General features: G+C 45.1%; 1 protein-coding gene, 1 non-coding gene and 1 pseudogene across 2 annotated transcripts; 2 read left to right on the top strand and 1 right to left on the bottom strand.

Annotated features, from left to right (window-relative positions):
* The first annotated feature begins 28,452 nt into the window (after positions 1-28,452).
* LOC136460255 (transcription factor TGA2.1-like) lies at positions 28,453-29,579 on the top strand (annotated as a pseudogene).
* A 29,262-nt stretch (positions 29,580-58,841) lies between these two features.
* Positions 58,842-59,821, top strand: LOC136489523 (protein TIFY 11d-like). The gene is made up of 3 exons (XM_066486133.1): positions 58,842-59,071; positions 59,157-59,462; positions 59,625-59,821. The coding sequence occupies exons 1-3, from the start codon at positions 58,842-58,844 to the stop codon at positions 59,749-59,751; spliced, it is 663 nt and encodes a 220-aa protein (XP_066342230.1). The 3' UTR covers positions 59,752-59,821.
* A 3,278-nt stretch (positions 59,822-63,099) lies between these two features.
* On the bottom strand, positions 63,100-63,206 carry LOC136511359 (small nucleolar RNA R71). The gene has a single exon (XR_010772686.1). It is a non-coding gene; the product is annotated as a small nucleolar RNA R71 (small nucleolar RNA).
* Positions 63,207-72,089: the final 8,883 nt, after the last annotated feature.

Here is a 72,089-nt window from a genome sequence, read left to right as displayed (position 1 = left end):
CAGCGCCTGCCCGACGCACTCGCCTGCTCCATTTGCCTCTCTTTCGCCTCCACCGCGCGTAGCACCAAAGCCGCAGCCGCTCCTCCATTTCCAACCGAGCATCACCATTGCCTTGCATGCTCACCACTGCAAAAACACGTCGGCCATCTTGCCCCTAGCTTCGCCGTGATCTCCTCTACCACCTCCACCTTTCTGTCGGATCATTTGAGGCTTAGTAAGCGCGTATTTGCCATTTCTTCCACCGCCGCCATGGCGGGACCTCGCCGGAATTGGCGCTCCATGCGGCCAACTATCACCGTGACCTTCCCATCCATTCTCTCCCTTGCGCTAGCTACTGTGAGTGACGCTGAAGCTCGTAGGGTCACCCACTAGGGCCGTGACGCCGTAGCCTCGCCGGAGCCGGCCATGTCATGGCCGTGCACTGCCATGACCGTCACCACCCCCTTTAGCTATGACAATAGCTTCAATAGAGGGCACCATTAGATGCACATTGATGAGGTGAACACCGTAGCACCACTGGACTACCCAGAGATGCCACCGGCGATGAGTTGCGCCGCCGTCACCTTTCCCTCCCCTGCCTGTCTCTCTGTCTCGTGGGGCCCCATCGTCAGTCACTGATGCAGAGGTAGGAGCCAGCCTGGGCTGCACTGAGTCTGGGCCGCGCCAGCGCTTGCTTCGCAGGCCGACGTGTCCTTCGGGCCGGCCCAGCAGTAGAGTTAGGGTTTCAAAAATTGTTTTGTTTTATTATTTTCACAGATTTGTGTATAGATTCAAAAATATGTATCTCCTAGTTGGTAGATTCAAATGATGTGGTTCCAATTTTGTTGATTTCATGATAATGTCTAGTTTATATTAAAAATATAATATATGCCATGTTCTGTTATGAAAAATGGAGTTGCTAATTATCTCTTTTAATCATGAAGGAAATAGGGGTAATTATATCTTTTTCTATGTAGCTCCAAATGGCATGAAATTTTTATGGTGTACTGCTCATATCATGAATAGCTTGTAGTTAAATTTTCACATATTTTGGACCCTGTATGTAGGAGATAGAAAATTCTCTTATTTGCATGGATGGATATTGTGTGAATTTTAATAATTTTTCTGTAGATTCAGTAAGGGCAAAATTTGGTGAGTGCTATTCTTATGCTAGAATGATGCTAGAAAAAATGTGAAATCTGTTGCTTGACACTTTTCATTAGGGTTTCCTAATTATGCTAGAAATAGACATGCCACCTGTTATTTTGGGTACAGCAAGTTCTGCTTGCTCAATGGCTTTGAAATTTTTATGGTAGTCTTTGTGAAGCATGAGATAGCTACTGTAATTTTTGTAGATTTTTCTGAATAGTTTTACTATATATTGCTTTAATCACCTAATTAACTAAATAAATTAGAAAAGGGCATTAAATAAATTATTTAGAAGTTGGCACTATACTTTCTGATGTTCCTCTGGTATATGCAACAAGTTGGTAAACTTGGTTTGGTCCAATTATGCTTTTGCATCATCACTAAATAATTAATTTAGTAAACCTATTATTTCTGGACAGATTTTAGGTTTGCTGGAATTCGATTTGGTTGACGTAAGAATCATGCTTTGATATTTACAAATGATTTGTAGAGAATTTCATAAGCTTTCCAGAATGTCCTCTTGCAAGTCATTTGAATTTATAGAACTCTGGTTATGATTGAATTAAGGAACTACTCGTTGCATGTAAAACCTTAACTTTGTTTTAAGTATGCCTTTACTATTTCCTAAGCTTGTGGTAATGTTCCTAGGTGTTAGGCCTTTAACTGAAGATAAGCATCTTTATCTTAGGTTATTCAAGTTAGGTAAGTTGATCTTGTTCTTCAAATTAAGTTAGATACATGTTTTAAAGTGATTTGAATAGAGCTATTCTTAATCGGTAAACGAGTGTCCAGTGACGTTTCGTTAAACACTTACTGTGATTCATTCATCATGAGCATCATGTCATTCCTTATGCATCCATGATATTTATCTTGTGCATCGGCATGCAATAGGTGTACCGGAAGGTGTGACACTGCTGGAATTCGAGGAACCGAGCGAGCAGCAGCAGCCGACACCGGAGATTCAGGAGGTGCAGCCCATGGGAGAAGTGCCAGACAAGGTCGCCGTTGAGTGCCCGGATCACCGTCCGTGCAACTTTGTGAAAGGCAAGCCCTGGAGCATATTAAGCCTCCTAATTTCCGAAATGCAGTTAAAGTATTATTGTTACTATTGTTGTTGCATTAAGTTTAGGTGTTGGAAGCAAACACTTGCTGCATTGGTTATCCAATCCTTGTCCAGATATTGATACCCTGAATCCTATGTAGCTCAGGCTCATGTAGTGCTTAGCCCTGCTTAAACACGGTAGAAGTTGGGTGATTTCCTGTCACCTACGAGATATAGGAAGATACATATGGCACGGTTGGCTATATTTGCTATCGTGGAAAAGAACCAGTCTTAATTTGAAATGAAGACCGGACAGAGGCTTACCGGTTTGTAGTGACTCCGTCTGTGTCGCTTAAGGACTAAATCTTAGAGCCTTTCCTGTTCATGTTGAACACATGCCTCTCTCTTAGTTGGCCGGGTCTACAGACCGACCACGAAGCCGAGTAGCTCACCTCAGGCCAGGAGTCGATAAGTATAAAGTACGCCTCGGAAGGGAGCCATAGGCGTGAGTCCAAGGGTAGGTGATTTAAAAGTCCTGATCGTCCTGCAGAAGGATAATCCCTGAGAGCGCTGGCGCTGATCGAACCCACAAATTTGGTTCCTGAGTTGTACCAAAGGTGACCCACGGCTACCCTTGCAAAGTATACCAGGGTGAGAGTTAGAAATACCCCCTCAGCTGACTTGTAATTCGATTCGAGTCGCCGTCTCTCCCGGTTAGTGAGAACTTGATAGGCTTATCTCCAATGTAGATACACTAAATAACATAATGGTTCGGAAATGATGATATGATGATGGCAGCCTTATTATACCTGCTATGGTTAATATTGTTTGCTCCTAATAAGTGAGTGCTCTAGTATAGGTGCAAATCTAGTGGACAGGTAAATGATGAAAACTTGATGTGAAGTTTAAATTGGTTACTATATTCATAAGCTCTTTTATGCAACTGTGTCTAGCTAGCCCACCTCAAGAGCCTTGCATGACCCTTGGTGTCTTTTATTCCTAGTTTTGACGGGTAAGTCTAGCTGAGTACCTTCTCATACTCAGGGTTTATCTCCCACCTATTGCAGATGACCAGTTCTACTTTGGTTGCTGCAAGTATTGCCTTCTCCCGGCTAGGACTAAAGACTAGACCATTGGGCACGGTCTCTACTAGTTCTCGTACCTGAAGATGCTTTTGTGGGACATGACTAAGATCTGGCAATGTATTTGAAACTATGAAGTTATGTACTAAACTATGTTGCTTCCGCGAACTTGAACTTGGTTTGTAATATTTTATTTGAACTCTGATGGATGTAATCCGAATGCTACTTGTGAAATGTTGTAATGAATGATGTGTTGTGTTGAATCACTACGGTCTTGGTTTGTATGTCGAGAGTTGGTTGAAATCCTTCATGATTTCCGGACTACCGGGATTATGGGAACTTAAGTACAGGAATTTGAGCACTTCGGTGATTGTTTTTATACTTACATTCTTATGATTTGGTCGGTTCTGTTATAGCTGGCATCAGAGCAAAATTCGACACTAAACATGTCATTTGTGTATTTAAAACAAAAGTATGTATGAAAATTCTAAATTAAATACTAAGTATTGCCAGTGGTCATATCCCTTATGCCCAAATAAGGACTCTTAGGTGGCTTATTAAAGTACTAACTTGGGGGTTCCTGCTTGTTTCTATTTCGTTGTCCATATGGCGTGCTATTATATGGATGCCATCCGCTTGGGTGGTAATGTATGGATTAAAATACCTCTACGCTCTGGTAAGTGGGAGTTGTGAGAGCATGACCGTCCAATCGTCGGTTTAGGGGAGAGTAGTTGTGGTTGCTCGCATACTTACATGTTCGATCATGTATCGATGAGAGTACTTAAATGTGGGTATCTCTGACGGGTAGCTGTGATACTAGAGTATATGCATCGAGGGATGTATGTACAAAAGTATTTAGTTTACTGCTTACTTTATATGCCTTTTTGGGAAACTATTGGGCTGAAATGAAATTTTCTGCAGGTACACTAAGAACGTATCGTTGTAGATCGACTAGATACCGTATACGAGAGAACATATGTATGCCACCGTATATTCGCTAGCCTTTAAATTTTCTAGGTTTGTGAGGACGTACGGATCGTGCATGCATCATGTTCAAGCATACATAGCATTTTTTGCATTACTCCCTCCTTTAAAATTGATGGTCTCGACTAATTAAATTTCGTATCCCTTAAATGATTCTCCCCTTACGTTGCAACTTTTTGCTATAGATGGCGCGCACAAAATGCACTGCTCGCAAGTCCACCGGAGGCAGGGTGCCTCATCACCGGTTAGCTCCTCGTGAGCCCCGTCTGGAGCCTACTGAGGCGGAAAGGCTAAGGGCAGAGCTAGCTCGGGTGACTACTGAGAGGAGTGCAGCTCAGCACCGTTTGGTGCAAGTCACACAGGAACGGGATCAAGAGACCCTAGAGGTTCAGAGGTTGATAGTTGCTCACCGCAACTGTGAACGTATGTTGATTCATGTGCTGAACCAACGAAATGAAGCCTGGCACGAGGAGAATGTGTTGAGAGCACGACAGGTAGAACTGGAGCAGCAGTTGGTAGCTACCGAAGAATACAATGACCATCTCCATGAGGAGGTTCACCTGTTACACAATTAGCTTCACCCTCTCCTACCACCTGATGATGAGAATGACAATGAGGATGAGATGGGCTCTGGTGTCACCATGGCTGAAGGTGATGATGACATGGAGGTCAATGGACCTGAGGACGTTCCACCTGAAGAGGAGGAAGATGAGGAGTTAGAACCTGTTAGTGATGAAGAAGAAGGATGAGTCTCTACGCATGTGCGTGGATTATCGCCCCCTTAATGCTGTTACCATCAAGAACAAATACCCTCTTTCTCACATCGATATTCTGTTTGATCAGCTCTCTAAAGCTAAGGTATTCTCCAAGATCGATTTGAGGTCTAGCTACCATCAGATCAAAATCCGTCCTGAAGATATACCTAAGACAACTTTCTCTACTTGTTATGGCTTGTTTGAATACCTTGTCATGTCCTTTGGGTTGACAAATGCTCCGGCACACTTTATGTACCTGATGAATTCAATATTCATGCCAGAATTGGACAAGTTTGTCGTCATGTTCATTGATGATATCCTTGTATATTCTCAAAATGAAGAAGAACATGCTGAACATCTGAGAATTGTTTTAACTCGATTACGTGACAACCAGACTCGACTACTTCAAAAGGATGAGAAGTTTGTGTGGACTCTGAAGTGTGAAGAGGCTTTCCACACTTTGCGGACCTTACTAAACTCTGCTCTTGTATTGGCACAACCTGACATCAAGAAGCCTTTTGATGTCTACTGTGATGCATGTGGCACCGGTTTGGGGTGTGTTCTTATGCAGGAGGGCCGAGTCATTGCTTATGCTTCGCGCCAGCTTCGAAAACATGAAGTCAATTATCCTACCCATGACTTAGAGCTAGCCACGGTTGTACATGCCCAGAAGATCTGGAGACATTACTTGCTAGGTAATGTGTGCAACATCTATACGGACCTTAAAAGTCTCAAGTACATCTTTACTCAACCCGAGTTGAACATGCGTCAACGACGATGGTTAGAATTGATCAAAGACTACAACCTTCAAGTGCACTACCATCCTGGCAAGGCCAATGTGGTTACTGATGCCTTAAGCAGAAAGGCCCATTGCAATTCCTTAGTTAGTGAAGACTTTCATCTAGCACACCTCCTCCATCCTGTAGTACTCCACAATATCACTGTGGATTGCTCTCTTAGAAGTCAAATTATCGAACTCCAGAAGACTGATGTGGGTGTGTTTCACATCAAGCGGAAGATGAAAGATCAGGAGACCAAGCACTTTAGGGTCGATGACAAAGGAATTCTCTGGTTTAATGATAGGCTTGTAGTACCCAAACACAAAGAACTTAGAAATCAAATTATGGCTGAAGCCCATTCTTCTAGATTGTCCATCCATCCTGGTAGCAGTAAAATGTATCAAGATCTCAAGCTATATTATTGGTGGACCAAGATGAAGAAAGAAATCGTAGCCTACGTGGCAAGGTGCGATAACTATTGCAGAGTCAATGTTATTCACATGAGGCCTAGATTATTGCAGCCACTCTCTATTCCTGGTTGGAAGTGGGAAGAAATTGTCATGGATTTCATTGTTGGATTACCCACTACCAAAAAGGGTTGTGATTCCATCTGGGTTATCATAGATCGTCTAACTAAATCTGCTCACTTTGTTCCAGTCAAGTCTACCTATCACCCTCACAATTTTGCTGAGATTTACTTTCAACAAGTGGTACGTCTCCAGGGTGTACCCAAATCCATTGTTTCAGATAGAGGACCACAATTCACGGCTCGCTTTTGGGAGTGCTTACATCAAAACCTTGGTACACATCTAATCCGTAGTTCTGCCTATCATCCGCAAACATCAGGATAGACTGAGCATGTTAATCAAATTCTTGAAGATATGCTTAGAGCTTGTCTTATCTCTTACAAAGGCTCTTGGGAGGAATGGTTGCCTCTCGCTGAATTCTCTTATAATAACAGTTGTCAAGAGAGTATCAAAATGGCTCCTTTTGAAGCTCTTTATGGCCGCAAGTGTAGAACTCCTTTGAACTGGGTGGAACCTAGAGAAAGAAGATTCTATGGCATTGATTTTGTAAAAGAAGCCAAAGAGCAAGTCCAAACTATACAGAAAAATATGACTGCCGCTTAGGCTAGACAAAAGAGCTACGCTGATAAGAGAAGAAAACCTATTGAGTTTGAAGTAGGTGATCATGTTTATCTGAAGGTATCCCCTATGAAAGGAGTAAAACGTTTTGGAATCAAAAGGAAGCTTGAGCCTCGATATGTTGGACCTTATCGCATTATCGAGAAAAGTGGAAGAGTAGCCTATAAACTTGATCTGCCACGTGAGATGGGAGCTATATTCTCGGTATTCCATGTGTCTCAGCCGAAGAAGTGTCTCCGTATTCTCGAGGAAAGAATAGCAACAAGGAAAATCAACTTGAAATCTGATCTTTCTTATGAGGAGAAGCCCGTGCGAGTTCTGGATACTCAAGAAAGAGTGACTCGTAGGCGAGTAGTAAAGTTATATAAGGTAGTTTGGAGTAATCATAGTGATCGGGATGCAACATGGGAGCGGGAAGATTATTTAAAGGAAAATCATCCAACTTTCTATACTAAATGGTACGCTTTTCAAATCTTGGGACGAGATTTTTCTAAGGGGGAGGGCTGTAACACCCTAGGTGTTTGGCTTCCACAAAATTACATTTCATTTCATAAACATATGCATCATCTATGTCATCATGCCATTATCACTGAAACATACATATGCAACATTCGCAAATTCTGTTGTTTCATACTTGATTGCTTATAAATGGTAGTAGTGCAACATGTGAATGCAACATGAGTTTCTTATACCTTGAAACATGGCAACTTGGTAGGAAAGTGGCAAGTTAAACTTGCAACAAAAGTAATGAAACATGTGAAACATGGAATTGCAACATTTGAGTGAATTGCTTGTTTTGTTGCTTCATCACATGTGATCATTAGAAATTGGTATAGCACTTGTGTAAAGTGGTTGATTATGGTCTAATACACCTTAACTACACTTAGGGAAATTGTTGGGACATTGTTCATGTAGATCAAAATGACAAAAATGCCCTCAAGTGGAGGTTTGACTTTTAATGACCCTTAGAGTGCCACTGTTCGACTAATTCAAAAGACCAACTTAGAGACCTTGCATGGCTGTGCACCCTTTACCAAAGTTGTAGCCAATTTATCAAGGAACAAAAGTTGTTTTATGATCAACTCATGAAAATAGCTAGAACATGTTCAAACAAGGCCCACAAGTTAGATTTCCCTGCTGATTTCATACTTAGTATTTTTCTAAGTCCTTAAGTTGAGTTACCGTTTCGTGTACAAATGTTTGGAGGCTTGTATCTCCCTAACCAGGCCGAACCAACTCGAGCTCCAATTGACGAAGTTGTAGTACTCACTTAGGTCTTCAATTTTTTTAACTATGCCATGAACCACCACCGTTTGGGAGTTATGGATCGTCGAATTCGCGCTGTCAGTCGTCGTCGTTGAACACTGAATAAAAAATTTCAGAAAACTAACAAAGCTCGCCGTGGCCGACCGACGCAGGAGCTGATCACCACATGGTGCGCATGCTCTGCCAACATCTCCATGTTGCGTGTCCGAGCTCCAGATAAAAGCCAGCGCCTGCCCGACGCACTCGCCTGCTCCATTTGCCTCTCTTTCGCCTCCACCGCGCGCAGCACCGAAGCCGCAGCCGCTCCTCCATTTTCGATCGAGCGTCGCCGTCGCCTTGCGTGCTCACCACTACAAAAATGCGTCAGCCATCTTGCCCCTAGCTTTGCTGTGATCTCCTCTACCACTTCCACCTTTCTGTCGGATCATTTGAGGCTTGGTAAGCATGTATTTGCCATTTCTTCCACCGCCGCCATGGCGGGACCTTGCTGGAGTTGGCGCTCCATGCGGCCAACTGTCACCGTGACCTTCCCATCCCTTCTCTCCCTTGCGCTAGCTACTGTGAGTGACGCTAAAGCTCGTAGGGTCACCCACTAGGGCTATGACGCCGTAGCCTCACAGGAGCCGGCCATCCCGTGGTCATGCGCCGCCATGACCATCGCCACCCCCTTTAGCTATGACAATAGCTTCAATAGATGGCACCATTAGATGCACATTGATGAGGCGAACACCATAGCACCACTAGACTCGCCGGAGATGCCACCGGCGACGAGTTGCGCCGCCGTCATCTTTCCCTCCCCTACCTGTCTCTCTGTCGCGTGGGGCCCCATCGTCAATCGCTGATGCAGAGGCGGGAGACAGCCTGGGCTGCACCAAGTCTGGGTCACGCCAGCGCTTGCTTCACAGGCCGCCGCGTCCTTCAGGCCGGCCCAGCAGTAGAGTTAGGGTTTCAAAAATTGTTTTGTTTTATTCTTTTCACAGATTTGTGTTTAGATTCAAAAATATGTATCTCCTAGTTGGTAGATTCAAATGATGTGGTTCCAATTTTGTTGAGTTCATGATAATGTCTAGTTTATATTAAAAATATAATATATGCCATGTTCTGTTATGAAAAATAGAGTTGCTAATTATCTCTTTTAATCATGAAGGAAATAGGGGTAATTATATCTTTTTCTATGTAGCTCCACATGGCATGAAATTTTTATGGTGTACTGCTCGTATCATGAATAGCTTGTAGTTAAATTTTCATATATTTTGGACACTGTATGTAGGAGATAGAAAATTCTCTTATTTACATGGATAGATCTTGTGTGAATTTTCATAATTTTTCTATAGATCCAATAAGGGCAGAATTTGGTGAGTGCTATTCTTATGCTAGAATGATGCTAGGAAAAATGTCAAATCTGTTGCTTGACACTTTTCATTAGGGTTTCCTAATTATGCTAGAAATAGACATGCCACCTGTTATTTTGGGTACAACAAGTTCTGCTTGCTCAATGGCTTTGAAATTTTTATGGTAGTCTACGTGAAGCATGAGATAGCTACTATAATTTTTGTAGATTTTTCTGAATAGTTTTACTATATATTGCTTTAATCACCTAATTAAATAAATAAATTAGAAAAGAGCATTAAATAAATTATTTAGAAGTTGGCACTATACTTTCTGATGTTCCTCTGGTATGTGCAACAAGTTGGTAAACTTGGTTTGGTCCAATTATGCTTTTGCATCATCACTAAGTAATTAATTTAGTAAATCTATCATTTCTGGACAGATTTTAGGTTTGCTCGAATTCGATTTGGTTAACATAAGAATCATGCTTTGATATTTACAAATGATTTGTAGAGAATTTCATAAGCTTTCCAAAATGTCCTCTTGCAAGTCATTTGAATTTATAAAACTCTGGTTATGATTGAATTAAGGAACTACTCGTTGCATGTAAAACCTTAACTTTGTTTTAAGTATACCTTTACTATTTCCTAAGCTTGTGGTAATGTTCCTAGGTGTTAGGCCTTTAACTGAAGATGAGCATCTTTATCTTAGGTTATTCAAGTTAGGTAAGTTGATCTTGTTCTTCAAGTTAAGTTAGATACATGTTTTAAAGTGATTTGAATAGAGCTATTCTTAATCGGTAAACGAGTGTCCAGTGATGTTTCGTTAAACACTTACTGTGATTCATTTATCATGAGCATCATGTCATTCCTTATGCATCCATGATATTTATCTTGTGCATCGGCATGCAATAGGTGTACCAAAAGGTGTGACACTGCTGGAATTCGAGGAACCGAGCGAGCAGCAGCAGCCGACACCGAAGATTCAGGAGGTGCAACCCTCGGGAGAAGTGCCAGACGAGGTCGCCGTTGAGTGCCCGGATCACCGTCCGTGCAACTTTGTGAAAGGCAAGCCCCGGAGCATATTAAGCCTCCTAATTTCCGAAATGCAGTTAAAGTATTATTGTTACATATATATATATATATATATATATATATATATATATATATATATATATATATATATATATATATATATATATATATATATATATAACAATATATATATTGTTGTTACATTAAGTTTAGGTGTTGGATGCAAACACTTGCTGCATTGGTTATCCAATCCTTGTCCAGATATTGATACCCTGAATCCTATGTAGCTCAGGCTCGTGTAGTGGTTAGCCCTGCTTAAACAAGGTAGAAGTCAGGTGATTTCCTGTCACCTACGAGATATAGGAAGATACATATGGCACGTTTGGCTATATTTGCTATCGTGGAAAAGAACCAGTCTTAATTTGAAATGAAGACTGGACGGAGACTTGCCGGTTTGCAGTGACTCCGTCTGTGTCGCTTAAGGACTGAATCTTGGAGCCTTTCCTGTTCATGTTGAACGCATGCCTCTCTCGTAGTTGGCCGGGTCTAGAGACCGACCACGAAGCCGAGTAGCTCACCTCAGGCCGGGAGTCGATAAGTATAAAGTATGCCTCGGAAGGGAGCCATAGGCGTGAGTCCAAGGGCAGGTGATTTAAAAGTCCTGATCGTCCTAGCAGAAGGGTAATCCCTGAGAGCGCTGGCGCTGATCGAACCTGCGAATTTGGTTCTTGAGTTGTACCAAAGGTGACCCACGGCTACCCTTGCAAAGTATGCCAGGGTGAGAGTTAGGAATACCCCCTTAGCTGAGTTGTAATTCGATTTGAGTCGCCGTCTCTCCTGGTTAGTGAGAACTTGACGGGCTTATCTCCAATGTAGATACACTAAATAACATAATGGTTTGGAAATGATGATATGATGATGACAGCCTTATTATACCTGCTATGGTTAATATTGTTTGCTCCTAATAAGTGAGTGCTCTAGTACAGGTGCAAATCTAGTGGACAGGTAAATGATGATAACTTGATGCGAAGTTTAAATTGGTTACTATATTCATAAGCTCTTTTATGCAACTGTGTCTAGCTAGCCCACCTCAAAAGCCTTGCATGACCCTTGGTGTCTTTTATTCCTGGTTTTGATGGGTAAGTCTACCTGAGTATCTTCTCATACTCAGGGTTTATCTCCCACCTGTTGCAGATGACCAGTTCTACTTTGGTTGCTACAAGTATTGCCTTCTCCTGGCTGGGGATGAAGACTAGGCCATTGGGCACGGTCTCTACTAGTTCTTGTACCTGAAGATGCTTTTGTGGGACATGACTAAGATCTGGCAATGTATTTGAAACTATGAAGTTATGTACTAAACTATGTTGCTTCCGCGAACTTGAACTTGGTTTGTAATATTTTATTTGAACTCTGATGGATGTAATCCGAATGCTACTTGTGAAATGTTGTAACGAATGATGTGTTGTGTTGAATCACTATGGTCTTGGTTTGTATGTCGAGATTTGGTTGAAATCCTTCATGATTTCTGGACTACCGGGATTATGGGAGCTTAAGTACAGGAATTTGAGCACTTCGGTGATTGTTTTTGTACTTACGTTCTTATGATTTGGTCGGTTCTGTTACAGCCCCTGAGCCTCAGGGTGAGTGTGAGTGCCTCCCTGAGGTTTTCATGAGACTCGGCTCGTGGTAGCTCCTGGCAGGATAGTGTTTTGTACTCGAGGCCTCGGTGGGTGCGCGCGAGCACACCCGCTAGGTGTAGCCCTTGAGGCCCTAGAGGAGTGGATTTATTCCTCCAAGGGCTTTTCTTACGTAGTGCGAGGGGTTTTATTGTGTTTGTCGAGCCCATGAGTGCGAGTTCGGGTCGCTGAGTCTTCGGCTTGGTTGCAGGAAGAGCCCCCGAGCCTCTGTGTGGTGCAAGAGGGTGATCAGGAGTTTCCCTATCTTTTTTGTGCGGCCCTCATGCATCCTTTTCATTCAGGAGGAGGGGTGGAGGATGCCATGCTACCCTCAATGGGCGCGAGCAGTGACACCTCTGGTGAGCTGTTATCGGGTAAGTCCAAGTGGAGGCCCGTGCCCCATTCGATAGGGGTTAGCTAGCGGTCCAGAGACGCACTCCAAAAGTACCAGAGGGCTTCTCTAGTGGGTCCTAGGGCCGTTCAATGGGCCCCAGGGGCTTGATGCCTCCCTACGGTGGGATCCCATTCGGAGACCTCCCTGCTGGTTTCGGACATGACATAGGGCATCCCAAGCATTTGCTTGCTTGGGCCTTGGCCATGTATGGGCTCACCTATAGTCATCCCTAACTCTGTTCATCCTAGGGTGGCTGTCGAAACCTTTGGGGGCCCAGCCTTCAAACCCCTAGACCGTAACAGGCTCAGTGCCCTTTATCGCATTTTTTCCTACGAGTTTGGGTTGCTTGTCTTTGACCTGGTTGCAGGAAGAGCCCCCGAGCCTCTGAGAGGGCGATCAGGGGTTCCCCTGGCTTTTTGTGCGACCCTCGCACGTCCTTTTCATTTGGATGGAGGGGTTATTTGCCGAGCCATCGAGTGCGAGCCTGGGTCGCTAGGTCTCGGTAAGGTTGTAGAAAGAGCCCCCTAGCCTCTACACGAAGAGAGAGGGCGGTCAGGAATTCCCCTGGCTTTTTGTATGACCCTCTGAAAGGTCCTAATGGCTAGAGGGGGTGAATAGCCTAATAAAAATTTCTACAACAACACTTAACCAAATGGTTAGACAATTATGAGGCGAAGCGAGTGTTGCGCTAGCCTACTCAAAATGCAAGCCACCTACCACAATTCTAGTTTAAATAGTGTCAATTCACACAAGAGCAATGACACTACCCTATGTTAGTGTGCTCTCAAAGGCTAACTAAAGAGCCACACCAACCAAGCATGCAAGCTCTCACAACTAGCTACACTAAAGAGCTTGTCAACTAGTTTGCGGTAAAGTAAAGAGAGTGATCAAGAGGGTTATACCGCCATGTAGATGAATGAACCAATCAATCATGAAGATGAATAACAATGATGACCAATCACCTCAGAATCAATGATGAACACAATGATTTTTACCGAGGTTCACTTGCTTGCCGGCAAGCTAGTCCTCGTTGTGGCGATTCACTCACTTGGAGGTTCACGCGCTAATTGGCTTCACACGCCAAACCCTCAATAGGGTGCCGCACAACCAACATAAGATGAGGATCACACAAGCCACGAGCAATCCACTAGAGTACCTTTTGGCGCTCCACCGGGGAAAGGTCAAGAACCCCTCACAATCACCACGATCGGAGCCGGAGACAATCACCACCTCCGCTCGACGATCCTCGCTGCTCCAAGCCGTCTAGGTGGTAGCAACCACCAAGAGGAACAAGCGAAATCCACAGCGAAACACGATCACTAAGTGCCTCTAGATGCAATCACTCAAGTAATGCACTTGGATCACTCCCAATCTCACTATGATGATGAATCAACCATGTAGATGAGTGGGAGTCCTTTGGCTAGGCTCACAAGGTTGCTATGTCAATGAAAATGTGCAAGAGAGATCCCTTGAGCTGGCCATGGGGCTATAAATAGAGCCCCAATCAAATAGAGCCGTTATACCCCTTCACTGGGCAAAACGTGCTCTGACCGGATGCTCCGGTCATACTGACCGGACGCTGGCCCTTAGCGTCCGGTCGCCCGATGGACGCCACGTGTCACCAGCTTCAAATGCAGTTCGTCAGATTTCAATGGCTATGACGCTGACCGGACGCTCCAGTTAAAACTGACCGGATGCTAGAACCTCAGCGTCCGATCGAGTACAGTAAGGGTCGAAACCTAGTTTTCCTCGACCAGACGCGTCTGGTCCACCTTGACTAGACACAGCCAGCGTCCGGTGGTAAACCCTAGCCACTGTACCGACAATCAACGCGACTAGACATAGGCAGTCAGCATCCGGTGCTTCTGGATTCAGCGTTCGGTCACTAGACCGACACTGGCATCAGCTCTGTTCTCACTTCTATCTTCTCCACCCATGCTCCAATGTGCCAACCACCAAGAATTTGCATCTGACGCAATAGAAAATGGGCATTTCATTTTCCCAAAAGCGCCGAATTAGAGCATCTAGTGGCACTTTGATAACCGCATTCTGATATGAGTTTCACCCCTCTTAATAGTACGGCTATCAAATCTAAATGTGATCACACTCTCTAAGTGTCTTGATCACCAAAACAAAATAGCTCATACAAGTTATACCTTTGCCTTGAGCTTTTTGTTTTTCTCTTTCTTCTCTTCAAGTTTAAGCCCTTGATCATCTCCATGCTATCACCATTGTCATGTTATGATCTTCATTTGCTTCTCTACTTGAAGTGTGCTACCTATCTCATGATCACTTGATGAACTAGGTTAGCACTTAGGGTTTCATCAATTTACCAAAACCAAACTAGAGCTTTCACCCTCGTGCATCCTTTTCATTCGGAAGGAGGGGTTGTTTGCCGAGCCCTCAAGTGCGAGCCTGGGTCGCTGGGTCTCGGCAAGGTTGCAGGAAGAGCCCTCGAGCCTCTACATGGAGCGAGAGGGTGATCAGGAGTTTCCCTGGCTTTTTGTGTGACCTCGCGCATCCTTTTTGTTCGGAAGGAGGGGTGGAATATGCCAGGCTACCCTCGATGGGCGTGAGCGGTGACACTTCTAGTGAGCTGTTATCGGGTAAGTCTGAGTGGACGCCCATGCCCCATTTGATAGGGGTCGGCTTGCAATCTAGAGACACACTCCAAAAGTACCAGAGGGCTTCTCTAGTGGGTCCTAGGGCTGTTCGATGGCCCTAGGGGCTCGATGCCTCCCTATGGTGGGATCCCATTCAGAGACCTCCCTACCGGTCTTAGACATGACTTAGGGCGTCCCGAGTGATCGCTTGCTTGGGCCTCGGCCTTGTATGGGCTCGCCCATAGTTGTCCCTAACTCTGTTGCCTTGGGGCGGCTGTCGAAACCCTCGGGGGCCCAGCCTTCGAACCCTTGGACCATAACGGACTCAGTGCCCAATTCCTTCATTTGAAAGGAATCGGGTGGGGGATATTCCCTCCCCATCTGCTGACAACGGTAGGCACGCCTTTTGAGGCAATTTTCTCGGGGAGGTGGAACGACGCCTGCCGCTGCAGCGGTCGAACACGACACTGTGTCAGCGGATGGGACATAACTGTTTAGGCGATTAATAAGGAAAAGGTGGGTACGTGGGCGGTAAAATCAGATCTAGATTAACTGTATTAGATTTGAGGGAAACTTCCCCGATTTTGTCGCCCGTCCGCTTCGTCCCCTTCCTACATAAATACGTAACAAGCCTCGCCCCTCCTCCTTACCTTGCCTGCATTCACCTTCGCTGCCCTCGAGCCATTGCTAGGAACAGAGAGCACCGGGGAGAAGAAGGGAGAAGGGCAAGGGAGAGAGGAAGAGAGAGAGAGAGATTTACTGCCGTAGCCGCATTCTCCACCGCGCAATGGCCGGCGGCCCTGTCATCCTCCTAGCAGATCCTTGGGGTCCATCCAACATGTCCGTGGAGACGCTGTAGTCGCTCATCGACGATGGCCTTCTCTGCTCGGTTACCGACCCTAATAGGCCAAAGTGGATTGCTCCATCGGGCGAGCCAGAGCTGAGGCCACACGATGGGTACATTGTGAGCTTCGTGTCTTTCCACGAGTGTGGTCTCGGCCTATCGGCAGACCGGTTCATGCAGGTGCTCCCGCATTACTATGGCGTGGAGCTTCACAACTTCAACGCCAACTCCATCGCGTAGGCGGCCATCTTCGTCGCCATCTGCGAGGGGTACTTGGGCATTGCCCCCCATTGGGAGCTGTGGCTCCACCTCTTCCAGGCGGGGCATACAACCAAGCCGACGGGTACGATGGGTATGAGGAAGACGATGAGGGTCGGTGGCTACACTCTCCAAGTGCGCTAAGACTGGCAGCACCTTTACATCTCGGCCCAGCTCACATCAACCAATCGCCGCTGGTACACCAGCTGGTTCTACCTCCGCAACAACGACGGCGGACTTCCCCTCTACACCGGGCGGGTCATGGAGAGCCTGCCGGAGAAGTGGAGGTACGGCGTCCCATTGGTCGACCAGCCCAAGCTGCAGCCGCTCCTATAGGGGCTGGAGAAGCTACACGGCCGCGGCCTCACGGCGGCTGTGGTCGTGGCTACCTTCCACCGCCGAAGGGTGCTGCCGCTGATGGCTAGGCGGCGGCGCATCTTCGACATGAGACCAGATGAGCCGATCGAGGGCATTCGGATGTCCGCCTTCACCCTCTCCAACGAGGAGATTCTACGATGGGTGAGGGAGATGGTGGAGGGGCGACTGAAGAGCGGTGGTCTAACCCCTATCATGATGCGCCTGTCATGGGGGTACCTCTCTCTAGTAAGTCATGCACTGCTGCGGCCCCTAAGGCCTCCTTGTTCCTCACCGTTTTCTGATCCCCTATTTGTGTTCGCCGTCCCTGCAGGGAATGAAGGACATGCGAGCCTCCCCGCCGCCCATTCCTGAGGACGTAGAGCGACGAGCGGTGAATCGGGCGCTCGCCGAGGCATAGAAGAAGCGTAAGGACGCCAAGGAGGTCAAGCGCAGGGGGAAGATCCTTGAGCACGAGGAGCTAGAGAAATGCCACCGGTAGCAGAGGTAGGAGGGTCTCCTGGTGGAGGTGTCTCTATTGTCATCGCTATTGAAGGACTCTTTGGGCGAAGATGATGAGAGCGAGCTGGGGCGGGGTCCCTTGGACCATCTCCCTGACGTCGGGGGGACGACGCTCGGGGCCTCGGTGAGTGGCCTGCTGCTTCTAGGAGGAGGAGGAGAGGACGCCTTGGGGTCAGTGACCGCCCACCCCGAGGCTGAGGCTGACACGCCTGAGGCAAGGCAGTTAGGGAAGTGCGCCGTCAGCCCGGTGGTCTCGATGGCAGAGGTGGAGCAGGTGGTGGTGGGGGTGACGCAACTGCCCCCGCAGAGGGTTGAGGGGGCGCTAGAGTCCGGCGAGGACCAGCCGGCACCGGTGGATATAGAGGTCGTGCCACCGCCGCCGCCACCACCGTTGTAGAGGAGGGTCGTAGTGCCAAAGCGGTTGCATCCCCACTGGAGGTGAGTGTTTTGTTGATGGAGCTACAGTACCTCCCGCTCATCCCTTGGCCACATGCTGACCTTGTGAATCTATACCTTCAGCCAGAAGCGTCACATGGAAGTGCCCACCCTAGCTCCATGTAAGGCGCTCAAGGTGAGCGCCGGCTCCATCGCCCAATGGGCGATGGAGGTGCAAGCCACGATACAGCGTGGCATGGCCTTGACCAGGGCCAACCCAAAGGAGTTGGATGCCCAAGGAGAGGCGGCTGAGGCGGCCATGGAGCAAGCGGAGGAGGAGGAGGCTATGCCCCACGAGGCTGATGCTCGTGAGTCGGCTGGAGCCGAGGCGCCTTCAGTCGCCGAGGCCACCGAGGCCGAGGCCCCCTGAACCTCTGAGGTCAAGGCAATGGAGGTCGGGGTGCCTAGGACCACCGAGGCCGCGGTGGCAGAGGCCGGAGCCCCCAGGACCACCGAGGCCGGCACGGCAGAGGCTGGTGTGAGCGCGGCGAAGTCGGTGGCCCAGGAAGTGGAGACGGAGGCGCGGCAAGCTTCAATACTGTCCCTGGTCCAAGGCCCGCCGCCGTTGTAGGAGAGCGCCCGGGAAGTGGAGGTCCATTCGATCTCCTCCGATGATACTTCCTGGGAGAAGGGGGTGGCGGATGCCGAGGCGGCCAGCGCCGTGGAGCAGCCTGCTCTGACCTCTGGTGAGGGAAGCTTGGTCCTCGTGTGGGTACAACCCAAGCCCCGCGAGTGGGATCACCCACGTGTCTTATGGTGGAGCCGGGACGACCCTAAGTGGGAGCCTCTGTTTGCCCTTGAGGACGCGACCGAGGGGGGCGCTGGGACACCTTCGAGCAATACCGCTAGCTGGCGGAGCGGTCGCTACGGATAGCGCTGTCCATCGTGACCGATGATCTACCCGAGTTCACCTAGGTATGCGCCTTCTTTTCTCGTGCGCTGTTGTCTTTTTTCGAGTTTTCTCGCAGTGCATGACCCCTGTTCTGCCTATCCAGGAGCTCAAGGCCCGGTCCCTTGGGAAGTCATTGTTCCTCTGACGGGAGAGGGACGTCTAGGACCAGCTCTAGCAGTAGAAGGACTTGCTTGCTCATGCCAATGAGCTTCTATTGACGTAGAGCATAAAGGTGGAGGACCTCCACCTTTGCTATGCTGATATGAAGGCCGATGCGGCCATAGCTCAGGAGCAAGTCACCCCTTTGGTGACGCGGGTCAAGGAGCTAGAGGAGGAGCTGACCCGGGTGGCCGGCAATCGAGACACCTTCTTGTCCCGGGCTAAAGAAGCGATGGCCTCTGCTAAGGTCCTCGCTGGGTAGCTGGGGGCAGAGCAGGGTGCGCACCTGCTAATGAAAGGCACCCTGGCAAAGGCCCTCAAGGTGGCCGAGGCTTCTCGGACCGAGGCTATGGTTTGGAAGGGAAAGGTCGAGGGTGAGTCCTATTCCCCTTGTGTTTTTTTTGTTCTTCTTGAGTTCGACCCCTAACTCCTTGGTGTTATGCAGAGCTGGAGAAAGAGGCTTCCAAGGCGACCGAGGCTTCTCGGGTCGAGGTCCAGGGCTGGAAGGAGAAAGCCGAGGCCTCTCGGGTCGAGGCCCAGCGCCGGAAAGAGAAAGTTGAGGGTGAGTCACGTAGTCCTTTGCCCCTGTTTGGCTTATTTTCTTTCGTACTTAACCCCATCCTACTTGTCTCGGCATAGGGTTGGAGAAGGAGGCTTCCCAGGCAGCTGAGGCTTCTATCACGGTGCAGGCGGTGCTCAAGGCCGAGATCGAGGGGCACAACACGCTGCGGAGCACCGCCTGTACCGCCTGCGAGGCCCTAGAGGTTGAGGGGGTCTAGTCGGGTAGCTCCTTTGGGAGCTGCTTGATTGCGTTGAGCGGCCAAGTGCGTGAGTGACTCCGAGGGGTGCTGCACATGGGCGTCAAGTGCGCCCTGGCCGTTATCGCCTCGCACTACGTCGGCGTTGACCTCGAGGCCGTCAGCGATGGCTACGTCCTGGCCAAGGATGATGAGGAGGCCAATGAGGAGGTCACGAAGCTGATGGAGGCAGCTGAGGGCCCCAGCACAGCGCTGGCCAAGCTGTTCGAAGAGGAGGTGGTCCCTCCCACACCGTCCGCCGATGCTGGAGACCCTAAGCTTTGACCTGGGCCCAAGAGGCCATGTAAATAAATTAGGGATTATGTTACCATATCATAACGCTGGTGGCCGTCGAGGCCTTTTTAAAGTACTCATGCGTCTATGGTTCTTAATCATTTTTTATTGTATTTTCGAGCCTCTGTCCTCTGTCTCGTCTCTGAACATATCTCTTGCAAAAAAAACTTCCTCGGAGCCTAAGCTACCCCTCGGGCAAAAGGTGGTGAGGGAGTGTCATAGCACGAAGGCGTAGGCCGTCTCATGACTCGGCCGGCCTTTTGGCCTTGAGACAGTCTTTCGGTCCTTAGGTTTTTTACAATGGATTTGTCGGAGCATGCTAGAGAGTTTGGTGTAAATTTTTTTTTGGAAAATGACTAAAAATGGTGCTTGGGACTTAGGGGGGAGTCCCCCCTTCTAGCCCCCAAGGGAGGCTCGGTTCTGCAGAGGTAGAGCCGTGTCTTTTCGAGCCTCGCAGTGGGCACCTCTGCAGAGGCAGAGCCGAGTCTCCCTAATGGAGTTATCATATTGCTGAGGCCCTTGATGGGCCCAGGGGGTTTCTCAAAAAATTAGAACAACTAAAGAACGCTTCTTAATTGTATTTTGAGAAACAATGTATACAATGCTTGGAAATTTAAGGGTAAAAGCGATATAGTTGTTCTATGTTCCAAGCGTTGGTGAGGATTTCGCCCTTCTCGTTGGCTAGCTTGTAGGTCCCGGGCTTCAGCACTTGGGCAACAATGTACGGTCCTTCCCATGGTGGGGTCAGCTTGTGGCGGCCCTTGTTGCTCTACCTCAGCCTCAGCACTAAGTCGCCCACCTTCAGGTCTTGGCTTCGAATGCGCCAGGCTTGATAGCATTGTAGGGCTTGCTGGTACTTGGCCGAATGTAGCAGCGCAACCTCTCGGGCTTCCTCAAATTGGTTGAGGGCGTCCTCGTGGGTAGTGCGGTTGCTTTGCTCATTGTAGGCCTGCAGCCTTGGGGAACCGTACTCTAAGTCAGTGGGGAGGATGGCCTCGGCTCCGTAGATTAGGAAGAACGGTGTAAACCCTGTGGCTCGGCTCGGGGTGTTCCTCAGGCTCCAGATGACCGACGGGAGTTCGGCAAGCCATTTCTTGCCAAACTTCTTCAATCGGTTGTATATTCTTGGCTTGAGGCCCTGTAGGATCATGCCACTGGCACGCTCTACTTGGCCGTTTGTCCTAGGATGTCCTACAACCGACCAGGCCACATGGATGTGGTGGTCATCGCAGAACATCAGGAATTTGTGGCCGGTGAACTGTGTCCCATTATCGGTGATGATGGTGTTTGAAACCCCGAACCTATGGATGATATCAGTGAAGAACAACACCGCTTGTTCGGACTTGATTCGATTGATCAGATGAGCCTCGATCCACTTGGAGAACTTATCGATTGCTACTAGCAGATGGGTGAAGCCCCCAGGGGCCTTCTGCAGAGGCCCAACCATGTCGAGCCTGCACATGGCGAATGGCCATGTGATGGGGATGGTTTGGAGGGCTTGGGCCGGGAGATGCGTTTGCCGTGCGTAGTACTAGCATCCCTTGCAGGAGCGTACGAGCTTGGTGGCGTCAGCAATAGCCGTTGGCTAGTAGAACCCTTAGCGAAAAGCATTTTCGATGAGCGTCCGAGGCGCTGCATGGTGCCCGCAGGCTCCCGTGTGCAAGTCCCAAAGTAGGGCTCGACCTGCCTCGATGGTGATGCATCGTTGGAGGATGCCAGATGGGCTTCGCCTATATAACTCGCCGTTGCTGAGGATGTAAGTCTTGGCTCGGTGAGCAAGCCATTGGGCTTCGGTCCTGTCTGTGGGAAGCTCTCCTCAGACGAGGCAGTCAAGGAACGGGACTCGCTAGTCTGTGCCCTGGTTGGCCTCGGGAGGCTTCGTGTTGACTTCCATGACCTTGGGCTCGGCCGAAGGAGCCCCGGCGATAGAGGGGGCCTTGAGCCCTATGGTGGGCTCGACCGGTGGGCCCTCTTCTGCTGCCGGGGCGTAGTTGATGGAAGGCTTATGGAGGTCTCTGGCGAAGACATTCGGGGGGACTGGGCCCATGTCGACGCCATCTTTGCCAGTTTGTCCATAGCCTCATTGAATTTTCGTATGATGTGGTTGAGTTCGAGACCGTCGAACTTGTCTTCAAGGCGACGTACCAGCTTGTAGTATGCCTCCATTTTGGGGTCATGGCAGTTTGACTCCTTCATCACTTGATCGATAATGAGCTACGAATCGCCTTGTACGTCGAGATGTCGTACTCCAAGTTTGATGGCAATATGCAAGCCATTGATGAGGGCTTTGTACTCGGCTGCGTTGTTGGAGGCAACAAAGTGGAGCTGAATCATGTAGCGCATGTGCACTCCGAGGGGTGAGTTGAAGAGCAGACCCGCGCCTGCCCCGGTCTTCATCAGGGACCCGTCGAAGTACATGGTCTAGTATTCCGCCTGGACTTGAGCAGGTGACAGTTGGGTGTCGGTCCACTCAGCCATGAAATCGGCCAAGACCTGAGATTTGATTGCTTTCTGAGGCACAAAAGACAGGGCTTCCCCCATGAGTTCGACGGCCCACTTGGCTATCCTACCTGAGGCCTCCCGATTATGGATTATCTCTCCCAGGGGGAAAGATGACACCACGGTCACTGGGTGGGACTCGAAGTAGTGACGCAGCTTGCGTCGAGCCAAGACTATGGCGTAGATCAGTTTCTGGATGTGGGGGTAGCATGTCTTAGTCTTGGAGAGCACTTCGCTAATGAAGTAAACAGGTCATTGGACGGGTAGGGCATGCCCCTCTTCCTGCCTCTCGACTACCACGGCCGCGCTAACCACTTGGGTCATTGCGGCGACGTAGAGTAAGAGGGCTTCGCCTTCGGCCAGTGGTATCAGGATGGGAGGATTAGTGAGCAGTGCCTTGAGCTTGACGAGGGCTTCTTCGGCTTGGGAGTCCAAGAAAAGAGTTCGGATTTCCTCAAGAGGCGGTACAGAGGCAAGCCTTTTTCGCCAAGGCGCGAGATGAAGCGACTCAGGGCCGCAAGGCATCCCATGACCCTCTGTACTCCCTTGAGGTCTCGGATTGGTCCCATGTTGGTCATGGCCAAGACCTTCTCTAGGTTGGCCTCAATGCCGCATTCCAAGACTATGAACCCCAAGAGCATGCCTTGGAGGACCCTAAAGACACACTTTTCGGGGTTGAGCTTGATGCCCTTCTCCCTGAGGCATTTGAAGGCTATCTCTAGGTCATCGACGAGATCGCTGGCCTTCCTGGACTTGACCACGATGTCATCCACGTAGGCCTCAATGGTCCACCCGATGTGCTCGCTAAAGACCTGAGTCATGCACCGCTGGTATGTGGCCCCCACGCTTCTGAGGCCAAACGGCATAGTAACATAGCAGTACATGCCGAATGGGGTGATGAAAGAAGTTGCGAGCTGGTCGGACTCTTTCATCTTGATTTGATGGTAACTGGAATACACATCAAGGAAGGATAGGGTCTCGCATCCCGCAATGGAGTCAACGATTTGGTCGATTCGAGGTAATGGGAAAGGGACTTTTGGACAAGTCTTATTTAGACCGGTGTAGTCTACACACATCCTCCACTTCCCATTTTTCTTCTTAACTAATACAGGATTAGCTAACCACTCCAGATGGGACACTTCCTTGATGAACCCAGCCGTCAAAAGCTTCTGCCCCTCCTCGCCGATGGCCCTGTGCTTCTCCTCGTCGAATCGGTGCATGCGCTGCTTCATCGGTCTAGAGCTGGCCTGGATGTCCAAGGCGTGCTCGGCGACCTCCCTTGGTATGCCCGGCATGTTTGAGGGACTCCATGCGAACATATCGGCATTCGCGCAGAGAAAGTCGACAAGCACGACTTCCAATTTGCTGTCGAGGGTGGCGCTGATCCTCAGCGCTCGGTCGTTGGAGCCGGTGGGGTCGACCGGGACAAGCTTGATGGCTTCCGTGGGCTCGAAAGTCCTAGCACGACGCTTGGAGTCAGGCGCCTCGTTACCAAGCCGGTCGAGGTTGACGATGAGGGTCTCGGCTTCCATGAGAGCCTCGGCGTACTCGATGCATTCGACGTCGCAGTCGTATGCATGCTCGTACGTGGACTCGACCGTGATAACACCGTTGGGACCCGGTATCTTGAGCTTGAGGTAGGTGTAGTTGGGGACCGCCATGAACTTGACGTAGCACGGGCGCCCCAGGATGGCGTGGTAGGTCCCTTTGAACCCAACCACTTCGAAGGTGAGGACCTCCTTGCGGTAGTTGGAGGGAGTACCAAAGCAAACGGGCAAGTCGATGCGCCCGAGGGGTCACGTGTGTTTCCCCGGCACGATGTCGTGGAAAGGCACGGCATCACCCCGGAGCTGCGACTAGTCGAGCTCCAGGAGCTCTAGGGTGTTGGCGTAGAGGATGTTGAGGCCGTTGCCTCCATCCATCAACACCTTAGTGGACCGGGTGTTGTCGATGATGGGGTCGACGACAAGTGGGTACTACCTGGGGTTCAGGACATAATCAGGGTGGTCATCCTGATCAAAGGTGATCGCCTCCCAAGACCAGTTGAGGTACTGAGGAGCGGCCACCTTCACCGAGAAGACCTCCCGGTGCTCCCTCTTCCGCTGGCGTGCCGTGAGGCACGCTGAAGGCCCACCGAAGATCATGAAGGCATTGTGCACCTCGGGGAACCCGTCGTCCCTATCGCCGGCGCCCCTCATCTTAATGTCGTCGTCGGGGAGTCCGAGCTTGGCATAATAACGCCGGAGCATGGTGCACTCCTCGAGGGTGTGCTTCACCGGGCCCTGGTGGTAAGGGCAGGGTTTCCTAAGCATATCATCAAAGAGCCTGGGGCATCTGGGGCCTCGGAGATTATTGCGCTCTGCGGCCATGACTAGGCTGGCCTCGAGGACTTCTTGCTTGCCCTGGTGACCCTTCTTCTTTTTCTTGGGGAGGTGGGGAGCCGAGGCCTCGGGGGCCTCGTCCCTTCGCTTCCCCTTGGCTTCGTTGTCGGGGAAGATGGCTCTGACAGCCAAAGTTCAAGGTTGGTCTCACCGCTGTACTTCATGAGGTTGGCCGGTTGCCAAAATCGGGCTAGGAAATAAGCAGCACGGATAGCTCTCCTAAAGACTCGAGGGCCAGGCGGCTCAAGAGAAGGACTGTGGTCCTCCCCACTATCATAGCGGCCACCTCGGTGTGGATGGTAGCCTCGAGCGGGCTCCTCGTTGTCATGGTGCCGTCGCCTACTGACCACATCGTGGTCGCCTTGCGCCTCGCGTCGGGCGCCGAGGCAGTCGTGCATCGAGGGGGCCCTATTGGCTGTTGGCGCCTGAGCAGGCTCGGGACGAACCGAGGCCTCTCTATCCTGCCAAAGCGATGTCGCGGGTAGTTTCGAAGCACCCCTGCGCCATCACGAGGCGGAGCTCTCGGCCTGCTGCACCGCGGCGGTCTCGAGGAGGTCCCAGAGCTCGCCGTGGACCCGTCGCCCCATCATGGTAGAGGGCTCGGGCATCATTCGGAGAAGCATCGCCGTGGCCGCGATGTTCTAGCTAGCGTGATGGAAGATAGGGGGTTGCTCGTCCCCCGTCGTTGTTGATGCGGCGGTGGACGTCGCGAGCCCTCCACTGGGCTGCTCCGCCCTCGTCACGACCCGCTGTTCTTGCTCAAGAGTGTCTCGGAGCTGCTGCAGAAGGAGCCGGTCTTGTTCGACCTTGGCCTGAAGCTCACGGAGCTGCTCCAGGTCCGGACGTCGAAGTTGCTCGGGGGCAAGGTTCTCGTTCCGCACTGCTTGGGGCTCGATGTGTGGGGGTGCGGCGCCGCTCGCCCTCTCGAGGGGCGGGGAGCGAGAACCCGCCCCTTCGTCCTCATCGCCTGTGCTCGGCATCCCGAGTCCAACGTGGAAGCACTCACGAGTGGGGTCGTAAGTGCCTTCGTCGTCAGAGTCAGAGTAGCCGAAGCAGTAGTCACTCGCAGCCAGGAAGCGGCGCATTGCTTTAGGGTCGCGAAGTCCAGATAAGTCCGCTCTGGCCCACGCCTCATCCTCCTTCGAGGAGTTAGCGTGGGTGTGGGTCGAAGTCGTGGTGTCAAAGTTGAGGGCGAAGCATTGGTGGCATCCTGAGGGCTCCGCGTGAGCGGAAGCATAGGCAGAAGCATTGGTGGCGGCGGCATTTCTCAACCCGAAGGGGTACGGGGATGGTGCCATCACCTGGCTTTGCTCCACCGAAGTCGACTCCTCAGGAGGTGGTGGGGCAAAGCTTGATGACGGGGCGTCGCCGCATGCCACCGGCATCTTTCCCTTGTCCAGGCTTAGGCTAGACAGGTCCCCAACCAGGGACCTTGTGCCAATAGCTGGGCGTGGGATACCGGTGGAGCGCGACACGTCGCCCTGAGCTTGCGCGGTGTCGGGGTGGTCCCGCCCGTGTCGTGCCTGGCAAGCGTGATGAGAGCGGCAGCCTGGGCGCCGCCTGCGCCTAGGCTGCTGGGGTGTGACATCGTCGACGGTCAGTGGGACTCTAGGCGAGAGGAGTACCATATCATACTCATGTCCTAGAGACATGAACTCTAGGCTCCCGAACCAGATTATTGTGCCGAGACACAGTGGTCGTACGAGGTCTGCCATCCGGAACTTGTCGGGATGACAAAGATGACACGCAGTAGAGCCCCTACCTGGCACGCCAACTATCGGTGTTTTGGACCGGTGAGCCCTCAACCAACTAGTAAATTTGTACGCGTGTTCCTAATCCCGGATGGTGATGCAAAGGGACACAAGGTTTATACTGGTTTGGGCAATAGGTGCCCTACGTCCAGTCTGAGAGATCGATCTTCTATTCCTTGCACCGTGGTGCTCGTAGTAGGGGTTTACAAGCAGGGCGAGAGAGGGAGCTAGTCCCAGGTCTCTGCGAGGAGCGGTGCGAATTGCTTGAGATGTTGATCTCAGGCAGCGAGGAAGCGTGCGTGTTACAGAGTGTCACTTGCGCGAGTGAGTGAGTCTGTCTATCCCGTGAGCTCGTCCCTAGAAACGGCCCCGGTCCCTCCCTTTTATAGTTGAAGGGGGATAGGGGTGGTACATGTGTTCGCTATGCGGCGTCCTGTGAGCGGAGGTGACGTTTCCGAGTCCTGTTGCTTGTCACTGTGGCGGCATGGTCGACGGAGCGGTCCTCGTCCTTGATGCACTAGGGCGACGCACCAGTCACACTCGATCCTGTGCAACGTGGGAGCTCCAGTGATAGCTTGACGCAGGGCATGGCGGGCGACATGTCGGTCGCTGTGTGTCGACCACGTAAAGAGCCGAGGCTCAGTTGGTGCCGAGGCCGAGCCATCGTGGGGGGCTCGACGGCCGCGAATCCCGAGGTTACCGAGACATTGAAGTGGATTGCCGAGGCTTGGAGGGAGCAATTGGTCCTGTACACTGATTCCGAGGCTATAGTGATCCGGACTTGACTCCCCACGCTGTGTTGTTCCTGGAGCAGGGGTTAGGTAGCACAGTGTAGTGCGGGCGTCAGTCGTGGGCACAGTACTGAGCACAGCGGCCGGTAACCCCTGCCCTGTCCTGTCCCAGACGGTATGGTGTTGATGCGACTTCCCGTCCCGTCGGCCGCTCTGCAGTGTCGAGCCGTCATCCGGCTGATGTCGCGGGAGTGGTTGGTCGCATTAATTAGACGCGACGCTCTGTCGGGGAGATCGGTCGAGGCAGAGGCGACGGGGTTATTGCCAAGCCGGCCTCGAGCGAGACGGAGAATCGACATCTCGTCCGAGGCTTTACGCGCGGGGCCTCGAGCGAGACGGAGAATCGGTTCCCCATCCAAGGCCTTTCGTGCGAGGCCTCGAGCGAGGCGGAAAATCGGTAGACCGTCCGAGGCCTTTCATGCGAGGCCTCGAGCGAGGCGGAAAATCGGTAGACCGTCCGAGGCCTTTCGTGCGAGGCCTCGAGCGAGGCGGAGATTCGGTAGGCCGTCCGAGGCCTCTCATGCGAGGCCTCGATCGAGGCGGAGAGTCGTGGCCTCGGACAAGGCCGGGGGTTAGCCAATAGTTGTCTCTTGGCTTTGATTTTGACAGGGTCTAAGCGTTTTTTTCGGTTTTCGCTTAGGGGACCCCTTTTTATGGTAGCCGACACTACTATTATTGGATTGTTAATTTGCAAGTCAAATTGGATATAATTGGCTCATTGATTTTAGTTTGATAGAGGTCTGCTCGGAAGCTCCATGCTGATCGGCTAATGGCATCAGCTGGCCTGCTCTTGGCGTTGATCAGCACGCATAAGAACTGGAATTCTTGTTGAAGCCTGAGGTACATGTTATAGATAGCACAACATATGATGGAATAAAGCTCTGATTAGAGCCATAACTAAGCGTTTCCTCTGGAAATCTAGATGCTCGTAAAACTGACTGGTCCTCTGGGGAATGAATGAAGTTTAATCTGATTCATTTGGTGGACCAAAGGATTTATTCTGGTTCATTTTGGTTGGACCAAAGAATTGTGTGTTTTTTCAGCCAATCTTGATCATTCAATATTTTTGTTCTTATAAAGTATATCTGCTACTGCTGTGTATGATTAAGTTCAGATAAGTTGATCTTGCTTTCTTCCAACTACAAGCTAACAGCGTACTGTTTAGCTTCATCTTCATAGTTCTCAAATCAAAAGCATCGTGGTTGAGGCTCACCTGCAAACTTGAGCCATCCATGTCAAATTAATTTGGAGCAACAAGATGCACGTCTGTTCTCCATATATCAAATTAGCCATCACAATTTACTTCTCATCTTCGGTGAAGGCATATGTGCAGCAGCCGGAGAGCAGTAAGCTGAAACTTGCACAACTGGAGCAGGAACTCCAGAAAGCTCACCAGCAGGTTACTCTTTCTTGGTTGCATGTATGTTTACTGAGTGCTTGGAAAATAGTACCTTTGTGCTGTTATTTTGACTCTCTTTGATATTACTTTCAGGGAATCTTAATTTCCAGCTCTGGAGATCAAACCTATGCCATGAGTGGAAATGGAAATATTTTAATTCGTTATATCGTGTGGCTCTATGTGTTTCTGGATTTAATTAATCTATCTTGGTTGAGTGCTATCTTTATCCTTAGAAGTGCATCTGAAATTATAGACTTGTTGCAGGAGTGTTTACTTTTGACATAGAATATGCTAGATGGCTAGAGGACCAAAATAAGCAGATAAATGAGTTGAGTACTGCAGTGAATGCTCATGCAAGTGACAGTGATCTACGACTTATTCTAGATGGCGTAATGGCACATTATGATGAAATATTCGAGGTCAAAGGTGTTGCTGCAAAGGCTGATGTATTTCATATACTTTCAGGCATGTGGAAGACACCTGCTGAAAGGTGCTTCCTGTGGCTTGGGGGTTTTCGTCCATATGAGCTTTCAAAGGTGAGTGAAATATTCATTCTCAGTCTTTTGTTTTTCCTGTGCCCTCACTGGGAATTTAAAATTGCTGATTTTTCAGCATAATTGAAAATTTCAGCTCCTAGCGAATCACCTCGAGCCCCTAACTGAGCAGTAACCAACCTCCAGCAATCTTTCCAGCAAGCAGAGGATGCTTTCTCACAGGGCATGGAAGCATTGCAGCAATCTTTGGCAGAGACTTTGGCTGGATCTCTTGGTCCATCAGGTTCTTCAGGAAATGTGGCAAACTACACGGGTCAGATGGCCATGGCCAACTTGGGACACTAGAGAATTTTCTTCGCCAGGTGAGCATCTCTTTGTATCCTTGTGGGCAATATGTTGTCATTCAACAACCTATGTGGTTTTAGGCTGTCACTTGTGTTGTGTACTGTTTATTTAGTTTTGTTGCATTAATTTTGAAGAGTAATTCTTGCCATCCATGACTACTTTTCGCGGTTGTGTGCTTTAAGTTCTCTGTGGCATGCTAGGACGCGTGAATAACAAAGGATTGTTGCTGTTTTGAGTTCCCTGTGCAGGTTGTTTGGAATTCTATCGCATGCAGGATCCCAGCGACGCATTGCAGGTCATTGGAGGTCTCCTGTTTGTCCAAATTGTACTTCAGTGGTGTACAAGTAGGTCAATCCTGTAAGTTATGGTGATTTATGGGTGTGTTAGCAATAATAATTAGAGAAATCAGGATCAGAGCTTTTGTTGTTTGTACTGGTTAGAGATTTTAGTCCTAAATGTAAGTCCTGGGACATGGGGGCACAATGGGAAGAGAGTCAGAATAATAATTTTAGCGTCAGTAATGGAAGTTCTGTTGCCGCTGTGTAAACGTATGTACTGTACACTAGCTTGCTGATCCACGTCGGCGGTGGTGTGGTGCGGCGGTGCGGCCGCCACCACGTACAACGGCTGGCAGCTGTCGCTGGGGTTCAGCGGGTCACGGGTGAAGGAGGGGTTGGTGCTATATTTTGATGTTTCCAGCTATAGGCTAAAGATCTTTGTGTGGCGGACAATGGAGAATTCAAACGACCAACTCCTTGGCAAGAATACAATCGGATATGTGTTCTATTAAACAAAGGATATTTAAATATCAAAAAAAGTATAGCAGGCAGCACATCTAGATTCGAATAAGTTACATACTGTACTTGGCAATAGTCGACATACACAATATAAAAGAAAAGCATGATAGATACATAAGTGTAAAAGAAAAAGATATATAAAATAATAATTGTTGACTGCTATATGCGTTGATTTGACACATCACTTGCTCCAGCAACAACAGAGCTTATCAAGACACCATGGAACGACTCTTGGAACATTGACAGTTATTAAAGAAAAAGATGTATACTTTGGACGTTATATTTTAAGTGCTCTACAAAATATGTACGAGAAAATGAAAAGTCTGTCACAGTGCATATTCATATATAGTTCAAACAGTATATTAGTGAATTAATTATTAATTTCCAACATATTCTATCACGTATTTATTGCTGAACAATTATCCATTCTACGATGATGCCGTGACATATTTCATAAAAAAAAGTTAGTTTTCAAACAAGGGTCAAATTCAAATTCTCAGTTGAAAACAATGAAACAGGGAGATAAAAATTACAAATTCGTAGCAACGTACGGGCATATTTACTAGTTATAAAAAATATATTCAACGATTTTATATAATGATACATTTTCTTGTATATATTTAGTCGAAGATAAAAGAATTGACTCCTTATGAAACCAGAACTACACTTATTTTGGGATAAAAAGGGAGTATGTGTGTGCAGTGCCATCTTTTGTCGTCAAGAGTAGCACTCGGCGGTCGCCTAAAGCAAAGGGCTGTGCCGCGTCACTGGTGACTCGCCTGGTTGTACCTGTTTCTAGTTAGCACTACTCGTCACATTTTCAGATCATTAATTTGGTCGGAGCGAACTTGAAGGGGGCCGTCGGAAGCTAATTAAGCGCCAACATGCACTGTCAAGGTCCACTGTATACGTTGCACCAAACGTTCGTCGATCCCACACGCTAGAGCGAGCAACGGCGTTTCTCTTCTGAAAACAATGTGGATGTATAGCGGCTAAATAAATAAAAAGTAATACGCCAGCCAAGAACGCTTGCATATGCATGTGATGTTCCCTTTTGCACTCACAACCCGTTCGTTTGTTGGCGGAATTACGAGTACGTACTGACCTACACTACTACAGAAATGTTTTTTTTTTTCCAGTGACGGCTCGTAACACTTTGTAGAGATGGTTTGGTCAGCCATCCACTAGTAGAGAACAGACCTTTGATCCTCAGCTAAAATGGACTCTAGTCCCGGAATTTTTTTTGCCCCCGGGACTAGAAATACCTTTAGCCCCGGTTGGAGGCTCCAATCGGGACTAAAGGTCCCTGCCCAACGGCTACTGCGCCAGATAGAGGTGGCAGGGACCTTTAGTCCCGGTTGGAGCCACCAACCGGGACTAAAGGTATACTTTTACTCCTGGTTGGTGGCTCCAACCGGGAGTAAAGGTCTACTCCCGGGCCGTGGCTACGCCCGGGGTTGGAAAGTTACCTTTAGTCCCGGTTGGATCCACCAACCGGGACTAAATGTTCTCCCTTTATAAATCGATCATCTCCTCCTTCCTCCCCGAGCCCGAGCTCAGCACATTTTGAAGCTCACTGCAGTAGTGTTCTTGCTTCCTCTCCTCCATCCATTCTTCGATTCCTCCGTCGATTTCTTCGATTCCTCCGTCGATTCTTCAGTTGTAAAGGTTACCAATCTCATACTCTCATTTTTCACCATTTTCTTATGCCATTTTGTTCACTATATATATTTATGGTTCTTTATTGTGGTTTTTTTCATTTGTAAGCAATTTGAGCTCAAAATCACTTCAAGCTTGCATATTTACATGAAAGAAGGTTAAAGTATATATAAATATAAACTTAGAAAATAGTTAGAAAATTATAGCAAATCCGTACTAGTTGAACTTGCGGACCGTGTTCAGCTCGGCGAGCATGTTCTCTGCCGAGCGGTAACGGACGTCAAGGAGGAGCTTTGATTCTACGAGGAAGAGCGACAACGGTCGTGGAAGACCGTGTTCCCTTCCTCGTAGAATAGGAGCTCTTCCTTGACCAAGTACGGTGCCGTCCGGTGGAGAAATACTCGCCGAGATGATCACGTAAGCAAGGTCAACTAGTACGGATGGTTATTTATTCATATGTCCCGATATCGTCGCAGTAGTCTATCAATCACCGTACCTAAACGTAGTATATATAAATAAAAACTTAGAAAATAGTTAGAAAATTATAGAAAATCCGTACTAGTTGAACTTGCGGACCGTGTTCAGCTCGGCAAGCATGTTCTCTGTCGAGCGGTAACGGACATCAAGGAGGAGCTTTGATTCTACGAGGGAGAGCGACAACGGTCGTGGGAGACCGTGTTCCCTTCCTCGTAGAATCGGAGCTCTTCCTTGACCAAGTACGGTGCCGTCCGGTGGAGAAATGCTCGCCGAGATGATCACGTAAGCAAGTTCAACTAGTACGGATGGTTATTTATTCACATGTCCCGATATCGTTGCAGTAGTCTGTCAATCACCGTACTTTTTATTTTAACTTTTTATGAAATGAAAAAACTTAGAAAATAGTTAGAAAATTATAGAAAATCCGTACTAGTTGAACTAGCGGACCGTGTTTATTTCGGCGAGCATGTTCTCTGCCGAGCGGTAACGGACGTCAAGGAGGAGCTTTGATTCTACAAGGGAGAGCGGCAACGGTCGTGGAAGACCGTGTTCCCTTCCTCGTAGAATTGGAGCTCTTCCGTGGCCAAGTACGGTGCCGTCCGGTGGAGAAATGCTTGCCGAGATGATCACGTAAGCAAGGTCAACTAGTACGGATGGTTATTTATTCACACGTCCCGATATCATCGCAGTAGTCTGTTATGTGTGTACACTTCCATTCTTCTGTTAATTTGTGGAAATATCATGTGAATTACTTACCTGCCGCAGTAAAAGACGAGAACACAATGACCATTAAAAATATCATTGTTTAGAGATCTAGATAATTTTATAGTTTGTTAATTTTATTTGTTTATAAAAGAAGAAATTTATAGTGTATTAAAAAATGAGTATAGAGAGTAGATGGCAACTGCTTCCGGGTCCTCGGCCTCTCATGGGTTTCCAAAGCGACTTAGGCCGGGCCTTCCTCTCATTCCATGCGGCAAGTGTCGTGATGAGACAAAGATTATGATGGAGTACCGAGTGAAGAAGGAGGGTCCCAACAAGGATCGTATCTTCTATAAGTGTCCGGATCGCAATGTGAGTTATTTTATCGTATTTAATGATTATGGTTAGTTTATACCTATTTTCATGATGGTTGTGATTAAAGTTCTAATTTTTTATTTTAATTTCAGTGGGATGGCAGTGGACGATGTTCAGGCTTCTACTGGGAGGAAGAGTATGTTGAACTCGTGCAAAAATATCTTGTACAACAGGCAGATACGGCGGCTAATGAGGCAGTGATCTAGCCGAAGAAGCCCAAAGATGTTGCACAATCGGAGGATCTGTCTGTTTTAGTTGAGATTGGTCGCAAAATCCTTGTGCTCCTGAAATGTATTTTAGCTTTAGTTCTTTTAGTGGTAGTTGGGATTATCTACATTATAGCGATGCTTTCATAAATTTGTATCTTTTATGGTGGCACACATGTTGTATAAATAATTAATTATGATCTAGGTTTTAATATAATATTTATGTCATGTAATCCAGATGAGCCGTCATTGGATGTATAATGCTGATCGCCGCTCCCAAGAGTTCATTGACGGCGTGCATTCTTTGTTACGTGCGGCCGAGGCAAACAAACGTGACGGTTTCATGTGCTACCCATATGCCATATGTAAGAATACAGTGGAATATCCTTGCTCAAGGACTCTTTATTCACACTTATTCAAGTTGGGTTTCATGCCAAACTATATTTGTTGGACAAAGCACGGAGAAACCGGTGTTATAATGGAAGAAGGTGAAGAAGAACAATGGGACGACAATGATATTATTCCTGATGGTGCGTGCTTCAATGATACTGCAATGGGAGAAGCTGAAGAAGAGGTAGCCGCGGAAGATGAGCCAGCTGATGATCTTTGTCAGGTCATTCGTGACGCACAAAGAGAATGTGAAAGTGAAAAGGAGAAGATCAAGTTCAAGCGGATGCTAGAAGATCACAAGAAATTGTTGTATCCAACTTGTGATGCAGGGCAGAAAAAGTTGGGAACCACACTAGAATTGCTGCAATGGAAGGCAAAGAATGGTGTATCTGACAAGGGATTTGAAGAGTTACTAAAAATCCAAAAGAAGATGCTTCCGAAGTACAATGAATTGCCCGCCACTACCTATGAAGCAAAACAAGTTGTCTGTCCTATGGGGCTAGAAATAGAGAAGATACATGCATGTCCTAATGACTGCATCCTGTACCGTGGCAAAGAGTACGAGAAATTGGATGCTTGCCCGATATGCCATGCGTCGCGGTATAAGATCAGGCGAGATGACCCTGGTGATGTTGAGGGCGAACGTCCGTGTAAGAAAATCCCTGCCAAGGTTATGTGGTATACTCCTATAATACCACGCTTGAAATGTCTGTTCAGAAACAAAGAACATGCAAAATTGTTACGATGGCACAAAGAAGACCGTAAGGTAGACAATATGTTGAGACACCCTGCTGATGGGTCCTAGTGGAGAGCAATCGACAGAGAATTCCCGGAGTTTGCAAATGACGCAAGAAACTTAAGGTTTGCTTTAAGTACAGATGGTATCAATCCTTTTGGAGAGCAGAACAGTAGTCATAGCACTTGGCCTATTACTCTAAGTATCTACAACATTCCTCCTTGGTTATGCATGAAGCGGAAGTTCATTATAATGCCTGTGCTCATCCAAGGCCCAAAGCAACCTGGCAATGACATCGATGTGTACCTGAGACCACTTATTGACGAACTTCTCATTTTGTGGAATAAAGAAGGTGTACGTGTGTGGGATGAGTACAAACAGGAACACTTTGATCTGCGAGCATTGTTGTTCGTAACAATCAATGATTGGCCTGCTCTAAGTAATCTTTTAGGACAGTCAAACAAGGGATATAATGCATGCACACACTGCTTCGGTGATATTAGAGGTGTATTCTTGAAAAAATGTCGAAAGGTCGTGTACCTTGGCCATCGTCGATTTCTTCCTGCAAATCACCCCGTAAGAAAGAAAGGTAAGCATTTTAAAGGGAAGGCAGACCACCTGACCAAGCCTCGCAACCGAACTGGTGAGGATGTACTCGATATGGTCAATGATGTGAAAGTCGTCTTTGGAAAAGGACATGGAAGCCAACCTATTCCGAAAGACGCTAACGGTCACGCACCCATGTGGAAGAAGAAGTCCATATTTTGGGACCTACCCTATTGGCAAGTCCTGGAGGTCCGTAGCTCGATCGACGTGATGCACCTGACGAAGAATCTTTGTGTGAACCTGCTAGGCTTTATGGGTGTGTATGGAAAGCCTAAGGACACATTTGAAGAACGACAGGACCTGCGTTGTTTGAGAGAAAGAGACAACCTGCATCCAGAGAAGATAGATGATGGACGCCATTACTTACGTCCTGCTAGCTACACTCTAAGCAAAGAGGAGAAGAAAATCATGTTTGAATGCTTAAACAACATCAAGGTACCATCTGGATTCTCCTCAAATATAAAGAGTATTATAAATGTGCCAGAGAAGAAATTCTGTAACTTAAAGTCCCATGACTGTCACGTTCTCATGACGCAATTACTTCCAGTTGCATTAAGAGGAATTCTACCTCCAAATGTACGTCTAGCCACCGTGAAGCTATGTGCATTCCTCAATGCAATTTCTCAGAAGGCAATTGATCCAACTGATCTAGCTAAACTACAGAATGATGTGGTTCAATGTCTCGTCAGCTTTGAGTTGGTGTTCCCTCCTTCCTTCTTTGATATTATGACACACCTTCTAGTTCACCTAGTCAAGGATATTTTCACTCTCGGTCCTGTGTTCCTACACAATATGTTCCCCTTAGAGAGATTCATGGGAGTCCTGAAGAAATATGTTCACAACCATGCTCACCCAGAAGGAAGCATTGCCAAGGGCTATGGAACAGAAAAGGTCATTGAGTTCTGTGTTGACTTTATTCCCGACCTTGACTCGATTGGTGTTCCTGAATCAAGACATGAGAGAAGACTAAGCAGAAAGGGGACACTAGGGAGGAAAACATATATTGGTACAGATGATGATTATTTCAATAAAGCGCACTACACAGTTCTACAGAACTCCTCTTTGGTAGATCCGTATATTGAGACACACAAGGATCTCTTACGATCCAAGTTTCCAAGGAAGACTGAAGCTTGGATTACGCATAAGCACATGGAAACTTTCGGCGGTTGGTTGCGAAAAAAATGTCAAGGTGATGAGAGCATCCATGAGCAACTGTATTTATTGGCTATGCAACCATCATGGCATATCATCACATACAAAGGGTACGAGATAAATGGGAACATATTCTACACAGTAGCCCAAGATAAAAGGAGTACCAACCAAAACAGTGGTGTTCGCATAGATGCCACAGACCCGAATGGGAATAAGCAGACATATTATGGACGCATAGATGAAATATGGGAACTAGAATATGCACCTACTTTGAAGATCCCATTGTTCAAGTGCCAATGGGTCAAGGTGACCGGAGGCAGGGTAACAGTAGACAACGAGTATGGAATGACAACAGTAGACCTTAGTAATATTGGGTACAAAGACGAACCATTCGTCCTTGCCAAGGATGTGAATCAGGTGTTCTATGTCAATGATATGTCTACCAAACCAAAAAGAGGGAAAAACGATAATGACTCAACCAAAGAGCCAAAGCGCCACATAGTTCTTTCAAGGAAAAGAGTCATCGTGGGAATTGAGGACAAGTCGGACATGTCAAAAGAATATGAAAAGGATGACCAAATTCCGCCCTTCAAAGTGAACAAAGACCCTAGCATGTTGGTAAATGATGAGGACACTCCATGGTTACGAAGCGATCATAACCAAGGGACATACGTAAAGAAGAAGTTCACTGTTGTGCCCACTTAATGATATAGTGATTTAATATAGTGTGTGTTTGAGATATTATGTAATAATTATGAATTCAGATGTTTATTATGTCATGTTTCAAATTAAATCAATGTTTGATTTGGTGGGATTTCTCTCTCAAAAAGGTAAATTAGGATACTGAGTGATGAAAAATTAAAATATTAACGTTAAAATGATGTGAAAACAAATTTCCTGTCCAAAACCAATAGTTTTAATAATTTTAATTAAACACTATATTTTTGCATTAACGAAATAATAAATATTAGTTACATTATGTTTTATAATTCTAACAAAAAATAAAAAAAGTTAGGTTATAGATTTTTCCTATGTGCAATAAACAAAAAGAAAATTCATATTTTTAACAAAATAATTTTATGCCTTTTATTTAATTTACTATGTATTTAACAAAAACTATTGCATTTCTATTGTATTTAACAAGACTATTGCTTAAAATAGGCGGGAAACAAAACTGCAGGCCACCTTTACTCCCGGGTGGGAAGCCCACCCGGGAGTAAAGGTGGGCTGCAGTTTCGTGGCCCGCCAAAAACAATCCTTTACTCCCGGTGCGTGTTACCAACCGTGAGTAAAGGTATACCTTTACTCCCGGTTGGTAACACGCACCGGGAGTAAAGGTACCTTTACTCCCGATTGGTAATACGCACCGGGAGTAATTCTCTCTGATATATAACCTCCAGCGCCTGGCGCAGATCGATCCGCTCGTCTTCTTCCTCGTCGAACACCGCCGCCCTCTTCTTCCTCGCGCCGCGTCCGTTCGCCTTCCGTGACACCGGCGCCGCCCTCTTCTTCCTCGTGCGGCCTCCACCGCGCGCGCCCGTGCCCCTCCACCGCGCCCTCCTCCGTGCCCGAGGCCCTCCACCGCGCTCGTGGCCCCACCGCGCCCGAGGCCCTCCACTGCCGAGCTCGAGGTGATATGTTCATCGATCTCTTTGTACATTCGCCCGAGCCCTCCACTGCCGAGTTATAGATCACATCGAAAACTACAACTTTGGTGTAAGCCATGTCAACGCTCGAGGTCGATTGAAAATTCCAAATTTTGAATCACAAAATCTAGGAACTGAAAATGAATATTTGGAACTCTAAATGATTTTAAATAAAAAACCTGATCAGCTGTGATTATTGGGCTGTGGCTGCAGCTGTTTCCAGTTCTGCCTACAGTAGAGCGAGGCCAAAGAGAGAAAGATGGAGTTGTCAAGCTCACATCTCAAAACCATATCTTAACACAAGTTTTGAATATTTGGATATTATATGGATAAATTAGCAAGTTTAGAGTATCAAAAACTGCATTTTATGGTACTAAAATACATTTTAAGATCACTAGGACCTGAACTCATGACAAGTTTAATTAAGGACCACCAATGAAATTACTTTAGAAATTAATTAGATCGATGTAAATCCATGGCTTGTATAATAAACACGCTATATATTATTTGAAAACCATTGTCGTTGTCACTAAAGCTAAAAATGATCCAGCCCATCAACCGCCATATATTCATCACTATATGATATGCCATTATTCCAAGATGCAGTTTCAATAGAAGAATTTTTTCTATCTTCATAGATCAATGTTTGTTAACGAAATTTTATCCAAATATATTCATGTAGGGTCTTTTTTTGAAGGATTTGTTGTAGGATATATAATGGTCAAATAGGAACTCAATTTTGATACCCAGTTTGTAAACTAAGCGTTTTTTAGTTTATAAAAAATATCACATGTGATGATGTAAGCAGTTTTGGTTGGACTTGCATGCATGGCTACAGACAAATGAAGGAAAACTTCAACGTTTCTTCATTTGTGAACTTTGAATATATAGATATAATATATTAATGTTGCTAAAGTAATATGAGCATTACATATTTTTTCCGGGAAGACTATCTTCAAACTTTATATCATAGCATCAGAGATCGCCTGTAGAAGAAGAAAATAAATTCTTATCATTTCGGAAATAGTAATGGTTATATTAGCAATAAGACACATATACTTATATTTCATAATGACTTATACTTACATTATTAACATAGAATTTTCTCATATGATGAATGACTACATGGTTCACATGGTACATAGGATCACAACATCACGCACCGACACCGCCCCGGCCTGCCTCACGTCATCGTCGTCAGCACGCCGGCCTGCCTCACGTCGTCGTCGTCAGCACACCGGCCACCGCGCCGACACGTATATATACGTCATTTGTATTCATATGCATGTATATATATGTCATGGAGCATCGCCGCCCTCGTTCGTCCATGCGTTTCTATGTATACGGTGGAGCACCACCGCCCTCGTTCACCCATGTGTATAGACATATATACGGCAGAGTGGAGCACCGCCACTCTTATCACACCACCCTTTCTCGTGGCCTAGTTGATCAACATTCGTATTATCGTTATCGTTAATGCTAAACAATCACACTAGGGCGAACCGCGCTATTGATGTCACCGACGTGGTTCGCCCTAGTCACCGACGCAATTTGCCCTCGGCCGTTTATGTATAGCCCTAATTCGCCCTAGTACCAACGTAGTTTGTCCTAGTGTGGCGAATTGCGTCCGTGACCGAGGGGCAAGATTTAATAATGCATATTGTTCGTAGATTTTACGCATGTAAGCAAAGATTTGACGTACTATATATTGGTTTTGTTTTTTGAAGCTAGATGGCCGACCCAAGAAACATGGATGAGGAGGAGTTGATGATGAATTTGATCAACACTGGCACTCAAGTTGCCGGCGATGATGGTGCTAAAAATAACGTGCAAGAGGATGCAGATGACGGGAGTCAGTACTTAGCTCTTGAACAAAATGAGCAACAACATATTGGCCAAGTATATATTTTTTATTATTAGCTATATATATTATCATATGTCTTATGTGTGCTCATGACATTAAAAATAATGTTTATGTTTTGTAGCCCTCTGGATCGACATCAACAACTACAACGAAGAGTAAAAATGTTCGAGGTCCCAAAAAGCCATTGGAGGGCCGCTTCATCATCTCGGAGTTCAATGTGGATACAGGAGAACCGGGGGGGCCGAATAAAATGAAATTTGTGCACCACTGTGGTTACCTTGTATGGGACCGGCTCCCGATTAGTACCCGTGAATGGAAGAAGAAGACCAATGCTCCTCATGTCAGTTTTGTCTCCGATTGTGACAAGGCGTTAATTTGGAATGATGTCTTGGTACATTTCACGCTCCAAACAGATGGTTATGATGATATAATAGATGGTGATGAATTGAAGGAGCGAGTTAGGGATTGGGCAATGAAGAAGATGGCCACCCAGTTTCAGACTTGGAAGAAACACCTATACACGACGTATGTCAAGAAGAACATAGCACCAGATTTTACTGTCCCGGGCCCGATCTCAAAGCAGAGGCCCTATTGGGATGAGTTTGTACAGTACAAGACTTCGGAAGAGGGTGTGAGTCGGGTGATAAAGAACCAACGTAATGCCCAACAGAAGACATACCACCATACCTTGGGATCAGGTGGCTACCCGACTGCCATTAAGAAGTGGAACAAAATGGAAGCAGACCTTCTTGCCAAGGGTATCAGACTAGAATCACTCGAGTGGGGAGAATGTGCAAAGAATTGGTTTTTCGCTCATGGGGGAACACTAGACCAGGAGACAGGGAAGTGCGTTTATGGCGCAAGACTGCAAGAAGCAGCAGAAAGATTGTTTTATGCTCAGAGAGTTACTGCTAGTGGTGCGTTCAGGCCCAACAGAGAGAAGGATGAGCTGACATACGCCATCGGGACTATTGAACATGGTGGCCGAACTAGAGGCAAAGGAAGTGTCTCGTGGGAGCATGGATTCCCTCAGGACAGACCTTCCTACAGAAGTCGCCAGAGAAAGAAGGAAGAAGAGGCACAGTGGCTCCAGAGGTTGGAGGAAGCGGTGCGTGAAGCACAGGAGCGGGAAAAAAACCTTGAAGCGAGAATGCAAGAGAAAATCAGAAGGCAAGTGCAAATAGCAGTGAGTGCAAGCAAGCAGGCATCAGAGCTAGGAATCAACATTAGCCAATCTGTTCAGTTGAAAAGCAGCTGCGCTTCCATGGAGATACCAAATCAAGGGGACATAGGACTGCGCTTCCCTGTGGATGATGTCACTGAACCTTGTACAACGTGTGAGCTACACATTCCGAAGGAGAATTCCACAATCAAGGTGGCTATCGGTCTTGTTAATCCTATCGACCGAACCAAGACACCAAGGATTCATGGGAATATAATCCAAGAAGGATATGCTACCATCTCGGTAGATAAAGCTGAAAAAGGTTTTAGTGATTTGCCTCTTGACATTCCTGGAGGTGATGGCGAGAAGACTCTAGGAGAAGTGGAGAAGACATTCATTCTATGGTGCAAGCGCTACATCATCATTCCAGGGATGTCGGCTCCACCTCCTCCTGAACTATCTCACCATAGGTACGTGCGGATGAAAACACTACATCATTAATTTGTATTGGGGCTTAAATAATTAACAATCTGCTCATAATAATATGTCATTCCTTTTTTTGTAGCAGATCCTCCCCCAACCTAAATCCAATTGTTTAATCGCTAGATCATCTGTACGATGACATTGTGTTGGAAGACGAGGCTGCATCCACACCATCTCCAAGGAGGTCTCCAACGCCGTAGCCGCCACCTCCAAGGAGGTCTCCAATGCCGCTGCCAACACCTCCAAGGAGGTCTCCAACGCCTCCCCCACCCTCGCCTACCAAGAAGCCTAGCAAGAGGCTAGCCCCTCAAACGAAGAACCAGTCCCCACCTGCAAAGAAAGCCACCGTGAAACCAAGGGCTATTCCCAAAATAATATCTGAAGAGAAGGAAGAAGGAACTGATGCATATAAAAAAGACATGTCTAGATTCTATGACAAACTTAAAATGAATCAAGAAGCAAGGAGAAACCCGGAGAAACCGTACTTCTTCGTAGCTCCAGATATTCTAAGAAAAAAGGTGACTTCTTACCAGCAACAACAGCGGGAATCTCGTAAGCCATCCAAATCAACGTTATCAGACTATGACCGCACTCTCACCAAGTCAATTGAGGCAGCACAGAAAAAGAAGCGGGCAGGGAAAGGAGTTGCCCAACTCGGACAACAAGCGCACCAATCAATCCCCCCGCTAGTTGTTGGTAATGAATATGGTTCGAATTTAGGATTAATGCATCAGGCAAACATACCTCCGGATGTCGATTTGGATCACCTTGGTGAATTTCTTGATGAGACTGGTCTCGACCTTTACCAGATGTTTGGTGATGGAAACATTGAGAGTGCGGCGGAGGTTGATATTTGGAAGAAAAAATTTGTACTAGGCCAGAGTCTATACAACCCTCAAGCCTTATCTGATCTGGGGACGCAAATGTACCTGCTAAACAAGTGGTACATGCAGGCGTCTACCAGTGGAGACTTCTGCGTTGGTGTCAAAATTAGAGACAAACATTGGTTCCGTGGCGATGATGTTATGTATGTTGACTTTGCAGAATTTCATCAACTATGCCACCTGACCTCTCTGGACAAAGTTATCATTAGCTGCTATTGCCTGTAAGTAATAATTCTTTTGATCTATTATTAAACTCATCATATGTGTGTATATGCATATAAATTATCCTAACAAGTACTATATATATGCAGATTTACAATGACAGAGCTCAGAAAGGAAGGCTGCAATGAAATTGGTTTTGTTGATCCCCATATAGTATTCAAAGACCCAATTACTTCAAAGACTAATTGGAAGTCTGAGTCAGAGAGTAACCTCATGAACTTCTTAGTGAACCAACGCCACAAGAAGGATATACTCTTTCCCTATAACTTCAAGTGAGTGTTAATCATGTCGATCATATCCTTAATGGCTCATATGTTGATTCTAGTTAATTAATGAGTGTTATGCGTTATATCCTATAAACACATGCAGCAATCACTGGATATTGATGGACATCGATCTGGTGAAAAGTCACTTGATAATCTATGACTCGATGAGAAAACCACAACAAGACTACCAAGATATGATAGATATTATCCAGAGGTAATTTCGGGATCTCTAGCAACTATATATACACACAAACATGATGATTAACTATATCTGATGACGTGACAAATTTTTTATTGGGCAGTGTTTGGAAAACCTTTATTGAGAAGCAACACAAGGAAAAATACAAAGCGCCACTGAATGTAATCCCTTTGAAAGTAAGTCCCCTGAATCGCATCATCTTTATTAATTAAACATATAGCTTTCACCGGATCACCAGATTGGATGACAAATCTTTTTCTCGTAAAGTGGTGTCTAAGGCAGGAACAGGGGAACAACTACTGTGGTTACTATGTTTGCAAGTTTATCAAGGTGCTCTCCCAAAGAACTCCTACAGAGAGACTCAAAGTACGTTAAAAATACACTATATATTCATTTAATTATTATTATTGATTGTGTTACTATATCTTTATATATATATATGTATATATATTAATTTATTTTCCTTTAATTCAAACCTGTAGACTCGATGGTTGGAGGAAAAGGTCATACGGCAAGACCAAATCAAAGCAATTCAAGAGTCTATACCCGGATTTTTTAATGAGCAGGTCATCGATTCCAAGGGCGAGTTCTACTTCGACCCAACACTGCCATTGAAGCCAAGCTAGAGGATGAGAGGAAACTTGTTATGTCACAACAACTGTAATGCAATCTTTTGTAATATATGCACATGAAATAATATAATGTAAAATACACATATGCATGCATGCATGTAAATATATATATGATGCATGCATGCATATATATATATATATATATATATATATATATATATATATATTTCTATGCTTGAATTGTGTGATTTAATACGTTCATTGTGCTTGAACCGAAACATACTATATGCGCGTATAAATGTATAATTAGCAGCGTACAATACGACTTCGAAAACCTATTTTGAAAAGAAAAGAAAAAATGAAAAGAAAAGAAAAAAGAAAAAAACCTTTAGTCCCGGTTCGTATTACCAACCGGGACTAAAGGTGCCGGCCATCGTGGCATGTCAGGAGGCACCTTTAGTCCCGGTTGGTGTTACCCACCGGGACTAAAGGTCCTCCTTTAGTCCCGGTTCCTGACCCGGGACTAAAGGACCCCCCCCCCTTTAGTCCCGGATGCTTGCTCCCGGGTGGGGAACCGGGACTAGAGGGGGTTCCCCACCGGGAGTAAAGCTCGGTTCTCTACCAGTGGTTCTTATCAAACTGTCTCTATAAATCATGTATTTGTAGGGGCAGTTCTCTTGCCGTCTCTATAAATCAATTTGTAGGGACGGCTGTAGTACCAGCCGCCCCTATAAACTGATTTATAGGGGCGGCTAGTACTACAGTCGCCCCTATAATACCTGTCAGTACGTTTTCCCGCCAAAAAAAATTAAATTTATAATTTAAATTCGACCAGAACACTGTTTGTTTCCGTGTATTCCATCCAGCGTTCGCGTTGCCGAACGCCCCGCGACCAACATTCCGAACCCCTTAGACTACAAGCACAAGAGTATTATATAAACTACAATTACAAGTCCAATTCACAAGAATATATACAATCTATCATTAAATAGACATAATTCACAAGGTAAAATCAATGTTAAATTATATATACATTGTTATCAACGTCCTAGAGCTAGCCTTTCAGTCTCACGAAGGTGTTAGTACTGAGGATTACTACCTAAGTCAGACTCTCGGTCATGGTAGGCACCTTTGACGTATACAATCTGGTCCAATATAAAGTTGCAAAGGTCACCAACGAGCTCTAAGAGTTGGTCATCCTTGTATGGGTCTCTTTTCATTTCTCTCTCTTCTTTTCACTACAAGAGAACAAGTTTTGGTTTAGTATTTCATACCATGTATGAAGTTTTTATACTACGGGTGAAGAGGTTCAAACTTATCCTTAAGGGGTGTCTCCTGTAGGTACCGATGTTACTCATCATAGAACATATATAGTATCCACAATGTACACTCCCAGGCTTCTGCTTGGGGCACTGTGTGTTTTGCATATGAAAATGTTAAGTAATGCTTTTAACAGACATGTAATAGAGTACTGAAGAAGTAAGTTACACTTACCGCACATAGTGTTTTTATAGCCAGCTTTTCCTTCCTTGCTGGATCATGCCTTCCATGGTGTGTAGTGACATAGAACCTAAATGCCCTGTTCAAATTATTTTAGCAAACACAACTTGTTAGTATCCAAAAGTGAACGTTATAAGTATGTATACAAACATATAAGCTAATGAGGATTGTCGATATGTATACGTCTTGAGGATCGATATGAAGTCTTTGTATGTCACCGGGTCCCTATCTATTGAATCAAAGACCCATGCCATGCTCCTTCCGACATCAACGGCTATACAAATTCAGTGGTTGCTACATGGATTTAATCATAGAACTAGATAAACTCTTTTGCATCGAATAAAATATATCGAACAAAGCTTTAAGTATAGAGTTGAACTTACTCGAAGTTGTATGGGAGCCATATAGTAGAGTGCTGTTGGAGAATTTTGAAAGCTAGGGCAATGTATGTTGCAACCTTAAGGGACTCTTCCCTTAGTTTCGCCATACGGATGTGCTCTTTCTCCCAAAGAGTCTTTGCAGCAGCTAGCTCTTTGGCATCCAGTTTTCACTGTTTAGGGTAATTAAAATTTGTTTGGGCTATAGCTTGAGGGTCTATATACCCGGCTTTCACACTTGCCATTTGTTTGACAATGTGCACTTGCATTCTACAAATCACGGCGTGGGTTAGTTACAACAAAATTCAAAGATTACATTCATATCATTTCAGGAGGAAAAGGACTTACAAACACCACATGCAAATTAGATTCATCTACATTGCTCCCAGGTGAAAGCATGTCTGCATGTCATTGAAGTCAAAGACAATTTTCCCGGCTGGGCTTCTAAATGTGCTGGTGGGGAAGCAAGCTTGTATGAGGTCTATGCTCGTTGGGAGAACACGGAAGTACCAATCATGGAACCTTCTCATTCCAAGTGGTAGGCACTGGATGTCCCAGTTTGGTAGGAAGGGCTTGCCTCTTTCATATGTTTTCGGACAATCCTTTGACCATTTGATGGCATTAACATTTGGATACTGCTTTGCAATTTGGTGGAGTTTGCTTGTGACGGCCTCCTCAGAACCCTGTGACGGGACTTTTTTTAACTTGGTTCTCAGGCTTGAACTGGTCATGGGAATACCACTTGGACAGCGACGAGAAGTCTTTCATCGGAACATAAATTGGCCTTATGGTGATTGGATGCTTCTTTCGAAGCTCCCATTCAGGCACGTCCTCATCTTCTTGTGCATCACCTTCTTCAGGAGGCACTCGTTGTTCATGTATCGGTTGTGCTTGTTGAGAAGACTGTGGCATCTCATCATGCACTTGCTCGATACAAGCTGGAGAAGGTTGTGGCATCTCATCAGGCACATGCTCGCTAGGAGGCGGGGAAGAATGTGTCATCTCAGGAATGTGGTGGTCACGAGACGGTGAAAATATCTCCCCGACCTCAACAACTTGCTCCAAAATTTAGAGAGGGGGATGCGGCGAAGAAGCAGTCAATATAATGTCCCATTTGTGCTAGAGGATGAACTACCCAATAACGTCTCTAAGTAACACCAACCCCTTGGGAGTTGCGTAGTCTATCCTCCACTGCATGAACTCGGGCTTCACGGTATGCACCTCGACCCTAGTGTAGTCCGGCGGTATCTTATTATTGTGGTGTAAGCCACTAGGAGGATGTGCCACACCCATTGCCACCTCCATCACATTGTTCTGCCAGCCGCTGAGAAACACCAAGGTGCAACTAGTTGGTTCCTGTATGCGATCGACGAAGGTTGTGGCTGCAGTGGAACCTTGGCTGCTAGAAACTTTCAGAGGGCTGCCAACTAATGCCATTTCTCCCAGCGGCGTCACTAATATTCGTGGCTCCGTAGACAGTCCTTGCTCCTCTAGCGTCTTCGCAACTAGAGCCTTCACTTGGAGCTCAAGATTAGTCTCCTGGTCTCTGCCATGTTTCTTGGAGCCCTCTAGGTATGCTCGATTATGCACATATCGGCTTAGAACCAACATGAACCACTCATAGGACCACATTTCATGCAAGTAGCCAGGGCCCAGCGCCTGTATCTAATGAACTATGTGAATCATGAGATGTGGCATTACATAAAAAAAGTAGAAGGTAAACACATCTCTAGTTGGTTTTGTGTCTCCACCACAAATTCATGTAGGTCACTCAGCTCTTGCTTGTCAATCGTCTTCTATGAGATCTTCGAAAAGAAGTAGCACATGCGGGTGATGACCATTTTTAAGAACTCTGGCTTTATAGCCCTGATTGCAATAGGTAGAAACACTGTCAGCATCATATGACAATCGTGAGCCTTGCAGTGTGTTATTGACAAGTCCTTCATCGACACTAGCTTCTTCACATTTGCTGAAAACCCAATCGGGACTTTTACCCCCCTCAGGAAAGTGCATATAACTCTCTTCTCGTCTGGTGTTAGGTTGAAGCACGCCACGGACAGAGTGTATTTTCCATTAGCCTCAGGTACCGGGTGAAGCTGTGGCATCACATTTAGCTGCACCATGCCTTTCCGTGCTTTCATACCATCCTTTGACTTGCCTGTGCCTAGCAAGGTAGCAATGAGACTCTCAAAGACATTCTTCTACATGTGCATAGCATCAATGGCATGGGGGACCTCCAAGTCTGGCCAATAAGACAGATACTGAAAGAAGATCGATTGTTTCTTGAAAGGTACGCCTTCGACAGGAGGTGTGCTTCTATCTCTGTTCGTCCCATCTAGATTCTTCTTTCCATAGACGATGCGTATGTTTTTTTACCATTCTGTACACGTGTTCTCCGTTATGACGTCTCTCCAGAGGGGGTTCAATCTCTGGGGTGTTGTCATAAAATCTAAAGAATAATTTGCTGTGGTACTTGTGACTTGTCTTTAAGAAGCATTGGTTCCTTAGGTAAACTATCTTCTTGGATGCATCCAGGTACACCCATGTAGTACCATCTAAGCAAACCAAGCATCTCGTCTTCTCTTTGATCTGTCCAGACAAAGCAAACAACGCAGGGTAATCATTGGTAGTAACAAATATTATTGCTCTACATATGAAGTCCTCCTTTTGGAACACATCGTACATCGGCTCCCCATGCCTCCATAGCCTCTCCATTTCTTGCATCAAAGTCTCGAGGAACATGTCTATATCAATGCCTAGTTGTTTAGGGTCAGAAATAAGAATAGTGAGGAGAAGGTACTTTCTCTTCTGACACAACCACGTTGGGATGTTGTACATGGTCAAGATCACTGGCCAAGTGCTATGGTCGCTCATCCTCTCATTGAAGGGATTCATTCCATTAGTGCTCAAGCCAAACCGTACATTACTTGGGTCATCGCTGAATTCTTTGTGTTTCTCATCGAACCTTTGCCACTGACTACAATCAGTCGGGTGTGCAATCTTATCATCATCCACCTTGCGCTCATCATCCCACCATGTCATGAGTGCGGCTTCTTTAGGGTTTAGGAAGATACGTCTCAAGCGGTCGGTCACTGGCATGTACCACATTACCAATGCAAGAATTCCTCTCTGCTTTGCATCATTGCCTAATGGAGTGTCCTCTGGGGGATGAGATTCTTGTACCACCTTTTTTGTACCCTTCCTATTCTTCTTTTTCCCCGTGGAGGCTTCATCTCTACTGTAAAGGTCATTGTTCTTGTACCGGCTAGCCCCACACTGGGGACATTTATCCAGTGACTTGAACGTTTCGCTATGAAAAAAAGTATACAGTGGTTGGGGCATACATGGATTTTTTCAACCCCCATTGTCAATGGACTTATGACCTTCTTCGCTTGGTATGTGTTGGTGGGAACTAAGTTTGGTTGTGGCAGCACCCATGACAAGAGATGCAATAGATCATTGAAACTATAGTCTAACCAGCCATACTTAGCCTTCAGGATGAGTAGATCAAGAACAAAACGTAGCGATGTCCAATGTGTTGGACAACCCTTTTCAACACCATACATGGTCTTCTTCGATGCTTTTGTCACCCTTTCTAAATTTTCTAGATCTTTCAGGCTGTTTAGTAAAATCTCTGGTCCAAGGGCTCGAATCATGTCCTCCAAATCATCTTCATCCCTGACACGTGCTCCACCATCATTATTGGCACCACCTTCGTCGTTACCATCCCAACCACCAGCATCACCACCTTGTTCATTGCCAAACTCCAAATCCATTCGTGCATCAAGCTCTGCTGAATATTGGGACAAGAATTCTAGGGTTTCGTCGTCGTATTTCTCCTCATCCTCGTCGTTAACAATAACTGTTTCACCATGATGAATCCACACTGTGTAGTCCTCAATAAATCCTCGCATAATCAAATGTGATCTGATGATAGTCACATCTGTCCATGCCATACGGTTCTTGCAATCTTTACAGGGATAAATAATTATATCCTTATTTTCTGTCAATGTCGTTGCATACGTCTTTGCGGCCTCAATAAATTTATTCACCTCTTCACGGAAACCTGCCTTGAAGCTTAACGAACTATACATCCAAGAGTTCCTGTACTCCATCTTTTACAACAACAACAAAACAAACATAAAGGACTACTTATTCAGATATATATATAAATGAATCAAATTAATAATTACTTGAGAATAATTGTATATACTTTAGATATATATGAATATAAATCAAATATAATTACATGAAGCATACAAACACACCAAGGTAGAAGAAAATTAATTAATGGCCCATTTATCCATAAATAATTAAAATACATATTTGTTGATTACAATAAACAATTTCAAAGACAACAATTAGCAATAATTATATTTTACCCAATATCTTTCATGCAAACCCTAGCCTAATTTCATCAAACACAAATTTACAAAACCAAAATTAATAAAAAAACCAAACCCTAGATCTAGATCTACATGCACATGAAACATCCATAAAACTAACTAATTGTTCACAAGAAACATGGACCAAATAAGGGTATGATCTTGTTCCCCTCTCTAATTTATCCTAGTACATTCAAAACTTGGGTCTAATTTGCTTCATAAGTAGCTCAAGCACCATAGAAGAGAGAGAGAAAAGCAAAACTCTAATTACTCACTAACCAACCATTAAAACTTCAAAAAAAATGTAGAATAGCATTTTTTTTACCGTCTACAACCTCTCCACCAAAGGATTTGAGACCAAAACCTTCTCCCATTAGTAGAGCAATTTTTGGAAAGTGCCCAAGGCCTCCCCACCTTTCTTTCACGGGTTGGAGTGAGGGAACCGATGAGAAAAATGGTGTTGCAGCTTGCTTTATATGTGGGTCATTTGTAGGGGCGGCTAGTGATTGAGCCGCCCCTACAAATCGCATGTATTTATATGCGAGCATTTATAGGGGCGACTCAATTATCAGCCGTCTTTACAAATAGTAATGCCGGGGGCGGCTGGTGAGTGAGCCGCCCCTACAAATTCGATCCATTTGTAGGGGCGGCTCATATCACCAGCCGCCCCTACTGTTTTATTTGTAAGGATGGCTGGTTTCGTGGCTCCCGAGCACGCCACTGTAGGGGCGGCTCCATCACCAGCCGCCCCTCCAAAAAATTTATCTCGTTGCTATAAACCGTTTTTCACGTAGTGCTAGCGAGAAATTAAACCACGTCATTGCGTATAGTATTATTTGTCTATACCAACATAGGATGACAAACCTAAAATTACAGTTAGTTGCAGATATAGATATGTATGCTTGTGTACAACAAAGCGTCATTATCCTAGCTATACTTTCTGTTTGATGTATACTATACATTAACTCGCCTCTCTCACTTGATCTCACACGCTTCCACTTCTATTAGGAGTAGGCGTTATTAGGTGCGTCTCGTGTCTTTGCCCCGACCTCCACCTCTCTTTTATGGCGATGTGCGACGGGGGCTCATCAACCATAGAACGGTTGGGCGTCCCCCGATCAGGACGCGGATCAAGAGCTCAATTGGTCGTTGGGCCAAGTAGGTGGAGATCAACCTAACAGCTTCCACTTCTATTAGGAGTACCATTTACATGCATGCTTGCATGGACGCGAAAAGAGTCGATCGCCCCGATATCACGAGAACAGCTAGCAGTGATGACTTCCTGCAGTCGGTGCGCCCCCTACGTACGCGCGCAGTCGACGCTCCACGGCATGTATTCTTGTCGCGGCACGTTATTAGGTGGTGCTCCGTCACCGTCACGCGACAAACTGCGTATACTCTCGCGCGCTGGAGCCAAGCGCCGTTCCACGTCACTCACCCGGCTTTTGCTAACACACAAGATCGATAGATCCAGACGCCCAGCCAGCGTTACATTACGTAACGTGTTTCTTACTATCAACCACGTCATGCCTGCATGGATGGGAACCAGCTAGCTAGATCATCATCAGCGACACGTACAAACATAATGCCGTGGCGTCTCGCAAGCAAGGGCCATGCGGATTTCCTCTTGTCACGTTACATGCCGTGCGAAACATAAGGCTTGACTGCTTGAGGGGTTGCGCTTGGCATGTGAAGCACTGCCTGTCACCTGTCAGTGAGCGCCAGGCGCGGAGAGCGTAAGAGCTAGCTTTTGGAGACGTTAGCATAAGTATACTTTGTTTGTATTGAGTATATAAGACGAAGGTGACGCCGCTTAACCCATCCAGTGAGACCAAAGTAGGCAGTGTTTTGGGCTTTCTAAAAAAAAGACAACTTTGCGTATCTATGCGGGTCAGTTTCATTCTCTGCCATGTGTACCACCGATTATTATCAGTGGAAAGCTAGGTGATTGGGGACCACAGTTTGTAACATGTGTCCAACAGGAGTACCCCATCTTTGCTTCGCGCACCCCATCGTTGTCCACCTCCGGCCTGCTCCCCAAATGCACCTTCCTGTTTTAACTCTCCAACAAACTTTGTTCTTTACAAATATGTGAACTTACCATACATACACACACATGTAATTCCAAAATTTTAACAAAGCAGTTAAATTGCTACAAAAAAAAATTAGACACAACTGTTGACTCAAGTTTTTGAAATTTACGGAAGGATTTTCGAAATTTGCATGTGGATGCGTACGACAGTTGTTTGGTAAGTTCTAGCTTCGTATATGCATTATTTCGGAGGCGCCTGGTATATAGCGGCATAGAGAAATTGTGGAGGCTGTGATGACAAAAGGGTTGCACTGTGTTTGCACTTCTTGGCATGGTAGTTCCACTGCTACACAAATATTTTCACCGCCGGTTTCGTGATGTGGCGATGAAAGTGCATGGTGATAATCAACTTCAGCAATGCCAAATGCCTGGAAACTGGTGGTGAAAATCGATTAATGAATTTAAAAAAATTAATACACCCATTGATCTCGCTGGTGCGCCACCGCCCACACCCTACTGCCGGTCCTGCCATTGTCACCCACTGATCCCGCTGGTGCGCCGCCGCACGCACCCACACAACAGTGGCATGCCCAAATCCACGCAAGGAAAGGAAGGGGTGGGCTTCTACTCGATGCCACTGAGCCTGATGTTGCAAGTCCATTCAATCCACCTCCACCCGATGCAGTCGTGCAGGGGGTCACCGCATGCAGGAGCCACTAGGCGTCCACTCAGGGGTGTAGCCACTCCCTAGGGTCTACTACCATTGGGCCGCCATTGCTGGCGAGAGTCATATGGAGAGAGAGAGAGAGAGAGAGAGAGAGAGAGAGAGAGGTGTTTCTTCACATGTCAAGGGAAATAGAGAACACACAGAGTATATCAAGGAGCTGGTAGGCCTAAGGATCTGCATGGTTCACGCTCATCTATTCTCGGGGCCACAAGCGAGTGCACAGGCCCCGCCTGTTAGCCACCTAGAGAGAACACAAGCGGTCGGTGATAGAGACAAATGTCGAGGCTGCTCTGAGTAGGTTTTCATCATCGGCTCTTCTCCCGAACCAGAGGTGAAAATGATTTTCACCGCATGTTTTATTCTGAACTGTGGTGATATATTATCACAATGGCTTTAATAAAACGGAGAGTGAAAATGCTGTTGGAAAATACCATTTTTGTAGTAGTGTTCATAGAAGTTAGCAAATAATAAGCATTGGCATGGACATCTCTGGACGAGGTATAAGGTTGCGGAAGTTAGAAAATGATGGACTTGTGGGTAAAGTTATGCACTTCGAACTTGGCTTAGCGCTGACAAGTGAATGTAAGTTTTTTTATGCTTGGGCTAGGCCCAAAGATGTAACAACACCATGCGACCCTGACCCCGATGGATACACATCTCGACAATTTTTATGGGCCTAGCTTGTGGGGATTAATGAAGCCCACTTTTGCAATTTGACTCTTTTACGACAACATGAGATCGACAAAATTATGTCGTACTTAACTAGGCTCCCATCATGGGCAACCAAACCATAGCATATTGTCGTGGCCCATACGTATCTCACTGATCTCGATTAATTTGTTACTTTGGTCAAGCTTAGATTTATACGCAGAACCTAGCTATTTACCATTAGATAGTTAAGTAGCAAACATTTGCTAAACCGGGAGAAATTAATAATATTAGTAATTTAGAATTCAAATTTAGCATGATGGGAAGAGGGGATTTACTGGACCTTGAATTGCTTCGTGGCAAATTAGGAAGGACGAGTAGCGAGAAGGAAGGTGGTGAAGTAGCAAGAGCCTCATTAGTTTTTAGATTGCTGAAGCTTCCTAAATATATCACAATCAAGTAAGATATCGGGTGTATATAAACTTATGGTGAGAGGTGATGTGAGGCGAGAATTTAGACTTATTATTTGCCATAAAGGACCTAATTCAAATTTTATTAAAGTTTCAAACTATCACTATAGTGCTAGATTGGCTGAGCTCCTGACATTAACTTGGAAACAAATGTTTATTTTTCTCCTTATAGAGCGTGTGGATTCGTATTGTGATGGCTAGAATCGTTGAAGCTTACTTTGGTGCATGGTTCGATGGTGATTCAAAACAACTTGCTCCATGTTCGTGCCTACAGGTGGTATCAAAATGAACTATTTGCTTTGTCTCTTGACATCTTTAAATGTCAATACTGTTATTTCACACTATATTGCATGTATTTGCCTTAATGTTTTTATGGCAGGTGTCGCCATATCATCCTACTTCAATTGTAGCTTGTCTATACTATTCTTTGAGAAGATACCCCATAGTATCCATTAGCACTTTAGTAGTTACTCTACTTAATTAGCTAGGCTAGGTTGTCCTTTCTTCTAATGAGTTCGACCTTCTAGGAAACAAAGAAGACCCTCCAAATACAATGAGAGTAGACCACTACATAATTTAAGAAAAAAAGAAACATTTTTTGTTCTGTCAGTGACATATTTTCCCAATGACTTTGAGTGTACAATATTAGTTGTGCAACATAACTCTAACATACTCACTGTCCCTCTTGATCTTCAATCTAGGTCAAGCATGCATTGGTAAACACTATGTTACACTAAGGCACCCTAATGAGGAAAATTTTCTCTCTCATAAGTTTGTGGATCCATGTGGAAAGAGGTGGCAGGGGGAGGGGGATTATGTTGATTTAGTTCCTCTAGTCGACTGAGGAAGTATACATATTGGGGTATTTTATTCATCAAGAACAACCCAACAATAAGTTATAAAAAGTACTCTTGATATATAGCACATGAGCACTATGTCCATTGATATATCTATCATGCAATAAGAATTTTGATGACAATGTTGCTTGTGTGGACTCAAGCATAACATATTCACACCAATCTGATTATTGTTCCGATTAACTCAAATTTGAGTTTTGTTCTAGGTCAAACCTATACATAATGTACTTAGACGGATGTGTAGGACATTGTACAAGTGTGGGTGCAATTCCAGTAGTAGTGTTATGTGTAAGGGTGGTCCAGGGGGACAAAGATTGCGTATGTTTTCTCCCACATGTGTGTGGAAGTCATAGAAAAAGGGATCTCTTATACTTGATGACAAGAACACAACTATAAGCCACCAGAGACCAATAATAATTGTATGCAGTGTGTGAGAACACATGCATTAAATCGATAATGTGTGACAACACAAGTGTTAATATCAACAAAAATAGGGTGTTTTTCTATCCTTGATGGCAAAAGAATGCTAACAATAAGCCACCAAAACAAATGTAGTGCTTTGTCTAATAAAGAAATGAAGAAAAACATTAACTTTGCCAATAACATATTCTGTGAAGTAATTGAGAGTAGTTACAATCAACCTTTCGCATATATATATATATATATATATATATATATATATATATATATATATATATATATATATATATATATATATATATATATATATATATATATATATATATATATATATATATATATATATATGAAAAATCCTTTCTACTCCTAGAATGTAGCTACACCCATATGTGTATCTCAAGATTAGGCCCGATGAAGTGTATACATATAATCATACTATGTCAAGTATGTAAGTATGCATAGAGTATGTGGTTATACTTATTTTATATACTACTATGATGGTATTATAATAAAAAACAAAAAATATGGGCTCCTTTGAACATTTTCATGTAGTAAGATTTGAAGTATCTTAAAATGAGTATATAAACATACTCAAACTGATAAATGAGTATGCACTATACACCCATACACAAGGTGGTTTATTAAAAATGGAAGTAGCTACACCTAGGAGTAGGAAATTCTCTCTCTCTCTCTCTCTCTCTCCAAGCACACACATGCACACTAATTAAGCATAACATAATCAGTTGCCTATTTTGAAATATAAAGACCACAATCTTGCTTACAACCACTACTACAGAATACTCATAACTGTTGGCTCCAATGACCACATCGTCACCTTTTTCACCCATCAATGGTGAAAGTGGGTGACGATGAGGTGAGCTATCGCCGCCGGTTCAAACCGGTGTGGGAAATGGTCATCACCGCCAACTCTTTTGCGGTCCAGCGGTGATAATTGTAGAAAATGAAAAAAGCATCAACTGAGCCCACTAGCCTAGCCTGTCTACTACCGCTAGAGGGACTATGGCTCCCTTCCTGTACATCCATCGGGAAGAGGGCGAGGAGGAGGAGGAGTAGTAGGAGGAGGGGATAAGAGAGAGAGAGAGGATAGAGAGAGAGATAGGTCACTACTGAAAACCAGCACTTTACCGAGTGCCTGCGGCACTCGGCAAAACCCGAAATACACTCGGCAAAGGGCACTCGGCAAAAAATTAATCGGCAAAGAAGCCTTTGCCGAGTGCTTTTTGTCGGGCACTCGGCAAAGCCTTTGCCGAGTGCCGGAAAAGCACTCAGCAAAGATTTACACTCGGCAAAATGAAAATGCGAAAAAACCCAAAAATAATAGCAAATTTTTTTGGGGGGACGCCGCCACGGGCCAGCGCCCGTCCGTCCAGCGCCACCGGCCATCGAAGTCGCTGCATTTTTTGCGCAAAATTCGCGGCTAACGCGGCCGGCGGGATTCAAACTCACGACCTCTCCCTCGTGTGTCATCTGCTATACCACTGCACTACACTGTCATTTTTGTCTAGATTCTGTTATCTATCCTCATATATTATACTAAACCGAGAGTAAATTGCTTGTTTGATGCCCTAAACGAATTCAAATAAAAAAGTGGTCAACTACAAAGTTTCATAACTTTTCTAGATCTATAATTTTTATTTAGGAAGTTTTTCCATCCGAGGTCGTTTGAAAAATTCAAATTTCAAATTTGAGAGATTCAAATGTAGTTTTGCATGATAAGATGATTTCAAATCAAAAAGTTGTCAACTACATAGTTTCATAACTTTTGGAGATCTACAATTTTCATTTAGGAAGTTTTTCCATCCGAGGTCTTTTGAAAAATTCAAAATTTAAAATTTTCAAATTCAAACGTCGTTTTCCATGACAAGATGATTTCAAATAAAAATGTTGCCAACTACAAAATTTCATAACTTCTCAAGATCTACAAAGTTTATTTTGGTTATTTGTTCATCCGACATAGTGGTAGTAACATTGTTTATAAATCTTATATATCTCTCTTCTACTTTCATGAAACTAATATGAGAGATATGAGAGAGATGTAGATTTTATGAACAACGTTATTGTCGCTTTGTCAAATGAAGAAATGACGAATATAAACTTTGTAGATCATGAGAAGTTATACAACTTTGTAGTTGAAAAGTTTTTCATTTGAATTCATTTAGGGCCTCAAAAATTGCTTTGAAAAAATGATTTGCCGAGGGCAAAAAAAATGCACACGGCAAAATGCCACTTTGCCGAGTGCCAAAAAAAAGGCACTCGGCAAAGATGCATTTTGCCGAGTGCCAAAAAATGGCACTCGGCAAAATGCCTCCTTGCCGAGTGCCAAAAAAAGGCACTCGGCAAAGACGCATTTTGCCGAGTGCCAAAAAATGGCACTCAGTAAAATACATCTTTGCCGAGTGCCAGAAAAAGACACTCGGCAAAGACACATTTTGCCGAGTGCCAAAAAAAAACACTCGGGAAAGCCATCTTTGCCGAGTGCCGAAAAAAACACTCGGCAAATCCGTTTTTGCCGAGTGCGCGATAAAAACAATCGGCAAAGCTTCCGGCACTCGGCAAAGTACCGGTTTCCAATAGTGGGTGCAGTTGAGAACTTGGGATGAGGTTGAGTGGAAGTGGAGGCTATTAGGGTTTCCCAATATATTCTAATAACGATGGCAATCGTACCCATAGATATTGTACACGACAGGTGTAGTCCTGGGTCTAAAGTTTTTCAACCACAGGTGTGGGTATGTCGCATCACTCATTAATGCTAAAAGTACAAATTATTCTATCTATTCTAGTGATAATCTAACTCATGGGTGCCGGTATCCATAGGTATTGTACCCGTGTGCACACAAAATCTTACCCATAGGTATGGGTGGATGTATTAAATTTGACTTGGTAGACAATTTGTGGCGGGTGGTTACTGCAACCCCCACCTTATTATTTGACCCGCTGTCATCCGTATACTCTGAGGCTATTCACGAGCTAAGGTGGGCCAGACAGGCCTTTTACAAAGATAATAAAAGTGCAAAATTTTTCACCAACAGTTGGTATAATGAACTATACATGTAAATGATTTTCACTGTGAGATCATATTATGAGAAAATGTGGTTGGCGAAAACTATTTCTGTAGTAGGATGACTGCCCGCCGGGAAGCCAATCATCTAAAGTCCACTCTTGCCCCTAAAAATAACACAACACATCAGATTAGGCACCGGCTAAAACTAGTCCAAAATTAGATAGAAGATATAGAGAGGCAAAGTAAATGCATGCAAAATAACCCACAGTGCAAAAAGGAGGGATAGAAATAGCGCATTGTGTACATTTTTGCACATCAGTGGCTGTGGCTCTAGCCGAGGTCCTCCCACGCGCTCGTCAGCCCTCCGCTAGCAGGGCCTCGCATTTCACGTGCTCCCTCGCTCCCCCAGACGCACAAACAAGCGAAGGCTACCCGGGCCTCGCGGCTATAATAGCAACAGCCCGCCCACGCAAGAGAGAAACTGCACAGTGAGGGAGAGAGAGGCCGAAGCACCAGCACCACCACCAGTGACCCGGCCAAGCTAAGGTACCGATCGAGGAGGACGGGGAGGAGATGGCCGCCTCTGGGAACAACAGGTTCGGCCTTACGTGCGCTCAGGTGCGGCAGTTCATGTTGGAGCGGAGCAGGCAGGTGCGGATGGGTGACCTCGTCGGCTGCTCCTCGTTCCAGAGGCCACTGCAACTGACCCCGGTCCCTGTAGCGACGGGGCCGGCGGGGACCTGGGACACCGGCGCCACGACCTTGTCGCTGTTCCCCGCCGGCACTGGCACGGAGATCATCAGGTGAGCTCGATCGAGTTATATATTAATTGATCTGCTGGCTGACGTGTTCTTGGCCCGGTTTAATTTCTCGATCGGTTTGTTGCAGGCCAGAGGAGACCAAGGCCACCCTGACCATCTTCTACGAGGGGCAGGTGGCCACGTTCCACGACTTCCCGGCAGACAGAGCCAAGGACCTCCTGCAGATGGCAGGTTCTGTGACCGGGAAGGCGCCGGAGAAGGGGTTCTTGCAGATGGCAGGTTCTGTGACCGTGAAGGCGCCGGAGAAGGGGGTGATGACCGCCGTGCCAGAAAAGGCGGAGACCAGTGATGAGCCATCGGCTGCAGGGGCAGGCATGCAGCCCATCGCAAGGAAGCTGACGCTACAGAGGTTTCTTAGGAAGAGGAAGAACAGGTGAGGAGAGATCACATGCATGCACTCTCACATCTGAGATCCACTATATATATCGATATATGGGATTTGCATTGTCTTGTCAGTAATTTCTTTCTCGGTGCTATTCGGAATTTTGGATACAGCACTGGATGATAATATCTGCACGTGTGTTATTACTCGCAGGAACGCCGGCACTGACGACCCTGACCACAATGAGGATTCTTCGCCGTGGAAGAAGAGAGACTCCGCCGGCGCCGGCAACAAACCCGCGGAAGACGTGCCTGATGATGCCTCGTGGCTCAGGCTCTGAAACCCTTCACCGTTTACAGGAGAATAATATGGATGAGAAGGGGAAGGGGTGCTGGCATGCATGCCATACACCCTCAGAGATGATACAATAATAATAATAATCCTGTGCCTGTCTCAGAATTCTTAGAATCTCCTCCTAAGAATTCTTAGGCCCTGTTTTGTAAAAGTTATAACTTTTCTAAAAGCACCTCCTCAAGAAGTTTTTTAGAAAAGCTTGAGAATAAGATGGTTTCTCTGCCTTAAGTACAAAAAGTGCAGCTTTTGGAGCTTTTGTCGGCTTGAAGAAGCAACCCTGTTTAGGGAAGCTTGTGCCTTTTCGAGCTTTTTGAGGAAGCAAACACTACTACAACAATCTTAACCAAGATGGACAAAAAGCCTTAACCGAGGCGGTCTTGGTAAATCGTGCCTTAACGGAGGCGGTTGGTCGCCCGCCTCGGTTAATCAAATAAAAAACAAAAAAAATGAAAACCAGTGGACAAGCCCATCGAGCCCATCAACGGGGCGCCGCTCTGCTCGCCGGAGCGCCCCGCGCCACGGCCAGAGCGCCCGCTGGAGGGGTCGCTCATCGGATCCGCTGCCGCCGATCGAGCACCGCCAGATCTGAGCTCCTCCTCGTCGGATCCGGGCTCGTCCTCGCTGGATCCGCCGCGCCGCACAAGCACCACCGGATCCGAGCTCTTCCTTACCGGATCCGGGCTTGTCCTCGCCGGATCCACCGCCACCACACGGGCACCCGCAGTAGGGGAGGAGGAGGGCATGGGGAGGAAGGGCACCATAGCGGAGGAGGCAAGGTTGTCGAAACGGAGAAGGAAGACAAAATCTTATCCGCCAGATTCGCCAAGGTGGAGGCCCCAATCAAGTTCGAGTCCATCTCAGATTCGAAAAGCAGTTTCGGGTAAAATCAATGCCTACGACGCATGTAGACTCCGTTTTCGACGATCTATATATGCATGAAAGATAATTTGATAACCTAACCGATGGCTTTGGTTTCATGTCAAAATTCATCCTGAGTCAACGGGAATCATCGAAACAACAAGTCAGCATCCAAAATTTGACATGGTGCTACAACACCGTATTTTTGTCCATTGGGTCGTGTATCGTGTTAGAGCCCATTAGGAGGCACGCCCAGGGGGTGACGTCCAATATACTATAAGCATGTGTTTGGATGGAGGGTTCAGGTGGGTCAGAATGGGTTGGACCTAGGTTTAGCAGTGTTTGGTTTGGGGTTGATGTGGGTTGGGTTGGCTCTATTGACGGTAGTTAACACTCATCATAAACCATCAATATAACTTGTATAAATGCATGAATATGATCACCAACATAGGTTTAGGGGTTTAAACTAATAAATTCTATGAGTTTTGGTGAATCTGCTTTTTCAGCAGAATTTATTCAGAAAATGAGCAAGGTGGACCCAATCGTCAGATTAAATCACATTTATCCACAGCGAAACCGACTTAGAAAGACTCTGGAAGCATGTAGAAGACAACACACCACGACCCAACCTGAGACGTGGCAGGGTGGGGCCGGCCGGCCCTACCTGTTGGTCGACTGGCCTATGGGGTCCACATGTCAGCCCCTCCTTATTATGTCGGTGCTCCACCACCTCCAAGATTCAATCTACGCCGTTCCTCTAGGTCGGTTCCTATCGAGGGCTCAGATTTGACGTTGCTATGGATTCATGGACCCACAGGACCCCTGGTTCCCCTTATATAAGGCCACCCATACCCCCCTAAGGCATTAATCCTCCTGCAATTCATCATCATCAGAAGAGAGGAGAAGAACCTCAGAGCTCCACAAATTTTTCATAGGCACAGCTAGCTAAGTTAGATCTAGAGAGAGGCAAGCTCCTTGCTTGGATTCCTGATCTTATCAAGAGCGTGGCTTGGTAAAGCCCTTTGTATCCTCTTTTGTATCTTTCATTATTCATATGTTTGCTACATCTGCTATGACATTGTTCTTAATATTACTCATGTTCTTAGTTATTATGTTCATGGTTTATTTTGATTATATGCTTAGTATAGCTAGAGTAATCATTATGTTTATGCATAAGTTTGCAAAGCGCTCGCTCTTATGTACGTACGGGGTGAGTGGTCGACATTGTGTAAGCGTGGTGCTTATATGTTGTTTACCTGCTGATGCACCCTACATTCTGGATTGTGTGGTAGTTCGCGAGGGTGACAGCCTCGTTGAGTCCTTTGTAGTCCACCTCCCGTTGTAGGCCAAGTAGGACGCGGTTGCGATGGAAGTCAGGCTTTGTTCTTGATCTTCTCTAGTAATGTCCCTTATGTGTAGATACAAAGATTAATCCTTAGCCATGATTATTAAGTATAATTGCACAATCAATGTATGCTTTGACTTGTAATTAAAGAATAACTTAGGAATTAGTTTCTCTATTGTATCTACTTAGTCTTGCTATTGCTATCCTAAGGAGTACTCTGAGTGTTCATTTATCATTTACCATATATATTATCATATCTTTTGATTTACCCCTATTTAGAGTAGAAGGTTGGTTGATTCATCCATCATAAGTATAAGTAATCAATATATCTCCTTTGCCAGTCCTTCCCTGAGGTAAAAATATAAATAACGATACCTTGAATACTCCCGAGTGAAGTGCTACAATGTTATATCATCTGTGTGCTTGCATAATTTCTTAATATAAATATTCTTTATTACAAGTGTCATTACTAAATACCAACAAGCATTTCTGGCGCTGTTGCCGGGGAAGGTAGCTTGACAATCAAAAGGAATATTGATAAACTTTTACTTATAGATGTGATCGAAAAACCATTTACCTCTACTCAAACAGGCTTACCCTTGTTTTGTCAACTCTTATATCTTATGCAGAGAAATGTATGACTAGTTTTGACCTTCCAAAAAACTATATTGAAGATCTAGAAGCATTATTCAGGAGGACTAAAGTTAAACTCAAGACAGTTTCAGCTTCAGAATCAGAAGACAACCAGATAAGGCGTAGCTTAACACTGGTTTTTGAGGCCATAGGGAATTCTCTGATCCAACTATGGCCAACATCCGTATTGGACCAGCGATTGACATTGGAGACAATGCTTTTGAGTACAAGCCAGCTCTCATCAATATGGTGCAAGCTTGCCAATTTTGTGGAAAGGCACATGAAGATGCGAGTGCTCATCTCCAACACTTCCTAGAGATTTGTAGCACTTTCACCATCAAAGGAGTTACAAGAGATGCCATATTACTTTGCCTCTTCCCATTCCTATTTTTGGGGAAGGTGAAGCAATGGTTCTATACCAACAAAGATAAGAATACCACATGAGCAAACTGTTCCACTGCCTTCCTAGCAAAGTTCTTTCCCATGGGCAAAACCAATGCCCTGCGTGGAAGAATCTCAAGCTTTTAGCAGCAACATGATGAATCTATCCTAGAGACATGGGAAAATTTTCAAGACTACATATCATAATGTCCTCATCATGGGATAGAGAATTGGCTACTCATCTAGACTTTCTACCACGGTTTGACAAACAACACCTGTGAGAATGTGGATGCTGCTGCTGGAGGTGCATTTTTATCACTCACAATCCCACAAGCAACAACTCTTGTTGAGAAGATGGCCTCCAACCAAGGATGGAATGAAGAACTTCTTCAACCCCGCAAGAGAGGTTGACGTATGTGTCAACTCAAGGAGGTAGACATGCTATCTACCAAGATGGATCTGCTGATAAAGAGGCTTGAAGACTGTTGGTATTTCTTAACACATACAGAAATAATACGCAAGCGCACAGAATTACTATTGTAGCATTTCACCTAAAAGTATTCAGGGTATCGTATTTCCACGAGGGACGGAGGTGTAAGAGTCTCTTAAGTTAGTTCACCTAATGATAACAAGAAGGATAGCCTATGTAGTGAGCTTTTCTAGGGATAGAGATCCTAAGCTAAGATAGCTTTACCACTATAGACTTACTTTGGGCACCATATAACACTTGGTCTGCCAAGCATTGCTGGCCTATGGCTCTACATTGTACCCGGATGTGGGGGATTACAAAGGACGGACAGGGCTATCACCACCTGCCATCTACCCCTCAACCATGGAGTACGAGGCAAACGAAGGTAGTCTCTAGCCTAGACACCACGTCTACGCTATCGACTACTACTCTAACATCGATCAGGGTTATCCGTCTTTATCAGGGCCCTTTACTAGAGTATTCGTCACAAGGACAAACATGAACCCGCAAGTAAATAATGAATAAGACTAACTTAAAGTAGAACTCACCACCAAAGATAAACATGAACCTTATACTCCAAATAGTATTCGGATCATAGAGGTACAATTGGAGAGGAGCCGATGATTCCCGACATTCCTTTTGCTATGTGTACAAGGGGCCCCAAGTACACAAGTGGATGTAGTCGACAACGCCGGTACTTCGCCACTCTTATTCACTCACTCCCTACACTAGAACTAGCTAGAGAACTAAGATATGAATAGAGCTCTTCTCTTCCTGTCACATTGTGACTCTCTTGTGTTGTGTCTTATGTTCATAGAGGGGGGTTGCCCCTCTATTTATACAAGGAGGAGAGGCGGTGCTATGGCTTTTCCTGGAGCAAAGTCCATGCACCACCGCCTTCTGCATGGAGTCATGCCACCTCCAGAGCAGGGGGTGGCCGAGAAGCGCCAATGGTGGGTCGCCCGCCCCTAGGGGTCGACCAACCCCTGACCAAGCCTCCTCGCCACCGCCTTCATGCTGTGGGTTGTGGGCTAGACCTGGGCTGCTCCTTTGTCGGTGTTGCACCCGGTTGAGTTGAGTTGATGGGCGTCTTGGTTGTTTCTTTGCCCAAATCAGCGTCAGAAAGCGCCTTTCAGTGAATTTTCTCCATGTATTTGTATTTTTATCCTACAAAATACTTAAACACCAAAACTTGTGGAGATTATGAGTTAAAAACCATATTTCTAAGTTTTGGTATTCATTATTTGTTTGTTTTGTTAAAATGTTGGCGGTAGGAATTATGAGTTAAGCACCGCCAACAAGCTCCCCCACACTTAGTCCTTTGCTCATCCTCGAGTAAAGTTCTAAAGACTAAGCAGGTTCAACTCCTTGATTTTCAAAATCTACATACTAGTTATTCCAAACCTCACCTATACTTGTGAGCATTCTGAGTGTTTACCATAGAATCTTGAGTGATTGAATAATGAAACAGTAAGGATTCAAATCTTCTTACTCTACTCTTGCTTAGAAACTTGGGTTTTGCTTGATTTTGAAAATATAAAGTTTAGCCTTGCTCCTCAAAATGATTCACTCGATCGCTCAATGTGTATAGTCCTCACCAAAGGCTTTTGATATTTGCCTTCTTTTCATCCTACCTCTAAAGACTTTTTTGTGGAGTTTTGGGTAGGTATGAAAGAGGGGCATACTTGCATCACATAATATTGCTAAGTCAAAAACTGGATCCAAGGAGATGCAAGTCATACACTTTGATCAAGATTGTGCAAGTGTGTGGAATTTTGAATTTTTCTTAATTCTAAATATTTTTGTACTCCTTTGATCATGACTCTCTCTCTTTTTGATGATTGGTTTTTATTTGAAAGTGTGGACTATCTTTCTTTCTTTTGCTTTTCTTCATGCTTCTTAGCATGGATATATTTTTTCTTCTTTTTTTAGCATATCCCATAATTTTCTTTTGGCATATGAAGAATTTTGAGAGAGAGACTCATGTCAAATGATTGGAGTATTTTAATTTGGTGGACGGAAAGGCATGTTTTTGCGTAACTCTCGGTGTAAGAGTGAGCATATTATTTTGTGGGTGTACGTGAATCTAGATCATGGGTGCATGATGATAATCTCGACGAGGGTCACAACAATTTGACAAAGCTCAATGTAAATACAAGCAGCATATGACTAAGGTTTTGTATCATGGAATATTATCATATGGCCTTGGTAGGAATTATAATCATTTGAGGAGCATGCTAATTGAGATTTTGATTTTGTAAATAAATCCCAACTACTTTTGCAAAAGTGAGCAAGTTTCATTTCTATCCTACTATATATCATATTCCAATTACCTAGATAAATTGGGGTCCCTATGATAAGTTGTTCACAAGTTTAGGAATATTGGCGAGGAATAAAGAGTATGCAAAATTCTCATCAAAGGATAGCATGGAGATGGAGTGTCATTTGTTTTGTATTTTTTTTATAATTTGTTTAGTTTTAGCTTTTCTTTAATGTAGGTACTTGAGGGTAATGTTGCACAAACCATCATTGAAGATGAAAGAGCTACGAGGAGTCAGAGATGGTTTGACTAAACCAGGGGTTTAGCCAATCCTCTCTAGGGCCATCTGTCATGTCCTTCTGCATGTTGTATTGTCTAATGTTTTGTGCAGCGTGTTGGTGGGAGATCTCGAATGTGTGTTCATCATGCTTGAGAGACCTCCCCCACACTTATTGTTGTACCTATTTTTTACTTAACAAAGAAAAAGAAAAAGAAACAGACAAGGGCTCTACCAGTTCAAACACTAGGGAGCCTTAATTTTATTATAATTATTAGTACTTTTATTTTTGTTATTTATTATTACTATTATTATTATTATTATTATTTATATTTCATTTTATGGGTTCACCCAACTTTCTATCATTTAGCATAAACTAGGCTAAGGTAAAGTTTGAAAAATAAATATAGCCTTGATTCATCTCCATAATAGATTACTTCCATTGTTTATGAAGTTATTAGCTCAAAGTACATTTAACCAAGATCAAACACCATGTCTAATTTTGATTAAAGAAGGCCATCTTAACCTAAGCATCATGCTTTATTTAAAAGGCCTATGGATGCACTATATATGTACTGTACACGAGTACACCCAAACCAGAGCATATGACAATTAAGGGAAGTATGGCTTTATATGAGCAAGTTATTTTCTTACGGAGATAAATATGAGTGAAAGAATTGGTGAACTTTTATTTACATTTGCATACCTGAGTGTACTTACTGCTAGCATAAGTGGATGGAGCTTGAGACTGCTGTGGCGATGGCTTATATATGGTCCATCTCAGGTTAGCACCAAGGCCAGGCCGCACACACAACTAGTGTGTATGCATCATGAGCCATATTGATGGCAAAGTTCTAGATGAGGAGCACTCATCTTCTGGCACCTTCTCTCTCTTCTTCTTCTTTTTCTTTGTTTTTTATATCATTTTCTTTCTCTTCTTGTTTTTTCAACTATTGATGCATTTGAGGTTCGAAATTAAGAATGCATCAATTGTGTGATAACTACCAATTTACCTTCGGCAAGGGCTCACCGTTTTCAATTTGTTGAGCAGGACTTCTCCATTGAATTCAGCTTGCGTTTGTGCTATCCAATCCCAGAGATGAGGATATGGATAATGCACCTTTTGTTTCTGCCATGCCATCTTGATCTTCATGTGGTTTGGCTTGGCAGGTGTGTGATCCGTCTTTCTTTTGATCAAGTGTTCATCCCTTCATAAGGTTAGTGAAGAATACATACCTGAGGGATTTTACAAAGGTTTTGAAACTATGGTGGTTGATGTTTATGAGCTAAAGGTTTTCCTCTATGCTAAATGAAAAGTTGGCATTCATGTTTAGTTAGCAAAGAGAGCCCCTTCTTTTTTTTAGATTCAAAAAAATTGTTTATTCAAAGTTCACCAAATGAGTTTTGGTTTATCTCCATTATGAATTTATCTCAAGGACTTGCCCACATGAATTTGATAATATCCCGCAGGGGTTAGTCCATACATGCAACCAAAGTCTATATTTGGTAGTTTTAGTTCAAAAATCAAACTAGACTCCATGTCCAATTTGATTAAGGTAGGCTAATTAACCTAAGCACCATGCTTAATTTAAATAGCCTATGGAAGTATGATCATTACATCCAAACTAAGCACCATGCCTAATTTAAAAGATGTATGATCAACATCCAAACCAAAGCATACTAGAATAGAAAAAAGGTGCATGAAAGTAACATGAGATTCACTTAAACGAAGGTGATAACTTTGAATGGTGAATCAGAGAACCATTTTTTTATATGTAGGCAATGCAAATGGGGTGGATGAATGCAATTTAAACAAACATGCCATGGTTTTTTTGAAAAGAAAATTAAATGAGTGACATGCATGCAAACATACAGTGGTAGAAAGTAACTAAAAATAGGAAATATATTTTTGGGTTGGTTCTCTCATACCTTGATTAATTGTACCATCACCCAAAATTTGTGATTGAATTGCGAGTGATGTAATGTAGTTGTTCCATGATATTTGATGCTTTTGTTTTCACTTGACGGCGACCTTCTCTCTTTCTGCATATGGTTAGTATATATATACCTTTCTATGAAATGGCAGGGTGGAGGTGTTGATTGTTCATGAATGATTGGGCACCCTAGGCTCGTGATGATCCCCATTCCCCCCACACGTGGACTTTTGTGAAAGTTCAGTGTGTAGTGTTGGGGTCTCCTTTTGTGTGTGTCGCATCACCAAAGGTTATCAAGGTATGTAGTCAGTGCAGCTCCCATGATTTCGAGCATCGTATGTCCCCTATTCTTCTTGATCTTAACATGTCATGGTTAGCAAACAAGAATACCTGAAGGTGCATTCTAACTTGAAAACATGATCTTGCTGTTATTGATAAGAAAAAGTTGTGTTTTTTATGATAACCCAGGGTATCTCTCGACAGTGCTTAGTTTATGGTCATAAGCTTGACCGCTAAAGCTAGGACAGAGTTTATAGCTAGGAGTTGTGGTTGGCTTCGATGGTGGTGGCTCTAAGAACTCATCCTAAGGAGCAGAAAGATTTTTTTTGGATGGAAGGGTTTCATGGTGAAAAAGAATAGAAGGAATAACTTTTTTTCTTTTTTTCTTGGAAAGAAAGATAAAACACAAGGATACACGAGTGAACTAGGTTCAAAGATAATTACGACAACCGTTCCCCAGCAACGGAGCCATAAATGCTTGTTGGTATTTCTTAACGCATACAGAAATAATCCACAGCCACATGGAATTACCGTTGTAGCATTTCACCCGGAAGTATTCAGGGTATCGTATTTCCACAAGGAATGGAGGTATAAGAGTCTCTTAACCTAGTTCACCTAATGATAACAAGAAGAAGGATAGCCCGGGTAGTGAGGTTTTCTAGGGATAACTTTGCCACTATATACTTACTTCGGGCACCGGATAACACTTGGTCTACCAAGCGTTGCCAGCCTATGGCTCTACACCATACCTAGATGTGGGGATTACAAAGAATGGATAGGGCTATCACCACCTGCCACCTACCCCTCAACTGTGGTGTACGAGGCAAACGAAGGTAGCCTCTAGCCTAGACACCACGTCTATGCTATTGACTTCTACTCTAGCATCAATTAGGGTTATCCGTCTTTATCAGGGCCCTTTACTAGAGTATTCATCACAAGGACGAATGACGAACCCGCAAGTAAATAATGAACAAGACTAACTTAAAGTAGAACTCACCACCAAAGATAAACACGAACCTTCTCCAAATAGTATATGGATCGTAGAGTTACAAGTGGAGAGGAGTCGATGATTCCCGGCATTCCTTTTCGCTAAGTGTACAAGGGGCCCCAAGTACACAAGTGGATGTAGCTGACAACTCCGGTACTTCCCCACTCTTACACACTCACTCCCTACACTAGAACTAGCTAGAGAACTAAGATATGAATGGAGCTCTTCTCTTCGTGTCACATTGTGACTCTCTTGTGTTGTGTCTTATGTTCGTAGAGGGCGGTTGTGCCTCATTTATACAAGGAGGAGAGATGGTGCTATGGTTATTCCTAGCGCGATGTCCATGCACCACCGCCTTCTGCATGGAGGCATGCCACCACCAGAGCAAGGGGTGGCCGAGAAGCGTCGGTGGGGTGTCACCCGCCCTTAGGGGTCAGCCACCCCCTAACCAAGCCTCCTCGCCACCGCCTTCACGTGGTGGGTTGTGGGCTAGACCTGTACTGCTCCTTGGTAGGTGTTGCACTCGGTTGAGTTGAGTTGATGGGTGTCTTGGTTGTTCCTTTGCACAAATCTGCGTCAGAAAATGTCTTTCAGTGAATTTTCTCCATGTATTTGTATTTTTATCCTACAAAAAACTTAAATACCAAAACTTGTGGAGATTGTGAGTTAAAAGCCCTATTTCTAAGTTTTGGTATTCATTATTTGTTTGTTTTGTTAAAATATTGGTGGTAGGAATTATGAGTTAAGCACCGCCAACAAAGATCGAGCCAATGAAAAGCAAGATGTCATGCACATTCATGATTCTCGCATGACATGTGAAGAATATGGAAACACTTGGCATTCAGGGAACAACTGTCCTAAAACTCATGAGGATGTGAACTTCATCAACAATAACAACTATCGTCCTCAACAGAATCAAGGATGGAATCAGCAATAGAGTCCAAATCACCAAGGTAATTACCAAGGTAACTATCAAGGTAATAATTTCAATAATCAACCATATTTGAAAGATTTGGTCTTTGGATAAGCTAAAATTATGGAAGGATTATCTAGAAAACTAGCTTCCAATGATAAAGTCTTAGAAAATATCAATAATAGAATGGATTGTTTGTCCTCAACTATTAAAAGCCAGCATAGCTTTAATAAAATGATATAATCACAAATAGCCTAGCTGGCGGCTGTTCTTCCTTTGATCGACAAAGGTAAGATTCTGGGGCAACCAAAAGACCCCAAAACTGCAAATCTTGTTGATATTCACAATGCAGGATTCTACAAAGAACCATCTAGCGGAGGATGGGAAGATTATTCCTTGCCCATCAAGAATGGTGATCCAGGAAGACCCATCATCCCCATAGCCACTGGACCTCATGTGTTCCAAGAAGCTATTTGCGATTTCAGAGCAAGCATCAATATTGTGCCACAGGTAATTTATGAGAAAATTCATGGAGACCTTTGCTATATACAACCATGCATTTGTAGCTTGCAGATCAATCACTCTGCTACCCCAAAGGAATTCTTGAAGATATCTGTGTATGAGTCAGACCTGTAGACTTTGTGGTTTTGGACACAGGCCGAGATATAAGGGTATCCATCATTTTGGGTCGACCTTTCCTGAGCACCACAAAAGCCATCATTTATGCTAACAGTGCCAAAATCTATTTCACAATTAAGGATAGGAAGGAGAAATTTACTTTCAAGAATCATATATTGCATTCTCCTAGCCATGTGTGGGTACAAACTTTGATAGAAGACACAGCAAGCAAGAAGAAAAATAATAGAAGAGCAAGGAAGTACAGGGCCAGGCAGCCAAGAGAAGAATCAGTCATGATGATCAACACACTTTAATTGGAGTACGACCACCTCCTTGCTTCACCATTCCTTACCAAGAAGGAAGATCCGAGCATACTGACAATCGAGTGTACAATCGGACAAAGAATTTTCCACAACACCTTCTGTGATCTTGGATCGGGTGTCAGCATCTTGTTCAAGGAAACTTATTACTATTTGTTTGGTGAACCTTTGTTCCCTGCATATATGCAATTACAGATGGCGGACCAAACAATCTGATTTCTAGAGGGAATAGTAAAAGACATCACGATCAAAATACAAGATAACTATGTCCCTGCCGACTTCATAATTCTTGACATGGAAGAAGAAGAAGAAGATTGCCTATCATCCTTGGAAGACCGTTCCTCAACACTACCAATACGATCATCTATGTTGGATCAGGACAAATTCACTTCTAATTTCTAGGACAAAAGATATGATGCAATTTCAATAGTTATACAACTTATGAGCAGGCAAAGAAGATCCATCCAAAGAGAAGACATCGATCATCCCAATAATGAAGGAATCAACTCCCAAAGAATGAGGAAGAAGGACAATTTGAGAATGACAAACTTATTACACCAAAATCAAGTCCACAACCTAAGCAGATCTAGAAGGAAATGGTGGCCACATCATCAATGTCACTATTGGAAGAGGTGCAACCATCAAGGTCTCCATCTTCGGGACCGATTGATGCACCCGAAGAATCAATAAGACTGAAGAAGTCCGGTTCGGTGGACTCAAAATTCTGAACCCTCGCCGGGAGGTAAAATCAGTAGTTATCCATATTTTTTTTACATTACATAAATTATGTTTAACAAATTTAATTTTTCTGCATTTGCATTACATCTAGAATACAAAATAAAAATTTCATCACTGCATTATAAAATCTTTAGCCCCATGTGAATAATTTTTATGGTGTGTAAAAACTAGTAAGAATATTTTACCGTGGAGGCGTACAAAAATAAAAATATCATGCATACATCTAATTATATTTCATTGCATCATAAAATGTTTTCTGCATAGCACGTATATACAATTGTATATAGAGGAAATACAAGAAACCAAGACAC

The sequence above is a fragment of the Miscanthus floridulus genome, chromosome 1 (genome assembly GCF_019320115.1).
Source record: "Miscanthus floridulus cultivar M001 chromosome 1, ASM1932011v1, whole genome shotgun sequence".
NCBI lineage: Eukaryota > Viridiplantae > Streptophyta > Magnoliopsida > Poales > Poaceae > Miscanthus > Miscanthus floridulus.
Note: the sequence above shows the minus strand (reverse complement) of the source record. Positions and strands in the feature narration are given on the sequence as shown.

What these genes read in the sequence shown, in the direction of transcription:
- LOC136489523 (XM_066486133.1), top strand. Translation starts at nt 58,842, where the DNA reads ATGGCCGCCTCTGGGAACAACAGGTTCGGCCTTACGTGCGCTCAGGTG. An exon ending in ACTGGCACGGAGATCATCAG is followed by an intron (nt 59,072 to 59,156) that starts GTGAGCTCGATC and finishes GGTTTGTTGCAG; the next exon opens with GCCAGAGGAGACCAAGGCCA. An exon ending in CTTAGGAAGAGGAAGAACAG is followed by an intron (nt 59,463 to 59,624) that starts GTGAGGAGAGAT and finishes TATTACTCGCAG; the next exon opens with GAACGCCGGCACTGACGACC.